The 71730-nt window shown below is 40.9% G+C and overlaps 4 protein-coding genes across 5 annotated transcripts; 3 read left to right on the top strand and 1 right to left on the bottom strand.

Moving 5' to 3' along the window:
- Positions 1 to 41212: 41212 nt before the first annotated feature.
- fbxl15 (F-box and leucine-rich repeat protein 15) lies at positions 41213 to 43833 on the bottom strand. The gene is made up of 5 exons (XM_069663980.1): positions 43706 to 43833; positions 43245 to 43404; positions 42628 to 43130; positions 42292 to 42518; positions 41213 to 42171 (listed from the first exon to the last, which is right to left on the bottom strand). The coding sequence occupies exons 1-4, from the start codon at positions 43732 to 43734 to the stop codon at positions 42329 to 42331; spliced, it is 882 nt and encodes a 293-aa protein (XP_069520081.1). The 5' UTR covers positions 43735 to 43833; the 3' UTR covers positions 41213 to 42171; positions 42292 to 42328.
- Positions 43834 to 44943: 1110 nt separating this feature from the next.
- gpx9 (glutathione peroxidase 9) lies at positions 44944 to 46558 on the top strand. Its single transcript, XM_069664771.1, has 5 exons — positions 44944 to 45075; positions 45193 to 45286; positions 45978 to 46108; positions 46240 to 46370; positions 46501 to 46558. The coding sequence occupies exons 1-5, from the start codon at positions 44944 to 44946 to the stop codon at positions 46556 to 46558; spliced, it is 546 nt and encodes a 181-aa protein (XP_069520872.1).
- Positions 46559 to 46962: 404 nt separating this feature from the next.
- On the top strand, positions 46963 to 49903 carry ndufb8 (NADH:ubiquinone oxidoreductase subunit B8). The gene is made up of 5 exons (XM_069664654.1): positions 46963 to 47095; positions 47350 to 47476; positions 47631 to 47730; positions 48507 to 48662; positions 49766 to 49903. Exons 1-5 carry the CDS (start codon positions 46963 to 46965, stop codon positions 49856 to 49858), a joined length of 609 nt encoding a protein of 202 aa, XP_069520755.1. The 3' UTR covers positions 49859 to 49903.
- A 1076-nt stretch (positions 49904 to 50979) lies between these two features.
- On the top strand, positions 50980 to 67711 carry sec31b (SEC31 homolog B, COPII coat complex component). 2 transcript variants are annotated; one of them, XM_069663978.1, is made up of 26 exons: positions 50980 to 51069; positions 52604 to 52829; positions 52965 to 53160; positions 53277 to 53372; positions 53741 to 53881; positions 55560 to 55702; positions 55781 to 55880; positions 55963 to 56124; positions 56314 to 56466; positions 56555 to 56785; positions 56876 to 56950; positions 57032 to 57124; positions 58615 to 58726; positions 58821 to 58999; positions 59082 to 59208; positions 59309 to 59454; positions 59573 to 59746; positions 59839 to 59991; positions 60091 to 60283; positions 60368 to 60751; positions 60917 to 60952; positions 63016 to 63074; positions 63339 to 63464; positions 64716 to 64835; positions 64919 to 64990; positions 66362 to 67711. In XM_069663978.1, the coding sequence occupies exons 2-26, from the start codon at positions 52627 to 52629 to the stop codon at positions 66539 to 66541; spliced, it is 3654 nt and encodes a 1217-aa protein (XP_069520079.1). In that variant the 5' UTR covers positions 50980 to 51069; positions 52604 to 52626; the 3' UTR covers positions 66542 to 67711. The 2 variants fall into 2 exon arrangements, with proteins under 2 accessions (XP_069520079.1, XP_069520080.1); XM_069663979.1 differs by lacking the exon at positions 60917 to 60952.
- The last annotated feature ends 4019 nt before the right edge of the window (positions 67712 to 71730 follow it).

The raw sequence follows: 71730 nt of genomic DNA, 5'->3' as shown, positions 1-71730 counted from the left end.
TTACTTCACTATCAGTGGAAATGTGTCCATTTAATGTTAGTAAAAACAGCTAGCTTAGCTCATTTTAAGAAGGCTACAGAGTTAACCGTTGCTATGGATGCAGCTCTCACTGTTATACCCCTTTCCCACCAAAATTTAGCGTGTTGACGCAGGTTTTTCAGACCCGGGAAGACCCGCTTATAGATGCCAATTGTCTCTGTTACCATTGCCAGTGAAGTATACTCCTTTCGGTCTCTTTTCTGCTGCGTCACCATCTGACGTCACTTTACATTATCCCTTACTTATTTTGTAACTCTCTTTCTGGTCCTGCGTATCATCTGTCTTGCACTATTTTCACATTTTCGCACCCCAAAAAAAATAACGTAATTAAAACATTGACGGAAAATGTGGTAATTAAAAGTCTTTTGGAGCATCTGCTGCGTGCTCAATAAACAGGCTCACCTGACTAAACGTTCAAAACAAGAATGTCAACAGTTCCTACTCGATCAATAACAAGTGATAGAGAATGGATCCTGAAAAAAAAAGTCATTTCCCAGCTAACAACGCCACAAGTGATTTGAAGGAACAAAGCGACCGCTGCTCGATATGTTTTTGCGCTCACCTGTTAATTCATCCAAAAATAGAAAAAAAGCTAACACAGGAAAAAGAGATGGAGCTTTGGTTTAATTATCACGGGATGGCTCGGACTGTGCATCATCATTACTTTGACTAAATAGCGCCGGTCAGTGACTCAAGTGGTGGTAAATGGCACAATTAGCAGGCCGAGCAGGGAGAGCTATATTCAATTTGAAAGCCTTCTTTCTTAATCCATCTCCTGTGATCATGAGAAACGCTGAGCTGTGGGCTTTTACGCTCATTGACATTAATCAGGTTCATTCAGAGTAAAATGTCAACATTGTAATCAAGAACTAGCACACTCTAGCAAAATGTCTACGGACGCTTAATGTCCGCCTCTTTCCTCCTCTGTTTGTGAGTCTCCTCCTCAGCTGGGCATATTTGATTAACAGCTAAGAAAAAAAAGATTAGTTTGAAAGCTACGTAGCAACCAGCAACAATGAATAGCTTAAGTACAGACACCAGGGAGGTGTTGACATGCTTCCTTAACATGAATCTGTTGTTCCTTGTTCTACTCCCAGTGCCCCAGTGCTTAATCCCTCGGTGCACTTGCTCCGTAACCCCAGCAGGTGCAGTGGGAATCTATAAACACAGCTGGTGCGACTCTCAGATCTACCCTCACCTCGCAACCTCACCCCACCGAAGGAAAGAAAAAAACCCACAGACTACCCAGAATACCGTGCATAACCCAGATCCACGATGCTGCCTGGTTCTTTTATCAGGCCTGCAGGCAAGACAAGGGTTCATGTCAACTAATTACAAGCACTCAGTGTTTCCGTCAGGAGTTTTTTAGAAATTTGTCAGGGTGGAAAAGCCACTGCAACAGCTCACAGAGCATTACGGGACACGAAAAGTCTCAGCATTAATGAAATTCTTCTGTCAGGTGACCTACAACACATTCACTGTTCTGATACATCCTGACTTCAAGCAGCAGATACATTTACAAATAACCAAGAGGGGGTAATTCAACAATGTTGAACAGATTTTATTCGACTTCTTTTGTGGCAGGAGTGTTGGTTTTTAATCCATACTATGAAAGCCAAGTCCAAGACGAAAGCTGTATGTAAAAGTGACCTGAAGCATAGACAAGACCACATCAAAGCCATGTACGGAAGCCTTTAGCGGACATGCATCCATACATTTTATTTTCCCCGCCTCCCCGTGATAATGATTTCATGAGATCTGGACTTGTATATCTCGTTATCTCGGGTCGGGATAGCAAAGCTGGTTTTGTCATGGTAACAGGATAACATTCTGGCGATCTAGAAAACAAAACAACATGCTGTTCACTGTGATATTACAGACCACGACATGCCATGCTGCCATTGCCCACACTAATGAGATAAGGTAAGCCTATTTCTATGTTTGTTTTGTGCTTCTGCAACTCTGGAGATACAAGGTATGAAGTGAAATTAATAATGGTTATCACGGTAAAACCAGCATTGTTATCTCGAGATAACGAGACAAATAAGTTGAGATTTCGAGATTATTCCATAATAAAGTGTCTTTATACCTATGATTTATACTGTGGCTAAAAAGAAACGTTCACTCGTTCAACATCCAAACAGGTAAAGGCGTCTTAGAATAGAATATAGAATATCTTTATTTGTCAATGTAACAAGTACAACGAAATTGAAAGTGTCAACCAATCTGTACATCATAAATAAGACAATAAACCCACTAAAATGCACTTAAAAACACCAAGCATACACCCGTCACTCACAGTCAAGCATACATTCTGTCTTGTGTCATTGCACTGATCCCTTGTAAAACATATTGCACATCAAATGTGTTGAGTGTGGTGATTGCTGTTGGGGAAAAAACTGTTCTTAAATCTGGTTGTCCTTTATACAAAAGTTGCAATAGGTTATTTTTCCATTACCCATTTAAGTGATAAAAGTGTCATATGAAGTTATCTGAATCCAACCCCTACATTCACTCTTTTTGAATAACTTCATAACTTTTAATATTAACATATATGCACAATTGAAACACATTCTGTACCATCTTCCAAATTTTCTCCTTTACATGCATGCTTCATTTCCTAATACAGCACCCACTATTGAAAGTTTGACTAGAGAGGTAACCAAAGTACCAAAAATTGTGTTTGATAAGACAAAACTTATTAAAACTTATATCACAAATTTAATCTTGGTTTAGGTAAGGGAATCATCACTCTACTTCCAGCAGGAAAACAGACACAAAGGCAGTTTAGTATTTTGAACAATCCGCCAATTTTGTGCCGAGTACGGTCTAAAAGTTTGTTATACATAATCGGGAAGTGCTGTTTCCAGGAGTATCTAGCTGTCAATATCAAAGTAAGTAATTAATTGGATTTGGAACAACTATAAAGTAAGCTTTGATAGCTTTGATTTAACACTTATAGTGGGTAGTAAATGAACAAAGGTGGCTGAATTAGAGAAAAAAACGTGGTTGAATATTAGAGAAAAGTTGAGACAGACTGGACTTTAAAGCTATATTACAAACAGTTTCATCATACAGATAAATGCTGTGTATTGCACCTGCTTCCCTCTGTTGTATTTGTGTACGTACCTGTCACCCGCTGTCTCTCGTCTTCTCCACAATCCTGATGACTCTTGGTATCGGTTGTCTCATTCACTCTGATTTAATGTTCTCCTTGGCTTTGCATTTTAACTCGTTAAGGTGTCGTAGTCTATACCTGCCCGGGAACGACGGTCCTGATTGCTTAGGAAATTCAGCGCTGCCTGCCTGTAATGAGAGCGGACAGAGGTTAGAACAGCTCAATAGGAGAGATAACCAGTCTTTGATCCAAACAGCCATGCAGAACATATAGGCGATACCATCAGAAAATGTACTGTCAGGATTTTTGGATTTTAAATTACACCTGATTAACCTGAAAGGAGGAAAAGGAAGAGTTTGGTGGACATTGACAGCCTGAAAAGAGAAACATGTGGTCACAAAAAGCTGTCAACTTTCCTGAAGCTGCTGAAGGTTTGGACAAAGACAGAATATATGCTACGCTAAAGAATAAAATGCTAGCTCTCTGTGATGAGGGATTTACTTTACTTTACTGCACCTGTCATTCACTTCCATCTCAGGCGCTGCAGAAGTGTGAGAACAGGCCTCGCTGATGTAGATCAGTGAACAGTCTCATGGCTGCAGATGTCTGCTGTGTTAATATGGGAAGACAGATGAAACATTTGATGCAGTTGAAGTGAAATTTAAATCATCCTCCCTTTTTGTGACAGAAAATATTGATTATGCTGCTATTGTTTATGATTTTTCCCATTTTAAAAAAAGACTACAGCATTTTGGGACATTTTAGCAGAAATTCTTAATTAAACTCTCTCATGGTAATAGTTGACTATTATATAAGGCTAAATGTTTTAATGAACGTTTGAAAGAAGATATTTTTCTCTGGTTCCAAGATTCCAACTAAATAAAAGCTATCACGTAATGATTTAAGCCATCCATTTGTAACATTTGATGGGCCCAAAATAAGCTATTAAGTTTGTAGTCTACCTTAAAAGTGGAAACTAGCAGGCTAGGCAATCAGCTAACTAGCCTCCATTCAAACTGGTGAAGCTAATTAGGTTAGCTAACCTATCCTTCTACTTTCCCTAAGGATTACTTAACATTACCTGCCATTAGAAAATGTAAAAAATGTTAATTTAATGTTATGTAATTTTCTGTTCTATTTTTTTTTAATGTTGTTAATGTCATTTATTGATTTTGACACCACTTACTCTGCTTGGCTAACACAGACTTGATGCAGTGTGGCCAAATTCTGTTAGCAGTGCACTCTAACAAGTAACGTTAAACTACCTTATCATGTTTGTTTGTCTATCCTTCTTATTATCTCTGAGATCTATGACTTCGCACGGCAAACTCTTTGGTGTAAACATTTGTAAGTTCAATATTGAGCACACAACGATATTGGTGATTTTTGCTAGCTAGATCGTCACGTTAGCTTCATATCTTTGTGGTGTAAGTTGCTAACCAGTGGTAAGCTAACTTATCTAATTCTTATTTTGCACTACTTTCTGGAGATAGTAGCTATGACCAAACACCCTTCTGTGATTAGCAGGTACACTTACTTATGTTTTGTTGTTTTTAATTGAACTAGGCTACAGATAAATTTAACTGTACGGTTTAAGTTTAACTGTTAGCACACTTGGTGCTCCTGCATTAGAAAAGTTGAGGTCTAGCTAGCTTTAACTGAAGTGACATCACATACTACACTCACCTAACACTTCATTGGTACAAAAAGTTCATTACATTTAGATGTCTTACTCAGCAATAAAACTACTTTAATCTCCAAGTATAAACTGTGTTTATAGGGATAACAATTAACAGAGGAGGGTGATTTTTCTACTATAGAAGATAAAATTGCCCCAGAGTATTTCCCAGTAGACTGGCATGAAAATCATTGTTGATGATGAGATAAGGCATGACCTCCTCTAATTAATATTTTTCTTTAATCAGGATTATGTTTTGACAAACCTTCTTGTCTGACTTTTATTAAAACCTGTAAATTGATACTAAACATTGTCTCAAATCCCTCGGCTCTTGAATATTCACGAGGGTCAGCTAAATAAAGACTCTGCAGTCTGACTGTGCGTTCCAAAACACCTGAGGGGAAAATGATTTTCTCATTGCCAGGCTAATGGTGTTCATTTCTGTTAATCTATGGCCCAGTGTTTTCCAATTTGGAGGGTGTATCCTCACTCTCCACTGTCTATTATGCTCCAGGGCCGGGCAGAGGCCACTTTCTTCACATCTTCGTGGCACTTGAATTAAATGGAAGCTACTTGATTGCTGGGAAGCACAAGGCTAAGCGCTAAAGCAATTAAGAGACTCCCAATTCTTAGCCAAAAGGACGGGGCAGCTAACGCTCTGGAGAGAATTAATTTGTATATAATGATATCCTCCAGTCTTTTTATTCACATTTTTGTTTCATGGCTCTTTTGGGCTCTTTTGTGTGGAGCAAACACTCGTCTCTCTGTGCATGTCAGAGAGATGAAAGCAAATCTGTGGTTAATAGGTTTTCAGTGGACAGAAGAGCTCTATTAGAGAGTTGTTTAGAATGAATAGGAGGACTGGCTGAAGGGACCAGAAGAAAGGATGTATACACTGATGGTAGAGTGGACAGACTGCATACAGGCTGGAGAGGGCTGCATGCAGCTTTGTGGTTTCTTGTTAGTTTACGTATGTGGGTACCGTGCGGTCTGAATGCCAGTCCCTACTTAACGGATTAGCTAACCGAAATTATACAAATACAGATTTTCTAAACTTAACCTCTGCTGGCATAGCAATGCACATAGCTGTGGTTTGATTCGCCCACGGTTTGAGATATTTTTGCTTCTGAAATTTCTGCCTCCATCCTGATACAATGAAGATTAAAGGGATTTCAGGTTTTTTTTGTCCTCACAGCTTTCGAAAAGGACATTTAAAAAACATACATTTAGTGAGAATGCCCTGATTAGGGGAGACTGGGGTTGGTTGTCACAGTGCTTATTTAGTCATGTTGATATTTTTTCTATGGCTTTCAAAAACACTTATATTGCATTTATGTGTGTTTAACTTTTAACTGTTTGTAAGTTTTACATGACTCATTGATTCTATCTCACATTTTGCCTGGTCACAAGGAAGTAAGTCACTTAACGAAAAAGAGGTCAGGTAAAAACTCAACGTAAAAGAGGTCAGGTGGGGTTGGTTGTCTCTCTGCTCTGGGTCCAACCCTAATGATATAAATACAATGACTTTCTCCACAGACCTCACTAGGAATGGTTATGTAAGGGACTATTTCTTTGGCAGAGCGTAATTCAGGTGTTAAATGTTATCTACAAGCAATAACAGATTTTGGAAATGTCATGCCACATTGGTCACGTATTTGACATTAAAAAAAAAGAAGTTAACTTTGAGGCAGCCGGGGGGCTGAGCAAAACATTGGGGCAGGGCGAGATCTCTGCCATCGCTCCGCCAACAGGAGATGTACTGGGGTTAAAGGAGCAAAACATTGACGACTGGTGGTCCCCAGCTGATGGCCCAGCTTGGTCCATAGAGGTGTACGGTGAGGCCTCTCGGGAGTGCACCGTTGGAGGGGCATCAGGAAGCGATGCCCAGCAGGTTGACCTCCAACCTGTGTTGCGATCTGAATGTATCTGCAAAGTCCATTTTCATTGAAAATTGTTCATTGTTGCCACCAAATTCTCCTGTAGCAACAAAACTTTTTTATGGTAATGTTCTGAAAACCTAAAACACCATGACAGATATTGACTTCTAATCAAAGCAAGATCTTTTTCTTAGCCTAACCCACTGTAAGTTTACAACACTGGGGGTGTAGAGTGCAAACCTTAATCTCATGAGCCACAGTCCTGTTCATGCATAAAACATCTGAGGGCCTGTCGTACTTATGACTTCTGTCACGTATGAGGATATCACACTTCCTGAACGGTAACAAATGTTTAAGTTAATGTAATCCACGCACAAATTACATTTCCTTTATTATGTGGAGCGAATTAGTCTCATATGAAGGAGATATGGTTGTTTAAATACCACAAATGAAATCCCATTCATCTCCATTGTCTTGGGGCGAAGACAATCTTAGAGACATACATCTCTAAACCTCTGCAAATAAAACTTAAATTATCTGCATGGATAGATACCACAGTGGGAAATGAGAAAATATGTTTCTTTGTAATTTGGGTTAACCGACCTTAATTCAGTTGGTTAGAGACAATTTAGCGTGCACACGCATGTAACTATACTTAAAAAAAACAACAACATGAAGAAGTTCAAAGAGTCATAATCATTTTCTAATCACAAGCGTGATGGCTTATAGACACTAAATGTTTGAGAGCAAATAATTTTCTCTCCAGCTGGCCTCTTTATAGATCATGAAAATATACTACTTAAATCAATGGGAGACATCCCACACACAATGGCAGCCCTGCTGTTCAATGATGGCTTTTGTATTGGGGATAATCTGCTAAGGTCATCAATCATGTCATGCATCCTCCACTCTGAGACAAACACTGGCTGATGTAATGGATTGAAACATACCTATTAAAAAACAACTACCATCTTCTGTTAAACAAAAAGAAGATTCAGTGAAAAATGCGTCAGAAATGTTTATGTTTAGTAAAATCCGAGGGGGATACTTTACACTAAACACAAAGGGAGTCAATAAGGCAAATTGTTCCAAATTCGCTGTCAGGCATGTGGCGAGACAGCCACTTTCACAGTAAAAGACTCCCTGGTTGAGCTGGAAATGTACAATTGACCCTGTCTGCCTCTTCAAAATGGTGCAACATTATAACCTGGGGGAATGTGTTGTCATCCAAATGAGATAAGTTTATTTTCTGCGATGTAGCATTTGTTCCATCAGGCAGGGAGGCTATAAAGCTGGGAGGATCAGCGGGGAGTCGAGCTCGGCACATGTGGAGCCCGACGAAAAGGCTTGGCCACCGCCCAAATCTCTCCTTCTGCCTTCTGTGCGGGCCCGGCCTTTGGAAAGCAGGAGGCCGCAATATTGTGGAACAAATTTGCTCTAATCTGAGCGTGCTGGTCCGGGGGCTCCGGTGGGAAGGCTGCTCTCCTGTGCCCTCCCCGCCTGTCCCACAGATCAGCCCAGTTTACCCTTCACAGTGCCAACAACACCGCAAGACGGATGAGATGTCGGCGGGGGGGTTAGAGCTGTCGGGATTCTCGGCCCTTCCGTGGACCGCTCATGTGTGCTCTCAGCAGGCCGGCGCTTTGCCCCGGAGAAAGGAGCTGAGTGGAGAAGAGCTGGCACGGGATTGGTCAGCTCCCACCTGCATCCTTTACAGCCAACACGGATACAACTTTCACCACTCTAAAGCCTCTGGAAATCTGGCTTGAAATTGAAAAACAAAACAGGCCTATATCTTACAAGAAAGTTGAGAGTCTCAGTGAGCATCCAAAATATCTTGGGGAAAATAAATGTTCATAACGAATAGAAAATGTATCTTCTTCTTCTCTGATGTCATGCACAGTGTGGGAGGCTCAAATGCTGTTATAATGTCAAACTGCTGCGTTCCTGGTTGTATAAATTTAGGGTACCTGACAAATTATTTCACAATCTTCATTTAACAGCAGCTAGAAAGACAATGAAAAATTAAAATCCAGGGTGAAATCCTTCCAAATTTCATGATAAAACAACACATTTGATAACCCATTAGCTACAGTCAACAACAGCTAATGTTAGCCACAGCCACCTGCTAGCTAATTTAGCTAGGAAGGGGCTGAGAGCTAACATTGGCGATTTAGTATTGTTACACGATACAATAGGAAAGGAGTAAATTTCTAGCTAACATGTTAGCTTGAAATTGACTTTCTATCAAATGCGATGCTAGCATTAGCTGTTGTTGAACAGCAGCTAATGGGTTATCAAATGTGTTGTGTTGTTTAACCTGAAATATGGCCCAATGTAACTCAAACTTTATACTATCAGTTGTCTGTCTAGCTAACATAATGTTAGCTCGAAATTTACTTTCTATCAAATGTGATGTTAGCAAGGAAGTGGTTGACTGCTAGCATAAGCTGTTGTCGAATGGCATCTAATGGGTTATCAAATGTGTTGTTTTAACTTGAAATATGGCCCGTTGTCAAGTTTTTTCAGTTCCTAATTAATTAAGTTGAAGTGATAACAATTGTTAGATATTAAACATTCATACGACTTACATTAAAGCTTCCCAAACTGAGCGTGATATCAGAGGACAATGGCCGCCATGTGAACTTGGTGAATAGATGCTGTGTGGATATTCCTATGATTGGTTTGCAAAATGAATCCCATAATTCTTGTTATAAATATCCAAGCTCAAACACGCCCAGTTCAAACCCAACATCAGGAAATTTTACATAAACATGATAGACAATATTTCAAATTTAAATGGATGAAAGTCATTTTTGTTGTTCAAATTAACACTTAAACATGACGTTTAGTTTTCTTACTCTCTATATGCTCAGATAAAACCGTTTTAACCAAGATGACAGAGAACAGATCATGATAACCGTCTATTTTCAGAATAAAAGCCTCATATATATGATACATTCCCACAGTAAAGCTCCCACACAGCTAAGCGAGGACCCTCCTGTTGTCAAGGACTACATTTAGATTAAATGTGGTGCCATAAGCGCCGATGGAGACAGGTCACGTGCTCTGCTGGGGACTGTATCCATCAGCTTCCAGTCATTTTACAGCAGCATGCAAGGCTCCTCGGCTCACGATTGATCGAGACAGGAAAGGAGTGGGAGTGATGAAATGTATAGCAGATAATTATTTATGGCAGCGATGCTACGAAAGCTCCTCCAGCACTTTTCACAGGCAGCTTCTCGTGGAATAAACATTGCTCATAACACAAGTTTTGTCCTCTGTGACTTGTAGTTGAACGCTTACTCTTAATTCTGGGAGAAGTTATGGAACCATGGCACAACAATTAGAAAAGGTTTTTCAAAACAAAAGCCTTCACATAAAATCTTTTAAATGTCTAATTTGGAGAGAAGTCTTTATTTAATTCCCGTTATTTTGCTAGAATACTCGGAATTTTTACTTTAATTATATGTGTTATATGTGTGTCTCTGAATGCATTTATGTAAATGTGTTTGTATATACTGTAGATAGTATCTACATATCAGTATATCATATAATGGTATATTACCTTTGCTTAAAATGAAACTTGGTTGGGACAGATTGGTTTAATTTTTTGTTCGTATTAAACTGTATGCAAACAAAAAGTGTTTGGCTTTTTTATATAAAATAATAATATAAAATCTTGAAACTAGGGATGCACAATATTATCAGCACGTTATCGGTATCGGCCGATATTGGCTTAAAAATGAACTCGGATATCGGCCAACACGCCGATTATATCGGTGATATAATTAACCGATAAAATAATGGGCTGCTGCATACTTGATTAAATGCCCGACCTCGGCGCAATGTCCCTGGCGCGAAGAAGACCTGCGCGGCGCAGCATGATGACGTCACGTGTGTCTACCCGCAGCATGAGAGAGTCAGAAGCCAAACTGTCCGTGGTGTGGAAGTTTTTCAAAGTGTCCGAAATAGAGAGCAAAACTGCTATTTGCAATGACTGCTCAGCTTCGGTGATGCGAGGAGGAGCCAAAGCTCCAAACACTACAAACTTGATTAACCATCTCAAGACCCGTCACCCCGACCGTTGTAACAAATGTGATAAGAGTATCACCATTATACTGTGCGCCAATTCCAATACAGAAGAGAGTTGATGATCTCTGCAATTAGGTGTGCGGGAAAAAAATATCGGTATCGGTATCGGTAATCAGCTAAATGAGTTGTAAAATATCGGCATATCGGATATCGGCAAAAAATCGAATATCGTGTATCCCTACTTGAAACTATACTAGAAGGTATAATGGAAGTACTTAAAACCCATTTAAATTACAACAAAGTTCACAACAGCAGAACACACATGACAGCAAAAAATATAATCCTGGTTTTATATAACAATACTGAAAGCAGCTTTATGTATTTTACACTGAAAGGGTGTCAAATATCTGAGTCCTGCTCACTACGACACTTGTCTCGACCTTTGGGAGCAGTAAACATGCGTTGTGGCCTACACTTTAAGTAATCCAGTAGAGAACGAGCATCTAATGTATGTTTTTAAATCATATAAACTCTTTCTTTTCACATCAAGCTGTTTTAATAAAGAAGACACAAGCATCAGCAGTGTGTTATGTGAACGGCTCAGGTTCTCCAGCATCTTGTCCAAAGTTTGTATGCATTGTTGCACTCTCTTTGTATCCCTGCAGTAAAAATGCAGCCTACTAGAAGGCCAATATTATATTGACTGTGTATTGGGGATATACAACGTATAGTATGAAAAACAATTAACCTGATAGATCATATTAATTATGCATTACATATAAATCACGGTTATTAAAAATGAGGGAGACTGTGAAGCAAACAATTTCCCAGTGTCCATCCCCAGCCAACCTACAGCAGAACTATTCTAGGAAACTTTCCAGCTGCAAAGCCGAGCTGAGCACCGTTAAGCACCCGAGTACACCCCGAGCCATTTTCCATCTGCAGTAAACCCTGTTTGAAACGGGGCAGAACAACAGAAAAGTTGACTTGTTAACACGGGGAGAAGGAGGAGGACTTGTATGGTCTCAAATGAGCAGTCTGGGGCATTTTCATGCACTCAGGGGGAGGGAGGAGGGGGTTGGACGAGGGGGAAGGGGGGTTGATTTCCATAGCAACAGTCAAGTCCCCAGCTGTCATGTTTGGGCTGAGATAGGTGCCGTGAGCATAGGGACCACTTAACCCCGGCCACACTTCAACTTAGGAAGTTAAGATGCTGCTGAGTGTCTGTGCGGTGCCTCACTTAAAATGCAAACTCTATACCCAGGGGAGGATAGGGGAATGCTACTGAATTAACCCGGGGATACAGAAGGTATGCAAAGAAAAAACAGAAATAATTAACCATCAATGTTTTTGGATGTCATTCAATGGAGAAAAAACAGACAGTGAGTGGATCGAGCTAGGCTTTTAAACACAATTCCCAGTTTATGGTCATGTGGCACTTCAGAAATATTAGACAAATTAGTAGTCAAAGTTGATTAAATCCACTTTAAAATAACTTGTGAATAAAAATTAAAACCATTTAATTCCAGCTTTAACATTGTCTCACAACAATTTTCCCTTTTTGAGCTGGAATTTCAAAATAAAAGCCTGACAAACTGCCCTTACCTTTTCCTTAAATGACCCCTCCTCTGTGAAAATGATGCTAACTTTACCTCCCATTTCCTGCCATTGTCCGCATAACACGATTTATCCCTCCAATTACAAGCATCTGAGAACCCTGTTTGCTAAAATGAGCCAAACTGAATTCATAGGATGTCTGAAGCTACAAGCCTTAGCTTAGACAGAGGACATGGTATTATTACAGCTCTTTAGCTGCTGAAATACACTGCAGACCAGGCAGGAGAAGCAGAGAAAAGAAGGGTAAGATGTAGAGAAATGGTAACTCAGGTATTTTGTGAGATGAAAAAGGTGCTGACAGAACATTTATTAAGACTTTCTCAATCAATAATTTAATATCAATCATGTGCTTTATTAAATGTGTACAGAGAAATGGCAGGTTTCAGTCTATATGCTTAGCTAGCTGGATGCTGGTGATAGAACACAAACATGAAAGTGCTTTTACTTCCTCTTAGCCTACTCCAAGCAAGAAAGCAAATAAGCTTAAACTAAGCAGCATGCAAATTTAGCTTTATAGTCATTATGCTAAGCTAAGCTAACTGGTTGCTGGCAATAGAACACAAACATGAAAGTGCTTTCCTTCTTCTTAGCTAACTCCAAGCAAGACAGCGAATAAGCTTTAAACTAAACAGCAAGCTAACTTAACTTTGAAGACTTTATGCTAAGCTAAGCTAAGCTAACTGGTTGCTGGCAATAGAACACAAACATGAAAGTGCTTTCCTTCTTCTTAGCTAACTCCAAGCAAGACAGCGAATAAGCTTTAAACTAAACAGCAAGCTAACTTAGCTTTGCAGACTTTATGCTAAGTTAACTGGTTGCTGGCAATAGAACACAAACATGAAAGTGCTTTCCTTCTTCTTAGCTAACTCCGAGCAAGAAAGTGAATAAGCTTTAAACTAAACAGCAAGCTAACTTAGCTTTACAGACTTTATGCTAAGCTAAATTAGTAATTGCTGGGGATAAAACACAAACAAGGAATTGGTTTCCTTCCTTTAATTAACTCCCAGCAAGATAGCCAATAAGCTTTAAACTAAGAAGGAAGCGTACTTAGCTTTACAGTCTTTATGCTAAGCTAAGCTAGCTGGTTGCTGGCGGTAGAAGACAAACATAAAAGTGCAATCCTTCTCCTTAGCTAAGTCCAAGCAAGAAAGTGAATAAGCTTTAAACTAATCAGCAAGCTAGCTTAGCTTTACAGTTTTTATGCTAAGCTAAGTTAGCCAGCTGATGGAAATAGAACACAAACATGAATTGGTTTCCTTCTTCTAATCTGACTCCCCACAAGAACTACAATTTGTACATTTGTACATTTAAATTTTAGTTCAGCAATAGCTTTAACATAGCAAATACCTCACCATGGCATAGGTTATTGTACTGATATCTATGAATATTAAAGATGGTATTCAACAATATTAAACCTAACAGAGAATTACATAAAATTAGCCTCTTCCAAACCCACCAGGCAACATGGATTGTTGTTTAAATGGAGTCGACTCCTGTTTTAACAGCAGTCTCTACATGCAGGATTCCTTGGCCTCCGCTGAGCTTTTCAAACAGCCTTCCTCAACATAACAGATATTGCTCGCGACAGGCCAGACAAAATGTCCCTGTTGTTTTGCAAAAGGGAAAATGTGGCATTGTCCCTCCTCGGCGGTCCCCTTCTGGGTGTGAATGGCCATCTAATCAAGCTCTCCCTTTCACTGCAGCTGGTTTACAGCGAGCAGCGGGGCTGACCTCTGAGGGGCCCGCCTCCCCCTCCCCGTCCTCTGGGACCCTTCAACAAGCTTTAGAGGCCAAATGAGGTGTAAGTCTATTAAAAGGGAGTTTGTGTGTAGATCACAGTCCCTCTGGGGGTGGGAGCCTTTGCCTTGTCATTCAGGTGCGGCTAATTTCCTTCTGCTCCACACGCAGACGTGAGGCCTGCCCGTGGTCCTCCTTGCTGCTAGAATTTCAAATGATGGCTTCTTGCAGAGGCAGCAGGTGATTTATTAAAACAGAGCGGTGAAACAAAGAGACTGTCGTGGATTTTATTCACAATGAATTCAGTGTGGCTGTGCAATGTTCACAAACCATGATCCTATTCATTTAGAGGCTAATAAGTGCAGTGCAAATATCACTGAATGCAAATTTGAGCGGATTTTTGCACTGATGAATACCTGGTCCCGTTCACTGCTGCGTTTATTGAACTGATGGAGAAAGAGAAAGGCTGAAGAAGCCAACAGGGGAAAAAGGGAAATGGAGGAACAAGGCTATAGGCAATGCTTGAGTGAATGTGAGTTAGGAATGTAGCATAAATTGATTGGAAGTGACCGTTGTCAGAATAACATGATGTTTTAACAACAAGGGTCTTATTGGGAGATCTGTTATCACAGCAACCACTGAGGGACTTTAGACCTCACAGACACAAACACAGATCATTACAAGTGTAGTCATGTCAGTGACAGTGCAGTCCTTGTGTTGACTCTGAAACTTTTACCCCTTTCCCACCGAAATTAGCGCTTTGACGCAGGTTTTTCAGACCGGCTTGTAGATACCGATTGTCTCTTTTCCCATTGCCAGTGAATACACTCCTTTCGGTCTCTTTTCTGCTGCATCACCGTCTGACATCACAAACGTGCCTGAAACAGGGTTAGCAAACAGTGAAGATGTTACGGTGGTTAGGTCTTTATTGTATCTATTATTCATTCAGTCTGTTTATCAAACTGGGTGGCGACAAATTAGGAACGATGTTCGAGCGCTGCTCGGACGGAGACAGGTGGAATTTGTAGCTGAGATGACAAGGAGTCGCAGAAGTTACTGACAGAGCATAGCGTCGCGGCGGAAAGGGGGCTGAGATTAGCGTGTCGACACGGGTTTTGCGTTCCCATCAATGTCGATCGGAGCCGAGGTGATAATTACCTGGGTCTACTGCAGAGTCAGTTGACCCGGGTCTGAATGCCAATTGTAGCCTCTCCCATTAAGCAAAGTAGCCGAGTGTTAGCGAGCGTTAGCGGGTTTTTTGACCAGTGGGAAAGCGGCTAATAACTGTGTGTTTCAAGAGCTGACATTTAGCTTTAATTTAAGGCTGTTAGCATCTTTGTTAACCTGTCTAACCTGTCGGGCTAAAAGGGCTTGTTATGCTAACACTGTGCTAACCAAAGTGCATGATAAGATCCAGGAACATGGTGACATCACTGCAATGAAACTTTAAGCAAAATGATCAGACACATTTTAAACAAGCTAATTTATAAACAACACTATCTAAGACACTGTATTTGGAGGTAAAACCGAAAGTAATAAATAGCATTCGAGCTAAACCACATTAGAGAGGGTTGTCCAGTTATTGAATCCTTGGCTCCTTCTGATCACACAAGACTGAATCCCAGATTTGATGGCTCGCCTCTATTGCACTTAAGAGTAACCTTACTGAAAGGTTTGCCAAACCACCACATTAGACACAATTTGAATGATCCTCAAGGTGTTGGTTTTTAATGTTGTAGAAGTTTAGATCACATGTGACGCAAAAATCGAGTTCGAGTGACGGATGTAGCATCTCCATGTCCAGTGTCAGTATGTAATAAATTAAGGGTTCTTACAGTAATCTTTGAAGTCTGATACTAAGTTGTTAGTATATACGTTAAGGATAGATACTCTGCGGTTCTTTTTCATAAGGTCAGAGGTCAAATGGTCCTTAGAGAAGCCTAACATCAAACACCAGACACATCCTAGCAACCCAAAAGTGCCTAATAGCTTAAAACTGCTTTATAAAGCATAAGTGAATGATTTATTGACTGTTAATGAAGCTATTGATTAGAAAGTGGATCAGAACTTCTTTATCCTTACCAATGTTACAGAGATTACTGCATCATGTCTGTACCATGAGAGCAATTAGCTATACTGACACATTTCTGGACTTTCCAACACACACGTGACTCCCTGAACGCCCCTAATCTGACCCGATATTTGGCTGAAGAGGATCCTTTTTTCCCGCAGGATCAAGCATTGACAGTGTTTGTCAGAGGGGAGCGGGGTCAGGCGAGCAGCATTAACCTCTGGGAGGCCGTCTCTGTGCACTGCATTAGTCACATGGAGGAGGAGGAGGTCCGTCCTGTAATAGATTATTGACCAGCGGGCAGCGGCCTGCACCGCACCATGTGGTCCTCGCCAGCTACTGACCTCTTCATCACAGATGGAGGAGCCCACCAGAGGAAACACACACACACACACACACACGCAGAAATACACTAATGAGAAACACACAAGTAATATTCTCAAGACAGTTAGCAGGACAAGGAACCTGAGGGGTATGAAACCATATTCATTCATAGCAATAAAATGGGAGTCCTTGGCTCATCAAATTGAAAGTGCTGGGAAACAACAATTGCTTCCATGAACTTAGACTAGCTAATTAAAGGCAGGCAATTTCTCTGCCAGAGTCACACTCAGGATCTTTAATTGAAATCAAAATGAATATCGCTGGAACACAGAGAGCAGGGTGGAGCGTGGGTGGAGGGTTGGGGGACGGACATACACATCCTTCTGCCATTTTTCTGGTCTCACTGTCGGATTTCTGGGAAATAGATTTAGGAATATAACCTACATTTTTCTTCTTATAGGTCTTTTTTATATGGTTTTATAGCAGCTGAACAAGTCATAGGACAAACTATTTTAACCCAGAAAGACACGAGCATCTCCAGATCCATTGCCAATATCATCTGTGCTCTGTTTCCTTTGGCTCAGCCTCCCTTTTTTTTCTTTAATTGTTTGATAATTCATCTCCGAGCTCTAATTTACCCCCCATCGTCAGCCCTGTATGTTCGACCATTGTGTGAGACATTCAGCTGAATTCCAAATGAGCTGGTAGCGTATAAAGTCTTTCTTCCAGGGAAAGCACCTATTTATGGACATGTTTGTTTGTTTTCCATCAGCGTTAACCCTTTGGGCGAGGAACGTCCGTATGCCGTCTTTTTCAAGAACGGTCCCGGGAACGTCCTTGGGCAGGAAGTCACACTGTTTTTTGTTAGCGTGGTTTCTCGGTGACTCCTAGGGTGAAAAAACAAGATAATTAATCTTGTGTTCAGCATCGGAACATGTGACCTGTAGGACGGCCTCTTTTACTGCTTATTTTATAGCTCTGTTTGGAAATCACCTTGAATCATATCTCTGTAATTTCACATTTTCTTTTTAAGGTGGTATAAGAACAAGGAGAGTCTCAGACTCCAAGGTGTAACACGTTAAGATACCCTATTATCCAAATAGGTACATCACATACAGTAAACCATATAAACAAGAAGTCTGTGTATTACAGTTGCAGTTGAATTGGTAGAATTGCAAAATTGTCAGTTTTCCAGGAGGTTCAAGTCTTCATTTCCTGGCAGCTTTAAAACAAATCATTTGAACGAATAACAAGAAAAGATGTATATCTGCACCGTAAAAATAAAGTTAGAAACAGTAGCAGGTTAGCTTAGCTTAGCATAAAAAGTTAAAGCAAGAGGAAACAGCAAGCTTGGCTCTCTCCAAATGTAGCAACAGAAACTAACCCTAAGTTAGCTTTAGAGGTAGCGAGGTAGATTTTGTTGTCAAAAGGAAAGGCGAACTGTTTTCCCCTGTTTCCAGTCATTGTGCCAAGCTAAACTAAGCTAACCGTCTGCTGACTGTAGCCTTATTTGTGTTGGCAAGGCCATGCCAAATTCTACACAGATAGCTTGTCTCTCTTCAAAGGTAGCAACAGAAAATAACCCTTCATTAGTTAGCGTTAGAGGCACTGGAAGGTAAATTTTGTTGTCAACAGGAAAGGCTAACTGTTTTTCTTTGGAAACCAGTCACTGGCTCCCAGTCGCTGCTCGCATCAAATTCAAAACCCTGTTGCTCGCTTACAAAAGAGCAACAAAAACAGCTCCTGCCAACCTCAATGCCCTTCTCCAGGTCTATACTCCGTCCCGCCCACTACACTCTGCCAACGAAAGGCGCCGGGTACTCCCATCACAACAGGGTCCTAAGTCGCTAATTAGACTCTTCTCCTCAGTAGTCCCCAGGTGGTGGAACGAGCTACCAAGCTCCAGTCCGTCCACATTGCAACGCCCTGTGCACTGCCTGTTGGCACCAGTGTGCCATCGCACTTGAAGCTGTTTATTTGCACTTACTGACTTCGTTCCCTCCTGTCTTGATCGTTGCTTGTGTTGGATTAACTCTCAGATGTACGTCGCTTTGGACAAAAGCGTATGCTAAATGAAATTGTAACGTTGTGCTAAGCTAAGCTAACCAACTGCTGGCTGTAGTCTAGTTTGTGTTGGCAAGGTAGTGCCAAATTGTACTCAGCTAGCTATGCTCTCTCCAAAGTTAGCCACAGAAAATGACCCTTAATTAGGTTTCCAGTCACTGTGCGAAGCTAAGCAAACCACCTGCTGGCTGTAGCCTTACATTTCTGTTGGCAAGGTCATGCCAATGCTACATCTCGACAGGATGTAATGATTTTGTTGTTTTTTTTTATTTAGTGGAAACTTTACACAACAAACTGCAGGCAATGAGATGATTAATAAACTTTCTCTAAGATGGAACCTTTTGTTGGTGTCTAATTTCTCTTGGTTGTTGTTAAAGACCAAATATGAAAATCCTTTAAACATATTAAGTGTTTCTCCACAAACACCAAACACCACAATCATTTCAGAGTGCAACACACTTCTACACACAGACACATGCACACAAACAACCACCCCCACACTCCAACAGGACTGAGAATATGAGGCCATCAGAGGCTTGCACATTACATTGACTGGTGGAGATCTTCACTGTTTAAGTGGAGCTGCCTGCTGAGGTTTTCCTCCCCGGCAGCAGGCCTATAAGAGTGGTAAGTGGCGGTGATGAGACACTGTCCCCTGTGCCTCCTTCAGCTGCCATTCCTTTTAAATTGAAACAGAGTCCTGCAAATAAATGCCACATTCTGAGCGGGGAGAACGCCTGAAAGTTGAATTTCATATAAGCACCCGTTGGGGAATTGGCCCTAGCACAGTCTGCTTTATTCGCTCTGCTTTTTGTTATTTATATGATGAAGGAACACGGCTACGTCAGGGTCATTCAGTGTTCATTTATCTTTTTATGTTGTGTTCTGAGGAGAGCTACTATAGCCGGGCTGCCTATTGACCATATTCACAAAGCTGCCATTTTCCTCTGGTGACAAGCTCTGTGTGGGAAGCTCAGACGCTGTTATAATGTCATACTGCTGTGTTCCAGGTTGTAAGAATTTGACAAATTGTTATCATTACTGTGCTTCCTGCTAAAAAAAAAAAAAGACAATGAACAGTGAAAATCTGGCAGGACTCTAGCCATATTCAAGTTGAAACAACATATTAGATAACCCACAGATCAGAAAGCAGCTATTATTAGCCTTCAGCCACTTTCTAGCTTATATTACAGTTAGCTAGGAAATGGTTGAAAGCTAATATTAATTTTGGTAGTGTTATATACTACAATGGCAAAGGTGTCAAGTCTAAGCTAACGTAATACGAGCAAGGAATTTACTTCCTGGCACACTTGATGTTAGCTACGAAGTGGACTACTAGCCTTAGCTGCTGTCTAACAGTAGCTAATAAGTTGTTGCATAGGTTGTGTCCCTACAGATTTCCACTTCCATCAATTGTCTTTTCAGTAGCTCATTTATCAGGGAGCAAAAAAATGCATGAATACCTACCTAGCTAACGTAATGCTAACTAAGAATTTACTAGTAAAGTTAATGTTAGCTAGGAGGTGGTTGAATGCTAGCAGTAGCTGTTGTCTAACGATGGCTAATAGTTTAACAAATATGTTGTTTAACTGTGACCTGATTTCCCTTCAGGTTTTTACCATCAATTGCCTTTACAGTTACTCAAGAAGCGGTGAAATGTGTAAATTCCTAGCTAAAGTAATGCTAGCTAAGACTTCCTTGCAACCTTAATGTTAGCTAAGAAGTGGTTGTCTACTAGCATTAGCTGTTCTCTTGCTAATGGGTTATCAAATATGTTGTTTATCCTTGAAATGTGGCCCAATTCCCCATCAAATTTAATTTTCAGTTTCTTATTAGGAAGCGGTGAAATTGTCAGATATAAAATATTTTATGGATTATAAACTGGAATACAGTAGTACAACATTATACCAACATTTTTAAACTTCCCATACTGAGCGTGATGACAGAGGAAAATTCTGCTCCAGGACTCCCCTCTTTTGTCTCTGAATCTTTCAATCTTATTCTGATGCTTTCACCTCTTGGTATCAATACGCATTAGTTTTGCCCCCTGTTCATTAGCTTTAAATGCTATCTCTCTTTAAGATTAATTGAAGCTGAGATAAAAGAAGATGGCCCCCCAACAGCGGCCCTCTGTTTGTTATTCATGTTGGCCTGAAAACGGCAACAGTAAATCCTCTAAGTTGTTGTTAAGCCCGCTGTATTACCATATGTGTGCCATTTCCATGGAGTGACAGACCCCCCCTGGATCAAATGGGGACTATTGATCCTGCAGCACTCCATTTCAAGTTAATTGTGCTTGAAATGAGGTGCACACACTCAAGCATACCTGCATTGGGAAGGCTTTATTTATTTATATTTGTCAGGGAAGCCGTGTCAGATAAACAGAAAATATTCAATTCACGTCTTATTCAATTTTGCTCAAAACAGGCGGTTGTGCTGAAGTATGCTCGGAAAGTGGTTGAACCAGATTGAATCAGACTTTGATGCTCAGTAAGGCTACATTTGACTACAAGCTACAGGGGACACTGAAACATGGGGATTGACTGAAATTATAAAAGTAGAGCCTCATTAGTGGAAAAACACTCATCAGATTCGGACAATATTCTCCCTACACCCCTCCCTCTTTCCTCCCAGTTCTTTCCCCATGTAGCTGGAGACGTAAGCAAACCTGCGCTGTAATATTTCAGGGCGGGTCAGGTGAAATCTGGCCTCTCCCTGACCCCCATTCCCTCCGACACTAACAAAGCAGGCTCTAAGGTAACCAGGCATGAAGAGAGCCTGGCAGAACCGAAGGGGCTGGAAGCGGCGGAGTTCCTCAGCAGACGTCCCGCTCAGCCTTCAGCGTGATCATGTGCCAGATTATGACTTCGAATACACACCGCAGCCTACAAATCATTTATCTCCCTGCAGCACGGTGGGCTGAAAGTGGGGAATCTGGAGCGAAAAAGAGGCACGGGGGATTCAATGTCTCAAACACAATCAATTCAGATACAGATCAAATCTCATCTCAAAGACATTTCAATGATTCATTGTGTAACCTCACTAAAACAACAATTTCCGGCTTTGTAAAACCGGAAAAAAATCAGTTTTCAAAATACATTAATGCGAAAAATTAAGTGTAAGTTGATTTGAAATACAGTGATGGCTAAGTTTTAAGGTAGCTGTGTGCATGTTTCCATATTTTCTACATCACATTAGCCCGTCTGTCAGTGCCTGAAAGTGAATATTACTGCTCCCTCCACCGGCCCTGAGGCCACCACGCAGGGAAACAAGCCAGCAAAGCCCCATTTACAGGCGCTAACCCCTCCCTCAGTTTGTTTATAAGCCTATTCTTTTATAATAGTATATATAAATAAGTGAAACTGTGTAATGGATCGCATTAAACAGGCAGGCATATTGAGGCAGGATTTAATTTGCATGCCAGATTAGCTTGCGATTGGTCGGGGCAGAGCCGTAGGGCAGCCTATTCATTAATAGGATCTAGTCTCTTCAAATCCATTAAGTCAATTGAACCCATACATAATCTGATTTCAGAGGCACCATGTAAATGTTGTACTGGTACGCCTGCTTCAGGACGGGCCTTTGCACTCCCTTAAGTGCAGCAGTGTAGTGATGTTTGTGGAAATGAGGAATTACATAAGCCACTACTCCCCACAAGTAAATAAATAATCTAAAATCCATACTTATAAATCAATTAACACAGTGTACAGGGTTTTTAGGCCTACAATAAACTGTAGCTTTGAACACATGTAAGACTAACCTATAATGATTATTATTAATTATTAATTATTAAACAGTTATTTAGATATTCAAACACAACAACAGAGGTATAACAGTAAAACAACGTAGAATATATCCTTTTAAGTGCTCAGGTTTAAGCTCTCTCTATTGTGGACAGCGACTCTGCAAGCCCAGCAAGTTATTTAGTTAGTTAGCAGCTACAAGCCAGGTTGAAGCTAACTGAATAAGCTTACAGAAACCAGAGGTCTCCAAATTTCGTAAGCTAGTTGGTCACAAGTCAAGCTAAAGCTAACAGTATGATCCTAAAGAAATCTGAAGTCTCCAAACTGCGTTAGCTAGTAAGCAGCTACGAGCCAGGTTGAAGCTAACTGAACGTTCCTAAAGAAACCAGAGTTCTCCATAATTACATGAGCTAGTTAGCTACGGGCCAAGCTACACTAGCTAACTGAATCAGCCTAAAGAAACCACAAGTCTACAAGCCACATTAGTTAGTTAAGAGGCAGGCTAAAGCTTACAGAATTATCCTAAAGAAACCAGAGGTCTCCAAATTGTGTTAGCTAGTTAGATAAGAGGCAGGCCAAAGCTAACAGAATGAATTAAAAGAAATCAGAGGCCTCCAAACTAAGTTAGCTAGTTTGTTACAAGGCAGGCTAAAGATAATAGAATGATCCTAAAAAAAACAGAGGTCTCCAAACTGCGTTAGCTAGGTAGTTACAACCAAGCCACGGCTAACTGAACCAGCCTAAAGAAACAAGAAGTCTCCCAACCGTGTTAGCTAGCTGCTATGAGGCAGGCTAAAGCTAACAGAATGATCTTAAAGAAACAATGCGTCTAGTAACTTTGGTTCAAAGGACTGAAGCAGGTAACAGATTGTTGTTTTATGCCTCTCAGTTGAAAAAGATTATCCATTTAAGATGGCTGAATTCCATTTAGCTGTGTCAGTGTCAGTCTTGACCATCATTGTCAAACTGTCACGGTATGACTTGAACTGATCAGAACCATTGTATTTGTCAAAAGTGAAACCTTGTGCTCTTACTACAAAGACTACTGTGAGGTTTTTACATTTTGCAAGATGATAGAAGCTTTATCTTGATGCTTTTTGTAAGAATTTTTATATGAAGAAAAATTAGACAATTTCAGTGAAAATGGTGCTGACAATGTGTTGCTCTCTGTTCCCAGGTTTATCCTGGCAGATACAGTCTAAGTTCTTTAACTACTTAAAAATGTTTTAACAAAAAAGCTTTAATAAACCCACTTTTAGCTATACTTATCAAACAGCAGACAAACACAGTTAGCGACTAGCTCGTGAACATAGTGAGGGCCTTTGCTGCCCCAGATCCAGACTTTTCCTTCAGGGGTTGGTGGAAACCAAAACAGAGTTCAAAAAGAGAGTTAATATTTGACTCACATTTATGGGAGGGTCAAAAACAGGCCTCAAAATGAATAATAATGTTGCTCTGTGGACGATGTTTGCTAACTCGTTCACCATAATTAAATGTCAAATTTGTGTTAGAGCTTGCTGCACTGCCCCCAAGTGGTGAAATAAATATTGCAGTTTTAAAGATACACCTGCTGATTTTGTTCTTGCTTCCCATATTACATTGGTACTTAACTATTTTTTGGAGCAGTATATAAATTTGGGGATTAAATTAGTAACAATTGGTTACTGTGAAGATTATATGAGAAGCTTGTTATTGCTGTGAATGCAAAAAAGTTTTGAATGGTCCATGCTCCAGTAACAAGGCTTTAATATATAAATTAGGTTAAGTTCAAATTGAATGTTTATAGGCTCTGCAATCAAATTAAATGTGAGACTCTACTTTCACAGATAATCAGAGGAAGTGACTCAAAGCTGTGTTCATAAACTCACGGGTGAATCAGGGGGGTCAAGATGACCTAAATCCTTGTTTGTGCGGCTGCTGGTCGGAGCTGAGGAGGGGAACACTGCTGGAGGCGCTCGGAAGACAAGACCCGACACAGTCCAGGTCATGCCTGAGCGACCCGACGAGCCCCAGATTTACACACCGTACACACTCCGGCATCTGGGCCAACTGGGAACACATCACACATACACACACAACTAGCTCACAGATACACACTGTATGGATGTGAAGAGAGGACAGGGACTGACCGTGGGGAAATCTATACAGTTTATAATTGGGGGAGGCTGCAGAAGAAGGAAGAAGAGAACCATAACAAACCTACACAAGGGTGCATGAGGCTAAATAGACCTGAATGTGTAAAAGGAGCCGCAGAAAGTGGGACGATTTCTGGAAAAAGGTACGATAAATTGATTTTGGAGCAGTGCTATTTGTGCAATCAGCCAAAGATCAAATCAGCTGATGTATAAATATAATGTCCAACCATTTATGTTGTGTTTTGTTCATTTTGGCAAGGATTTTTATGAAAAAGTAGTCCCTAATTTCTGCTCATCGGTAGACTAAATACAGGCTGGTTAAATGTAAATACTGCAAAATCTTAAATGAGAATTCACAGGAGGAGGCAGTTAACTACGCCTCACCTGAAGACTCATTTACAGTCCTTAAACTGCAGCGCAGCGAGTCCTGTGTCGGAGGATTTGTCACCTCTGCTGTGAGGTCTTCCTGCTTTACAAAACACACAATGGGGCAAAAATTAAATCCCTGGAGGAGGATTTAGACACTTATATAACTCCCCAATTATAAAGTTTTTTTTCCCCCTCAAGAAGCCTCAGTGCCCTCCCTTCTGTTTATATGACTCACAAATATCTAATACTGAACTGTGTATAATGCCAGTATGCCCACATGACTGCAGAAAAGGCTCTTTTGCTTTCTGCCCGACTGAGTCAGGCATAATGGGAGGCTTGAAAAGCTGCAAGCTTAAAACCAGCGCCGTCTTGACAAAGCCTTGGTGGCTTGCTGGGAAAGTGTGCATCCTAGGGAAGTTGCCAAAAAAGTAATTTTCAAGAGCACTCAGCATGGTGTTAAAGCTCTCTAATGGAACCACACCCACCGGACGTTAAATACCGAACTCCTGCATGGGCAATTGGCTGACAATGACTAAGGAAATTAATATAACCTTTCAAATGTACGATAAAAATAATGCAAATATTTGAACATGGTATTTAAATATTTGCATATAAAACATGCATCCAAGTTATATGAAACATTCAGCAGCATAATAGGAGCAACCGATAAATGGTCAGTGGTGTAGGCCGTATGTGATTGTTGGATATAATTCCCAAACTATGAGCATTAATCTGCTGCTATAAGAGAATCATTCTTCTGGGAAGGCTTTCCACGAGATTAAGGAAACTGGCTGCAGAGATTTTCTCACGTTCAGCCACAATCGCATTAGTTAGTTCACAATCTGATGTTTTGGTCTTAAGGTTCGCTCCAGTTCCATTATTCCCAAGGTGCCAGATGAGGTCATTGAAGTTCATTTACACAGGTGCTGCAAGTAAGGTTTACTTTCATTAATACATTATTTGGGTTCTTTGATTAATAATTTTGTCTAAATAATTCTGAAAGTAAAGTAAATGATCTTCTTATGGCCCGATCAGACAGAGTGCGTTTTAGCAGCTGGGGCGGCTTTTTTGTGGTTGTTTTCAATGAGAGCGATGCTTTTTTTGTTACAGAGCGCCGCGCGTTTTTCCGCTCTGTGTGTCTCGCGTTTTTGAGGAAACGCTCTGAAAAAAATTCAACTCAAAGCAGAAAAGCGTCCGACGTCATGGGTGTTTTTTCTCATTGTCCAATCAGACGAGAGGAGAGGCGGGCCTTGTGTCAGTTTACAATATTACGGTTAGGTTAATTACAGCGAATGATTCAGTGGTTGCCTTAACAACAGTAAAAAAACGCGTTCTGTGTGTACTTTGCTTGCTATGATATAGGGCAAAGACAAGCGGAAAGTCATCATATATGATAAGCTTCAGAATTATTTAGAATAAACAGCCCCTCATTAAAGTACTCTATGATATAACAGGTGTTAGGCAGTTAAATTCCTCACTTCTCTGTTGGCCACTTGCTGCAAATAATACTGTCAAAATGAGGACATAGCTATACCACTATAACAACAAGAAAACATATTGCAAATATAAACTAATGCTAAAAACTGCAGGCGTGCCATGGAAATTTCAAAATAAAGGTCCATCATAAGTGATGGTAAGGATTGAAGTTACTTTTAGTTGATGATATTATATAGTTGATGATTGAATATAGATTCAGATCTATGGATCTTTACAACCATACGGGTATGTAGTAGTGAAGTAGTGTCAGTCTGACAGCTGCTAGACATTTTTTATAGTCTGATCTGAAGAAAATGCTGAAAACATTTAATGAAATACTCATTGTAACAACACACACAGCTTACAAATTGTACGTCCCTTATCATTCTTAGTGGAACAGTGCAGTGGGCTTGACGTTAAACCTCACACCTGTATCCTCAATATGTCATATAATCATGCAAATTAAATCCACAGCATGATTGTTGGAAGAGGTTTGATGATAAAACATTAACAGAAGCAATTATTCAATTGCTAATAATACACTTAAACATCCTCCAGGCTTACGTCTGTTCTCTCTAGTTAGAAATACCTGTCACACAGGTGAGAGTATCCTGTAAACAGAAAGCCTGGTATTTGCTCTTATACACATATTTTTGGATGAAACCACGACACAAAGTCATAGAGAGGTCCCCGTCCCCTCTGATCCCCCTACCTGCCAGCCTCGACCCTCCCCCTCCCCCTCTTCTCATATTTCACCTTACCTTGATGTACCTGTTTACCTGTCTGTGGGTGGTCCTTCTGCTTTTACTCCCTTCCCCCTACAGCAGCAGACCCAAGCATGGAGTATATACATGTTTATCCGATATCAGGAAAGCTGCCAGATTCTTCTGCGTCCTTCGGTATAGAAGAAGCAGAAAAGAATGGAGGTTGGGATCATTCAGCGAGTAAAGCAAGTCCCCCCCAGCGCGGCCTCAGGACCACCTAACCTGTGGCTTCTGTTCCTGACCCTATAATGTGCGTGTGGGAGAGGGGGGGGGGGGATATTACCTTTTCTCTGACAGTGCTTCCCCATATTCCCTGACCCCACAGAGACATTACAGTGGGCAAATATAAAGCGGGGTTTCATGAAGCCTGAGCTTATCTGGGCTCTGAAAGTATGTGAGACATGCCTGGGAACAAAAGGCCGTCTCTCAGCCTGGGAGCGGGCCAGGGGGATCTCTTTCAGCGGCCACAGATTGCCCTGTGTTTTCTTAATTGACAGACCCCGGCCACATTTGATAGAAATGACATGCAGCTGGCAGGGCGCCCCGGCCGTCCAGGTAGACCACCTTTCAGCAGGAAAATTGTCCTCAATCTAGTTCATAAAGAGAGTTCGATGGAGGTCTCCCAGTCTGCGTCATACACATACATTGTGCTGCGGTGGGTTCGGGTCGCTGTGGATTACACCTGCGTGGGAAAGGGTCGGCTTTTAAAGTCCTTTTCACAGGCACGGTGGCGAATATTTCAAAATAAAAGGGCTGGAAAATTTGCAAAAAGTTTGTTGTTATTAGCAAATGATGCAGCATGTGTGCTTAATATAGATGTTTGCATTCAAATCGGACCGTGTATGTACCGTCCTCTTTACACTGTAACTGCTCGCTGTCTTATAACATAACCAGAATTATTCTCCTCCAAGTCCTGTCAGTCGTTTCTGTCAACATTTAACATAATACAGTGACATTATTTATACATATAACGCTCTAATTAATCAAACTGTACATTGAGTATTTTGCCTGTTTTATTTTGTAGGGTCTCTTCTAACTGTAACGTCCCACAGCCCTTTTTTAACAAGCACTTTGCAACTTAAAAAAATGCTCTATAAATAAACTTTATTGTTCACTCTATACATACATGTTTCTAAATGCACATTTGCATCATTGTGAGGATGCTAAACTGAAGGTACTGATGCTTACAGTGTGCAGTGATGATAAAGTAGAGTCTGATCTTACTGCTGGATTGAAGTGTGTATATGTGAGGCAACATAAAGCTATATGTCCCCTTCTCCCACTCTGAGGAAAGCATGTCCTCAGCTGGCCACACACAGTAGTGCACCCTTTGCTTTTTTTTTTTAAATAGCCCTGTCAATCAATCCTGAGAGGTGTAACCTTACTTACATGTAATCTCTAATAAAATGCTATGTTATTCTATCTGGAAAATCTGGGTGAATTAGGTATTATTGTGCTGCAGAGTGAAGCAGCTTATTGTTTTTAATTTGATCTTAAATTTCAAAATACAAAATTTAATGATTCAAATGATTCAAAAAGCGAGCTTTTATTTTGAAATTTTAGACCAGAATCAGAAATACTTCACACATTCCCCCCCAGGTACAAATAAAATATTTCTGATTCTGATCTAAAATTTCAAAATAAAAGCTCGCTTTTTTAATTCAAATCATTGCTGCATGAATCTTTTCTGGCTACTTTTATGTGTTGGGGTGTTTTTCAATCTCAACATGTTGATCTGATTTTTTTCAGACATGTTTTAGATTATATTAATGTTGTTGCTGTGGATTCTGCAGGACAGGAGTAACTTTAAGATACTATTTAAGTTGACATCTTTGTTCCTGATTGATTTTATTTGTGGTTTTCTGAATAAATTTCTGTCTAATTTTGACTTATGGAAAATTTTATGTTATCTGTCAAATGTTATTTGTCTGTAACTCGCTGTCATCACGGCCTAACTTGGACATCCCACACATATGTGCTTTAAAGGGGCCGTATCTTTTGATTGGATGTTCTCATATTTTCATGGGTGTCACATGTTTGGGTGTTTGTTGTTCACAGTGAAAAAGTGAAAACTGCATTATTCCGTGTTTGTTCCAAAATTACATGTTTAAAAAGGTTGCATCTGAAATGGGCCGTTCAGAACAGCTGCAGGTTTCTACGTGGAACCTTGCTCTCTGCTGAAATCGACCAACGAGCACTAGCTTGTAGTCAAGTCAAGGTTTCAACTTACCATTCCAATACCTCCTGGTGATTCTGGCTCGCACGTATGAGGCCGAATAACCGATCCTAGAGCAGCCATGTTTTTTACAACTTTGGACTGACAGGCAGTGCAGCCGCTCCCTCGTGGGGGGGCTACGTGGTCACTCCAAATACCATCAGCCAATCGTGGCTAAGATCTTTGACCTTTGAACGGCAAAACAGCTTGTTCGTTTCAGGCGGACGGAGAGGCTCCGAGAAATAATTAAATCAAAATATGTATACTATTTTGAAAACGAAACAAACTTCACCAACGTGATTCAAAAACACTTTAGAATAATAGAAAATTGATTGCATAGCTAGAATATGCCCCCTTTAATAATCATGGCAGGACTTGATTCAGGTACCAGGCAGCTGAACATGAGCACACTGTGGTCATCATTTCTCATTGGAAGGTTATGTGGTTTCATGAAACCTTTGTTCTTGAATGTTTCTTGAAAAGAAATCTTAATATCAGATTTAAAAGATAGAATCAATAAAAACAAACACTAATACAACCCCATAACAACCCTAACAAGCTAAGTTACAGATGCAGTCACCTTCAGTGCTAAAAAATGCTAATGAATCTCAGCGATGTGTCAGTAACGACAAACAGCAACATAAACTGCCAGCATGCCTTTGTCACGGCACATATTGTCAGGATTTCTTGTGTGCATTTAGGCGCCGGGCGTCCCTCAGGCCCCGACCTCCCCCTCAGAGAATAAAGAGGGGACATATGGCAGCCATGTCTGAAGCTCCCGTGATCCACACAGACTGATTCCCCATCCGGTGCGGGAAAAAAAGGATTTCAGGGTGCCAAGCGGTGCTGGTCCCCTGTGGATATTAGTGGTGCATGGAAGATAAGAGAGCAACCATCCCAGACAGCAGATAAGAGCAGGGAACACCATCAGCTACACCTGAAGCTTCACTTATCCACTGCAGGCCTGATGTGCTGTAACCTCACAGTGATTATAGACTAACAGACTTTTTTGGCTTCGTGTGAGATAAGATTTCTTAATACAGAGTTCAGACAGTTTGCTCCAAAGCCAAAGCATCCAAAGTTTGTCCCGTAATCAAGAGGCTCCTATCCTGCAATGTATCATCCTGTAACTCAAACAAGAGCAGCTTTATATTTAGGCTTCAATTCAATAGTCCATATGTATGTAGTATGCTGTGACACTTGAAAACGTAAAGACAAATTTGACACCGACATTAGGGAGACTGTATTTGGTTGTAAGGGACCTATTGCCCTGTCAATATAGGGCATTATAGACACACAAATACCAAAAGATGTCTGTTCTTTCAGCTTTACCAGTGCAAGTTTGTAGACAGCTGCAGTACAAAAAATGCAACATAAGCAAAACCTACATTTTTACTTTTATTCTGAAGCAAAAGTCCGCAGGCAGAATAATAATAATAAAAAGGAACAAACGAAATGTTCAAAGTTAAAGTCCATCTTTAAACGTTTTCTACTTCTCATAAAAAGCCTCCCACTCATTCCTACTTTCACTAAAAACTTCAGAGTTTAAACAAGTCTTCACCCTTTGGACTTTATATTTTTATATCAGCACAGCCTGTTCATTGTTTTTACAGTATTCCCTTTAATGACAGTTGACTTTTATGATATTTTAATTTTTCAGGCGGCTGTGGCTCAGTGGTATAGTGGTCGTCTCTTAATCTCTATTTACAGATTCTACATAGTAGAATCTGTAGGCAGGGATGTGGATTTCCAGGACGGCAAGTGTTCTGTTTGAACTACGCTTGTAGTCCGAGTAATACTGACCAATCACGTATCAGCAGGCTGCGGCGTATGCAGGAAAAACAGTCCGTGAGGAGAGCAAAAGCAGGCGGAACGTAATCCGCCGTAATGACATCCCGGCTCCCATCAGCGTCCTCTGACGACGACTTAGCTTCTTATTAATCTCTATAAACAGACATCTGCATGCTAACAGCTAACAATCAGTTCTAGATCTAAAATTTAACTTGCCGTTCAGCGTTCAGCGTTCAGCGTTCAGATTTCCCCGACTTCGACCTCCGTTCAACAAACAAACATTTTAATTGTTTTCTTCTCCTCTTGAAGACAGACCTGATAAAGCTTCATACTTCTTACAAATCTGCATCATGATATTGAAATTTCTGCAAAGGTAAGACCAGTTAATAACGAGGTAATCACAAGGAAACGGTTTCTCTTTCTGCAACAATGCAGCACGTGAAAAACGAAGTCTTGACAGGAAGTCGATTATCTCTTACCGCCCGACACGTCCACCGGTGTCCCCAGAGGCTAAATCTTCTCAGACTATAGCCAATGGGAGTGTCTTTGGGCGAGACACTGAACTCTGAATTGCTCCGGTATGCAGCCTTCAGTATATGAATGTGCATAGATCTGATTGGAGGCCTTTGTGATTGGTGTGTGAATGTGAGTGTGAAAGGGTGAATGTGACACGTAGTGTAAAAGCAGCTTTGAGTCGTTGTAAGACTAGAAAAGCTCAGTACAGTCCCTTTACCATTTAACCCCCCTGACGTTTACATTGTTGTGAGTTGCTGCTCAGATTTAGTGTCTGACATCAATTGTCTCATAAACTTTCACTTTAGGTTACACGTAACTGCTTCCGACGCTTAGTGACGTTTGTTTTTTTCGGTTTCTCTTCAATTCACGTTTTCCTTCTGCTTCTTCAGCTGCATTCAGTGTTTGTGTTTCAAACACCTTGACAGCTTTAAATGATTCAGTGATTAAACTCTTCCAATTGTTTCACTTGCACATTCATCAAAATGTTTCCCCCTCTTACTAGTATAATATTAGAATGCGTCTTGGAAATACACTCCTTATTGTGCGTGATAAAACGAGAGAGATGAACGTCTAAAGTAATCTGAAAACGACTGAGTCAGCCCTGAATCAATGCATTACACAGAGAGAACTTCAGTATTGAGGTTATGTAGACAAAAAACATCAGTTTGGGACAAAAACACACACATTGAAGTGTGTTACAACATGCCACAGGAAACTCTTCTGGAGCTTGTGTGAGGTCAAAGGAGGGAATTTTTTCGGCAAAAGACGGGTCACAACTTCCCTCCCCTGCTCTACAGATGCTGCTTGGTTAATGAAGTAACAACAAATTGGGCTGCGGGCTAATTTAGAGTGGCGTTTCCTGGCCCCTGTTGGCCCATAGAGATGTGTTTCATTTTCTCTTATCAGTGATTCAGTCATGTGGATTTACGCATGGACGCCTCTGTCTCCCCCAATCGCTGCGCTAATGGAAACTTCGTTAATGTCATTAATCTGCGAGCTGAGACATGGACCAAACACATATTTTGCTGTTTGTTCTCCATTTGTCAAATGATAGCTTCCATTAAATCAGGGTTTAGACAGGGAGGCAACATTAGACTGAAGCGGCAAAAATATGTCCGACTCTTTGGGGATACTTTGGTTCAGATGTTCTGAATAGTTCTGTCGCAACGACTGATTTTATAGTTGTCTTTCTTCGCCTCAGATCGGCTTTTAATCCTCTACACAAAGTAGCTGATGAGACGGCCTCCAGCATCTCTCAGTGTCCACTAAGCATAACAAGATGTGATCAGTGATTATGGCACAATGCTGAACTCTGATCTCTGCTGGCTGGAGGACACAAGTTCAGCACAGTTACTTACAATTCAGCAGCCCAGATCAGTCGGAGGGCAAAATGGCCCTGCCAGGACGGATCCTCGTCATGCTCATTGTATACATATTCTCTATTAGGTAAATCAGTGTGTTTATATCGCAGAGAAATTGAGCGTGGCTGCAAAAAACTTGGCCTCCGGGTGTTCAGAATCAGGCTGAGCTCTAGCCAAGGTCACTTCTTTCATAGCCGGAATAAAGGCTGAGAAAAGTGGAGGCGTTCATCTGCTTTGAAAGGAGAAACAGACTTTTAAACACCGTGAAGTGAATTGTTTAATTTCTGGAGGGTTTTATTGATTAACGAATGCCAGAAAGTAAACTTAAAGATGCTTCACTGCCAATATACGCCATTCAACACAAGTCTAATCTGAAGATAATAAGAAGAGTAGGGGAGACTGGGGGCAATTGTAACGCACTCAATCCCCCCAACAAGAAACAAGCTAGAGATGACACTTACTCTGCAGACGCTCAGTACAATTCTCTTTCTGCCTGCTGAAAAGGAGCGGGATCACTTCGCCACGGCAGAAGTTTCCAACGAAAAAAATATTTTGAGGTATAAAAGTTACTTTTTTATCATTTGAGTAAAATATACTTTTGACTCAATTCAAATAATAAAAAGTATAGTTGCCTAGCTGTCTGCAATAATAGATAGTTGATTTGAATTCATACAACACCTGAAATATAAAACAATCTGAACCAAATACGAAAAAGAATCTTCAGTAGCGATATTACGTACTACAGCAAACATGTGATTACTTACAGGTGTGCTTGTATTTGAGATACAGTGGGCTTATACAATGTATTTTTTCATTGTTACAATTGCCCCCTTAAATTGAATAAAATAGCCTTGTCCTTATTAGTTAAAACATAGCATTAGCTTTATCAAGTAGTGTACATATATATGTTTTTTATATTAAAAGATGACGAGTGTATGTCAAATAATCTGTGAGTTATTAAGGACAAGGTGAAAAGTGTTACAACTGCCCCCAGTCTCCCCTACTTCTGCAGATTTAAGAGGTTACATGGAAAGTAATTGGAGAAGCTCAGCTAATTTGGAATAAATAAGAATTATGATATTAAAGATTATAATCCCCCCCGCACAAGATTACACTTCAGTAATTGTTCTGTCCAATCAAGAGTCCAAAATCTGATCAATTAGCAAAGACTTGTAACAAAGAAAAGAAGCAAATCCTCAGATTTAATATGTCTGCATATGATTCAAATGATACATCAATTAACAAAACTGCTTTCAGTTCATTTCATATAATAAATATGCCAACCGATAATTCAGCTACAAAAACAGCAGGTCTAGTATGTAAGTATTGTAATTCTTATGTTCTGAGTAAACCCTGACAGATATATTCCGATATAATCAGGCCGATATTGGCCTATACAGATATATAGGTATTTTTGGGTGGGTTTTTTTTCTAAAATTCCCTGATATGTAAACTTTAATTACAAAACATATAATGTAAAAATCCAGGCTTGGGGTGATTTAGAAATGATGTCATCGCGTAGTTTGACCAGCAGAGTGCGCTCCCACCCAGATTGGCGCAGAGGTTGACACTGAATATTTAAGCAAGATCAGTGGACAATCTGCATGGAAAAGTTGTAGTGACATTCCAGCTCTAAATCGGCCGCCATTTCAGTAATATGACATCATCAAATATCGGTGTCAGTATCAGTCTCAAAAATGCCATATCGGTCAGGCTCTAATATCTGGTGAAAAATCCGGGAATTATCTTTATTAGATGTTTAAAAACTGACTGACTTAACAGTATAACTGTTCCTTGCAAAATAATAAACTGAACAGTTTCTCCTCCGAGCAGTGAAAAGTTGAGTCACAGAGGCCGCGATGCTTCTCTTCATTCAGAACACATAACAAAAAACGTCCCCCTAGCGAGGCCGGAGCTAGCTGACCATGTGTTTCCTGTCCAGTCTGCAGTTAAGAGCTCAGCAATTAAGAAGATGCTAATGGGTCTGACAGTTAAGAGTCCAAGGAAAGCTTCAAATGTCGCTTCAATTAGACGGCACCCGGAAGACGTCTTGTGTGGCATCGTCATTCATTTAACTCAGAGGACAAAAACACAACTGGCCTAAATCACTGCATAGCAGTGTTTCTTATTTAACCCTCAATGACACACATGAACCTTGAAGAGGAAGTTAGCTCATCTAAAATCTCTCTAAATTGAGCCTCTCGCAGTTTAGATTCTAAACATACATGTTTATTCATGCTGATTTTTAAAATCCAACATTATTTCCTGCTTGGTTGATCGACATTTTGATGGCCACGCTCACAAAGCCACTTTAATGTCGTCATTAGTTCTGCTTCTCTGGTGGCCAAAAGATGGATCCCTAAGTCGCAGCATCCAATAAGGTTGTATGTGAATGGTTGGAGGAGATAAACTACATCTAATAAATGAGAGAAAGACTCATTCACTGATGGAAGACGGGAGGAAAAAGTCTGTTAATTAAAAATATGAAAATGAACAAAACCTCTGACACAGTTTTGGGCCCATCTGAGCAGCTACAGTAATTCTCTCTCCACCTTATATGAACTTCATTTAATTAACAGGAAGCTGAGAAAGTGGCCGAAACTGTTTTTTTACACACATGCTGAAGAACAAAATAATATATTGTGTTCATTTTAATAGCTAGAATATTGATTTTTGATGCGTCTTACTTTATAATTCGTACATGAAAAATGCCTCCACTTACATTTATTCATCTTGATTTTCCAAACCCCAATTTGGTCTTATTGAAGTGTTACCTTATGTCTCCAGTCTCTTGTTTCACTGCGATGCTTTTAGACAGAAGACAAATGGCAGCTGCCCTGTAGACGAGGTCCATGGCCATTTAAAAGTGGTGAAACATTTTCTAAGTATTATGTTTCATAAGCTTAATGGGGGGGGAAAAAGTAAAAAATATAGATATTTTACAAGCAGAATAAACATAATTTATCATAAGTGGAATGCAGTGTCTTTGGGTGTATGTCTAATCAAATTGAAAGTGCAATGACGGTTAAAATGACATTTATTTTGGATGATTTATAAAGTTGGTTGCACAGCCAAGTCAGATTATTCGTTTCAGAAACTCTCGTCACACATTTTTTACTGCAAAGGGTCGGGGGAGAAATGAGACAATGACAACTACTGATAACTTGGTAACTCATTTTTACTTCTTTTATGTATTTGTATTACTTACTTATGCTCACTGAACTCCAAATGGTACGTTCGTACATGCACAGTGTGTGTACGTGGTAGCTTGTATCACCATTTTTCTGAACACAACTAACATTAGCTCTTAATTAAACTAACCACTAGGGCACATGGGAAGTGGATCTAACGCAGAATCAACAATGTCAAACAATTTGCCAGTTCTGTGGCGCTAATTAAACAAGTGCGTTTTCCTCTTTCCTTATCCTGATAGCCAGCGCCCGCCTGTCCTTTCTCCACTTACCCATATTTATATGTCACCCGGTGCCCAAAGTGTCCCTTCAAAACAAAAGCAGCAATAAGACTCAAATATTCTTATAAAGTTATCAAACCTTATTATATAACTTCTTTAACAAATTAACAACAAATAAATGAATTACTAAATGTTAGATAAACAAATATGACTATACAATATGTGTATATTATATATGTGTAATTGTGGTTCAGTTTGGTTGAAGGGTGCTGTTAAAATTGATCCACACTTATCTCTCCATTCCAAGTTCTTTAAGTGGTATCAGTAATGACAGAATCAGAAATAAGATCTAATTCATGTTCATTTCTATATTCTTGAAGAGGAAATTGGGAGAAAATGTTGTGTTCAAGTCCATGTAGCACAAAACAAAAATGGGTCAGAAGGGCAGTGTCCAACGAAAATACAGAGAAGCTGGGGGCGACATTGCTATATCTGAAACTAAATGAGAATTCAACCCATTTTTAAACCTCATCAACTTTTATACAGCCTCTTACTCTATTACTAAGAGCCATGTTTAAAAAGGGCCTGACAGATATATCAGTAGGCCGATATTAATAAGCCGATATCAGCCTATCACAGATACATTGGCGTATTTGTTTTCCGAAATGAGATGATATGAAGATTAAATTTAAAGAACTTAAAAGGCAGAAAACAATGCTGGTGGTGGTTTAGAAATTCTGTCAGCATGTCCAGCAAAGCGTGCTCCAACATCCTGTATTGGTCACTATATCGGTAGTCTCAGAATTGTTGTTCCCCTCTTAAGTCTGTATCTGTATCTGTCTCAAAAACCCCACATCAGTCGGGCTCTCATTTTTAATGTTACTAGCTACACCTGTGCTTTCTACAGTGAAAAGTCAGAGTGTTGTTTTAAGAGGGATAGCAGCGCCCTTGTTGTCTGAACCAGACACTCCAACGCACATAAACAAAACTCACTTGCTCCGTCTGGACGACTTCGAGGAGTTACTGATCTGTCAGGGAGGACTTTGAAAGCAGCCAGAGATTAAACTTGGATTTATTCTTTCTTTTAATAAGTACAGTATATTACACGCTGCCAGGGGCTAAAACTGCATAGTGAATGAAACGGACCACCGTCACTGTTGTGCCTGGGTATAAAATGATCAGTCGCTATTGATCAATAATTTAGACAAGTGCTAGATTATTGACAGGAAGACAAAATATGTTGGGCCGGCTATGTTTGAGAAATCCCCCCGTACACTCAATCACTGGAACAGAAATTGCTCCATGGTATATAATAACGCAGCGATGTTTCTTTCCCCCCCTGCAGATCAATGCTAATTGAGGTCCTACATGATGAATGTGGTCTGAAGCGTTTTTAACCCTCTGACTGCTGAGCAGCAACAAGCTGGGCCACTGCTGGGCCATTTAAAGATACAAGGATAAAAAATATTCATGGATCATGTGATATTTTGAGGGGGGAAATGCTCTTTAATTGTAGCTCATGGTGTAAGATAACTGTTGCTCAGATCTATTTTATAACATTTTTGTTTTGTGGAGGAAAACGCAAACCAGATCATCTTCAATTCTTACTTAAAATGCAAGAATGCATTGTAAATTGTTGCAACAACAATAAAGTGTTATATATGTTTGTTTGTTTTTTTTTGAGGAGGAGGAAAAATTAACTGGACCATCTTTATTCTTGCTTAAAATGAAAGAAAACTCCTGCTAGGTTTGTGTACTTATTGGCATCTACTGTAAATTGAAACTCCTTGTGGATGCATTATGATGCACAGGCAAAAAGTGAGTTATTATTAAAACTGCAAACTGGACCATCTTACATTCTCACTCAAAAAGGAAGAAAACTCTTGTTAAGTTTGGGAAAAAACACTGGCATGTACTATAAATTGAAAACCCCTTATACAGAGTATAACCTACTTTGCATCACTTGTTATTTTGTTGAGGAGTTTGCTAACCAGACCGCCTTTAAGTCTTTTATTTTTAAGTCTTTTTATTTAGGCTTTTATTTAAGAAGAACTCTTGCTAGGTTTGGGTAAGTATTGGTGTCTACTGTAAAGTGAAATCCCTGTCTATGCGTATTATTTACAAAAATGCTAACAAAACCATCTTTCATTCTTGATTCAAATGTAAGAAAACTACTCGCATCTACTGTACATTGAAAATCCCTCGATGCATTATGAGACATGGACAAAAGAGTATTATCTACTTTTTTCTAATTGCAACATCTTTGAGTCTTACTTTTATGTAATAAAAACTCTTGCTAGGTTTGGGTATGTATTGGCATCTACTGTAAATTAAACTTCCTTGCTAATGCATTATGATGAACCAACAATAGAGTGTTATATATTTTGCATAATTCTGTTGTTTTTAGGAGGAAAACTGCAAACTGCAATCCTCAATTCATGCTCAAGATGAAAGAAAACTCTTAAATATTGGCATGTACTGTAAATGGAAAATCCCTTTCAAGGCATCATGATGCAAGGTAAAAGAAAGAGAATCATCTATCTTGCATCATGTGTTATTCTGAGGAGTAAAAAAGCTAACCAGAACATTATTCATTCCTGCATTTTTAAAGAAAAACTCTTGGCGTCTACTGTAAAGTGAAAATCCCTGTCCATGCAATAAAAGTGTTATTTACATCATTTGTTGTTTAAAGTATGAAAAAGCTAACAAAACTATCTTTTATTCCTGCTGAAAATGTGTGAATATTCTTGCTAAGTTTAGCTAAATGTGGCGTCTCCTGTCAACTGGAAATCCACGTCCATGCATCACGACGCAAGCACAAACAGAGTGTTATCTACTTTGCATCATTTGTTATTTTGAGGAGGAAAAATGCTCACGGGATCTTTAATTCTTGCACAAAATGTAAGAAAACTCTTCCTTCATTTTGGTAAACATTGACATCTACTGCGCGAGTTTCTTTATCAATTGATATTTCAGGATATTCTTTATAACTAATGACACTGTGACGTCTCCTCGGAGGCACAGCGCCACAATACGATGATCAGCACAGCTAACAGAAGGATGCCGGTCGATCCCTGAAGCCCTCGGAACACAACTCTCTGTTGGTGCAGATTCAGCTTGTGGACAGCACGCAGCAGATGGAGTAAACCATGCCATCAAGTGGAAAATAGACCTGTTGTGTTGTCACAGAGACAAGTTACAATATAGTCTGCCAGTCGGACCACCAGAGGAAACAGGAAGAGGGGTTTTGAACACGTAGCTTGTAGCCACAAAGGGGAGGCATTAGTTTTTATTGTGTATTCACTCCATCAAGTGTTAACAAGATCACAAAGCTGTTCGAAAATGAGACTTAACTTAGAGGTAGTCTTAGCCTTTGTTTATACACCTGACACTGTATCCTGATCTATATATAATATTGCAGACCATCACTATGGCTCATGTATGTACTGTAGTTTAGAAGACATGCAGCCGCTCAGCCAGCAGAATTAACACAGATAAATATCCTGACTCATTGCTGCCACCTTGTGTCAGATTGAGGCACAAAACAACACAGCACTGAGGAGGTGAATGGCATCCTTTAGGAGTGCAATGCTTTGACAATACCCTCTTGTGCTTAGGACTTAAAGGAATAATAAGACTCCTGCTATTATAAACAGGTTACAAGTATTTAATTTATCATTTTAGATCACTGAGTAAGAATCTGAGAGAATAAGTAAGCCGCTGACATCATCTTGATGTTTATATATTACATCTGGCATGTGGAAAAAACATGTATTGAGTATTTTTTTACTGTCTTTAAGCTCTACATTTAAAATGTGTTTGGACAAATTGAAATCCAACTGCTTTACATGAAGCCCAAACATCCAAACAAGAGGAACACCAATACAGTTTCTTCATTTCATTTGTTTTTGGTTAAATCATTTGATTAGCTACATTCATTCTGCAATGATTTGAGGATAGAAGAAATCTCCGCACTTATGTAACCTTCAATAACAAATGGAGCGACGCCCCGCGAACAGTTCAGGCAGGCAACTCGAGCTGCAATGATTTCACATTGACATGCGTCACTCTCCTCAATCACCTGACAAGCGCTTCCTCTCAATTTGGCGCTCTATTTAAGCTGCACAATCTCCGGTCTTTCCCTGTGCTCAGTCGTTGCCCTGCACCGGTACTGCACTTGTACTTTGTACAGCAAAATTCCAGCATCCACCTGCAGGATCCCACTTTTTTTTTCTGCATGTAAAATAAATCTGCGAGGAGTGATGAGGTCGGAGCCTAGATGGCAAACACAAGCTATGTTCTGCTGCTGCAATAAACATTTCAAAGTATAACAAACGTGAGCTGAAATATTTGAACTAATTCTACAAGTGAGGCTCACATTTCATGTTGAAGTTAAGAGAGAGCACTGGTATCAGATCAATACTATCGAGTTGAGGTGCAGGAACTGGTTTTGGGTGAGAAAAAGTTCAATGTGTATTAAAGTGGTGCGCTGGTTTAGCTCAGCTGGTAGAGCAGGCGCCCCATGTACAGATGCTGCAGTCCTTGATGCACTGATCGCAGGCTCGACTCCCGGTCATTCCCCACTCTCTACTCCCCACACTTCCTGTCTCTCTTCAGCTGTACTACATAATAAAGGCAAAAGCCAAAAATAATAATAATCTTTTAAAAAAAAAATTAAATTACAGCAGATGTATATTATTGTGTTGTTGTAGCAGCTTTGTTGATTGTTTCTGTTTTATTATGTATTGTATGTATCAGTCTTTTATGTGCTGCAGAACAGGAACCTGCTGTCGACCAGTTTTAACTGAATACACACATTTTTAGCATCTCTATTGTTACTTTCAATCTCTTCCTGTTTATTATAATTCAAGTAAAATGAAATGAAATGCCTTTTTAATGCAGAGGAGAAGCGACAACATTCATTGTATTTTACATTTTAATATTATTTATATAATTAACACACTTTGTTACAGGGCAAGTGCATTTCCACACAGGTACATTTTACAAAGTGATTTCAAGGGACCGTCAGAATGAATTCCTGTACTTACTTCAAAACATGTATGTGTTCATTAATTATTTGGATTAAAGGGTTGCTTCAACCACGTCAGAAGATTTTTATAAACCATGTCCCACTGATGCAGTTCGTGTTGGCGTTTTCCATGGGGGAGAAACTGTGAGGTCTGTGGATTATCCTGAGGAGACGTTTTCTCTGGAGGACACACGGTCAGCACCACAAGCTAATTGTATTTACCGTGTTGTGTTGACAGCAGAAGTAGAGGAGATAATAATCCCGACACAAATCTAGCGGTAAGTAAAAAAATGTTTCGGGAGATTGGGGTGAATAGATGCTTCTGAGCAGGCACATGCAAAATTAAATGTTTAAATAAACTTAAACATTATTGAATGTTTCTAAATGAAACATAAGAGAAAAGTTCCTTAAAAAGTCGTATACACAAAGTAAGATATGTACTTTGTTTGAAAACAAACACACTGTACATTAGTTAGAATTGCTTATCTAAGAAGCCACATTATTACAACATTAAATGATTTACAAATAGTCCAGTCCAGTGACTGTTTTGGACATTTGGCAGCAGTTCTGAAAAGTTCATGGCTTTCTTCAGTCACTTGTATTTGTAGACTTGTTTTCAGTTCATAAATGTGCGTCACTGATCACATTCAAGTGAGGTTTTTTTTGTTTGTTTTTGACACGCAAACTTGAGTGCAAAACAGGATTTCTTGGATTGTGTTGAGATAATTAAGACATTTTTTCTGAGAGCAACTCACGTGTCTTTGTGATGCAGCTGAGAGTGTCTGCTAGGATGAAGACACCTGAGACAAAGGAAGGAATATGTTGATTACAATTGATTGGCATTATCTGCTGCAAAAAGACAAGAAATGCATTCAGTGTAGTTTGATTATAAACATGTAAAAAGCTCATACAGCTCATACCTGTGTGCTCTTGTTGGACAGATAGGTTGCCCTTTTGCTATATCTGGAGATTGATAAAAGGAGCGAACCCCAGCACATCCTGAAGAAGCACCAGCGCCCTCTGTAAAGGCGGCTCAACATCTATCACCACGTTGCGCTTCCGTAGAGGATCCAGGCTCGACTCTGTGACATTGTGACAGTGATTCACCTTCAGGGACTGCAGCTTCGGGCAGTACTCCGCGAGGGTCCTGTGAGCACAGCATGCAGAGGATCTTATGGATGGGTGCACAAGTGGAAGCGTGGGCAGGGATGGCACAAAGTTAGCTGGATTAGACTTGAAAATAAGATATGATGTACCTGATGGACTGGTTCCTGACCCGCAGGCATCCGGTCAGGTCCAGCTGCTCCAGGCCCCTGCAGTTTTTGGCTACCTCCTCCACCGACTCGTCAGTGACGTTAGCGTTGACTGCCAGCGATAGAGACCTCAACTTCAGACACTTCTTGGCCAGGTAGCAGATGGCGTCGTCCTTGAGCTGGCGGCAGGCGGTGAGGTCGATCGACTCGAGCCCCCCGCAGTGGTCGGCCAGGCTGCGCAGGGACAGGCTGTCCACCCACTCGCAGTGCGCCAGGCCGAGGTGCTGCAGGTGCATGCAGCTCAAGGACACGGCCACCAGGGAGTGCCGGGTGAGCCAAGCACACCCGCTCATGTCCGCTCGCTGCAGATGCTGGTTCTGGCCGATCACTGGCAGCAGCTCTTTGTCTGTGACCCAGTCTGAGCAGTTCTGCAGGGACAGGCTGTGCAGAACTTTGTTGTCCTTTAACATGGAGCAAAACGCTTCTTTGGGAATAGATGGTCCAATCTGTAAAAGTCACAATAGAGCGGTAGCAGACTTTCTCATGAGCTTGTGCTGCAGCAAACAAAACCTCTCATAATATATTTACAGTATATACTGTTAAAAGTTCCAAGCACTTACTGGTGACAGATCAAAAGTCCTGCAGTTTGCTAGATACACCTGGATGAGGCTGTGAAACTGCTTGCTCACCCTCTGCAGGCTGACGAGGTGTTGCAGTGGCAAATAGCATAAAATATGTGGAACAAGCACATCCTCCCAGGGCAAGTCCAGCAGATCACATCTGAAAATAATGCAAACCTTATTTTACAGCTGTACTTGACACTGCATGTAGACCATAAATGTCCAGAAACTCCATAAACAGACATAATAATAAAAGTAATATAACATTAGCAGTATGGACTGTTATATCCGCATTGCCAAGCTAAGATATAATTAATGTATTAAATGGTAGCAGCAGAAACCGGCTACACCTTACATGTTGTTGTTACTCGAGAGCTACCGCTGTTAGCCGAGGAGCTAGCTTACCGGGGCCACCTATCCAGTGTCTTTTAGATACAAAACTAAATTTTAAAGGCACTTACGTTCGTATCTTAGCTTCGTCGTCCATCATGGGTCAGAAATGTTATACGGAGCTTTTAAAGACGCGTTGTTCTTCACAAAAATGCCATAATAACGTCTTTAGCATCTTGCAAGCACTTGAGGTGTAACCCAAACCTAATGCTGCCTTCAGGTACCGTCTGGAAAATCCAATTGATATCGGAATGGTACATGAACTATTCAACAACATTGCTAGATATGACGATAGGGGAAAGCAAAAGTAAAGAACATTTCAAATAAAAGTAGTGGACACACATATATTTCGTAGCCATTAATTAATTAATTCATTTTATTGCTTGGTAAAGGCCAAAGTAATCAAATTCAGCGCTACTGGACGTGTACATTTCAGAAACAGTTACCTACAACCCTTTAGGAAATATTTTTTGTCGTATTCCTCACAAAAGTATGCTACCTAAATGTCACCGAAGATACTCGCCAATATCAAATCTAACTAAGACGTCGTGTTTGATGACTTTAAGTTTAATTTAATCATGGACCAGCGTGTTTACGTAGCACGTTGAACATCGCAGTTGCAATTTTCCGGGTTTACGTCACTGTTCACGTTAAAGGCAATTAACATACCCTATAGGTGCTATAAATAAGGTAGAAAAGGAGTTTTAAACGTCAAGACAACTCCTACAACCTTCTAAAGTCAATGTGGCATTACTAGTCGGTTTTATGTTGGTTTGATTACAACTCAATAAAACAATTGTAGCAGTGTGTGAATGAATGTAACCAGTTGACCCATAGAGATCTTTTAAGCAAGGATTTATACTTTTGAAAAGCCAGTACTGTTATGTTAAGGGACAAAGTACGGTTCAGATTGTTATGTGAAATAACTCTGGACTAGGATTTAAGACTTGGGAACAAAATGATAAGTGTTTCTCAGACTTTTTCAGGTGTCACAAACAAAAATGTGGGAAGTAAATGTAGGCTTCTAGAGAGGGAAGCATGTAGCCAAAATATGTGTGTATCATTTTAAATATTTCCCACTGATGACAAGCTGTCACTATATTAGCAGCCTCTGTTCCTGGGATACACGTGTTGAACAAATGAGCATCCTGCCAGCTCACCTCTGCCCAGGAGAACAATGAAGTCAGTCATGCTGAACAACTGCTGACCCATGAGTTATGTTTCAGTGAATGAGATGAGCCAACAGGAAAGCTGAGTGAATACTCACTCTTGACTGACTACAATCCTATATACAAGCCAGAGTACGAGCATGGCGAATAAATCAATCTATGATTTCTGCGCTGAGACCCTGGATGGACAGCCGGTTCCGCTCTGTAACTACAGGGGTAAGGTGCTGCTCATCATCAATGTTGCCACCTTCTGAGGGTCAACTATAGAGGAGGTAATAATCTGCAAGAGGACTGATTGATTACAGTCAGATCACTTTGTCTTATGACACACAACCTGTGCATGCAGTTTTATTAAAGACGTGTCTGATTATGGTGTTCTGTCTCCGAAGTACCACAGACTGAATGCACTGATGGAAATGTTCGGCGACCTCAACTTCACTGTTTTAGGATTCCCCTGCAACCAATTCGGCCTTCAGTCACCTGGTAGGTACTGAAGCGTTTAGAGTGTGAAGGAAATTACACGTCATTAACACGGAAGTATTCTGTACTAAGAAAAATACTGCACTTTACTTTGTTCACTTACTCTAGAACTGTGCCTTTTATATGAGGTGTTTGGGTATTTCCATTTTATACTACTTTATACGTCTTTACATTGTAATTTTTTCTCCGCCTAATTTAACTAGCAGTAAAATTTGACTAGTTTCGTTTTGGATTTAGTCTGCTTTTAATCATTTAATGTCAGATTCAAACCCTGATTTGCTCTCTTCAAGTCCTCCATCATCTTATGATCATGTAGGCACCTGGGGTCATCCATGGTCTTTATACATTGATGCAGTACAGTTTTACTACTACTAGTAGTAGTTATTAAAATCACAATGGCATGCATTTTGCTCCCATAACTTCTGTACTTGTTTCTTTGATAGACTCATGAGTCTAGCACTATTACTTACAATGGAGTACTTTGTATTAACCTTCTGGCATTTATACTTAATTAAAGTATCTGAATACTTTATCACCACTACCTTACACACTCAATTTGTTCATCTCCCGAACATGCTCACACTATCTGTAAACATTTGCTATTTTCAATGTAAAATTGTGAGCATATACATTGGGGTTTTTATGAGCTATACTTCTGTTTAAAACACCTTATTAACAACTTTTTTTTTTCCAGAGGTGAATCATGAAACTCTCGATGTTCTTAAGTATGTGAGACCTGGTGGGGGGTTCATGCCAAAGTTTCCTGTCTTTGGCAAAGTTGAGGTGAATGGATTAAACGAGGAGCCTCTTTTCACCTATTTAAAGGTACAGTGTTTTTATTTTACAGGACTTGAATATATGAGCGTAATGGATGAAATGTATAACCATGTAATATATTTATGGTGTCAGTGTTGCAGCTGTTTCCCTGTTTCTCAATTATTTTTCATATTCCACAGGAGTCCCTTTCATTTGTGAATCCTGTTATTGGAGATATAAAGAAATTCTACTGGTCCCCAATCAAAGTTAATGACATTCGGTGGAATTTTGAGAAGTTCCTAATCACTGCAGATGGCATACCCTTCAGACGGTACATTTTAGTACACAGAACTCAAGTTGGAAAACACATTTAGCCCTTAATTAGATCAAGCAATCGTCTAATAAAAGTGTTTTCACCCTTTTTTGAAGTAGGGTGTTCTAAATTTTTCCCTTTATTGCAGGTATGAACTTCATTGCCCCATTGAGACAGTGGAGAAGGACATAGCAGAACTTCTCTGATGGATTATCTTCGTGTTGTCACCAGTGGCAGAGTGACGATCCCCCAGTAAATGCATTCATGCACCTGAGCTGGATCTGATGGGAAGAGGAACAAACCTCAGGGCTTTAGTGCATTCACTCTGAGAACAAGTTCCCTTCAGCCACTGGAGAAATTTTCATTTCCCTATCACACTTTCCCATAATGTAATGGTATCTGCTTATTGGAAAAGATATCAATGAAATAAATAAATTAACAAAACATTCTATTCGTTGTGGTTGTTTTTTGTCACCTCTATTTTATTATAATATAAATAAGTAAATGGATAACTAAAGAGTCATACGGGGGTTTTCTTTACGTTTTTTACTTTATATTTTATATGACTATGAATTGGTCCTTATGCCGACCCATACTTCCAACTCTGCGCATGCGTACTTATCAGACTGTCAGTCAGCAGCAGCCAGTAAACATGGCTTGTGTTGGTTTCCGACGGTTGGCTCAAGCCCTTTCTAAAGGGAAATGTTCTGGTATTCCAGGCCTTCTGTCGGGTGCTAGAGCAGGTCAGTGGTCGTAAAGCTCTTAGCAAACTGTCTTATGAATTTCTCTTGGAACACATCTAAGAGTTTAAAGTTAGAAACCTTAAACGGACATAACCTTGACATGCTAACTTTAGCTTACGCTAAGTGAGCGGCTACCGCTGTTCTGAATGAGAGTAAAGGCTGCGTGGATAACATTGTTGTTTCTTCATTCTTGTACGCTTGCCGTCTGTATCACTTTACTTTGTTTTATTAAAATGAAATTGTTCGTGTTTCAGCCTCTGGTTCGACAAAGGATACTGTACTGGGGCCATACCCGAAGACCCCCGAGGAGAGAGCTGCTGCAGCAAAGAAGTACAACATGAGGGTTGAGGACTATGAACCATTTCCCGACAACGGAGAGGGGTGAGCTGTATTTTGAGCAACTTGATTGAAGCTGTTAATGTTTTTCCTGAATAATTTGTTAATTTAGATCCATGCATTTGTCTACATGATGAATCACCAGTAACAAAAACATTGCACAGATGGTTAACTATCTTTCATTGTTGTGTTTTTGTAGCTATGGTGATTATCCAAAGCTACCAGACAGATCTCAGCATGAGCGAGACCCCTGGTACCAGTGGGACCACCCTGACCTGAGGAGGAACTGGGGAGAGCCGGTAAGAGAGATGACTCCTAAAGTGATTTATTGTTGTGAGATCAGTTGTACATGTGCAGCAGGAGCTTCAACATGACATTAGACTCTTATTAAAGCTCACCAAATCATCAAATACAAAAAGGTATATTGTACATTTTTTGTTTATATAGGCCCCTTAATGTTTTGATTGATTATTTTATTCTATTTAAGTTTTCTCAACAGTAAAACTGCTGTTAACTTTGTTTATTTTATTTCTATATTTTCTGTAATAAATCAAAAACAACAAGACAAATCCTTGTATGTGTAAACCTACTTGGCATTAGACCCAGACTCTGATTCTGATTGGTATTACACTTTACACATTAAAACAAATGCTGTACTTGTGATCCACAATGCAAGAGCCCTGTAAGAATGCAAATTAAACAGCATTATCTGTGTGACAGTCATTGACATTATACCTTGGTACTAGTTGTTGTTAAAAATATGGATACAGTATACTAACAAAACCTAATCTAAAATGTTAAATATGTATATATTTATACTGTATTGCTACAGCAGTAAATAGATGCAACACCTACATAACATTGTATAAACTCAGTAGATTCTAAATGCATTATTTTGTCTTGACTATCTTGAAGCAACTGTTGTAGCTTTAGATGTTGACTTTATTTCTCTTAATAGTAATACAATAAAAAATAGGAACAAAAAAGCAAATTTCATATAACATTTAAGTTAACTAATTATTTTATGAGTCAATCGATCATTCTTAATCAGTGATTGTTCTTTGTCTATTTTTAGATGCACTGGCAATTTGACATGTTCATCAGGAACCGTGTGGACACGTCACCCAGCCCCGTGTCCTGGTCCAGGATGTGCAAACATCTGTTTGGTTTCATCGGCTTCATGCTGTTTATGTTCTACCTTGGGGAGAAATTCCCAGCTTACCAGCCTGTTGTAAGTCCAGACCAATGCTAGTATTCATTATGTTTATGTTACATTATGTTTTCAGGGGATTAGAAATGACTTGATCAAAATATCAAACATTTTACAAGGGAGATGATTCCAGGCATTAGATCACCACTCTGGCTTTAACCTTTTGGTTTTTAGTAAACAGAAAAAATGCTGTTTAATCAGCAGATTGGACATAGTATTGCAAAGTTCTGCTCACACTTGAGACTTCAAAGCTAGCCAAAGCTGGGTATTGAATTTGGACACCTTATTTTCAAACTGAACACCTAACTGTAAAAGTCTTCTTATAATTTAGTGTTTATACACTTAAAGTTTTAAAGTGTTACCTATTTTCAAATTCAAAATAGAAAGCCAAATAGACATAAGCGCCTTTTAACCTGACAGTTCAAGGCGGGATCATTACGCCTCTCTTACGTTCCGTCTTCTATGTAAAACGCACGGAGGCTGAATGATGGGGCGAAGTCATTCTGCCTCTGAGCTGGCATCGGAGGTAGTAACAGAGGCGAAACAGCGTCTGTGTAAACAGCGAAGCCGGCAGGGCGGAATGGCGCTGTGTGTGTATTTAAAGCATGTGCTGTTTGTTTACACCTCGTGCATGTTTTGCTTCCACTACACCGGAACGCTGTGTAAAAACACACACTAGGGCGGCTTTACGCTAGCGTTGCTTGGTCCAATGTAAAATGGCAATGGCTGCATGACAGCGGAGCCTCATTACGGCGCTGAGGCGCAACCGCAGTGTAAAAAGGGCTATAATGAACAGTATACTTTTTCCAACTCTTACATGTTAATAGGAGTATAATATAAGGACCCTGTTTTGTATATTTACTCTTATCAGGAGCCCCTATCGCCATATTGCCACTTTTGTTGTCTCTCCACTTTAATCAAGTTCTTTAAATCATGTAATTGCACTATAAGCAATAATGTTTTTATATAAAGTAGTTATAAAAAAAAGTTACGAATCGCATGTTTAGTTTAGTTAGTATTTTGAATGTCACTTTTTGTCATTGCTGTGTTTGATTAAATGCTTTTTATTATGTGTTTTATTGAATAATGTGCACGTCCTCAGCAAGATTTTGTCTCTGTTCCAGGCACCGAAACAGTATCCCTATAACAACCTGTACCTGGAGAAAGGAGGAGATCCAGAGAAACAGCCAGAGGAAGTCAAAAATTATGAAATCTAATGACTTAAATCTTATTCTACTTCTGTATATATATTTCTGTCAAGAATAAAGATGTTAAAAGTTACATTGCCCTCTGTGTTGCTCTTGTTTTGTGTGTAGAATGAATGGCAAACATTAAAAAACCCCATAAAATATTACATTTTAGTAAGGAACATTTAAATTCTTGGATCTTTCATTACGCATGCACGATTTACAAACTGCTATTTAATTTTGTCAGGGGTGGACAGAAACAAAGTAAACTTACTTGAATACTGTACTGAATTTTTTTGAGTATTATCTTTTGGGGAAACTTCACTTTTACTCTACTGCATTTGAAAAACAAATATCGTACTTTTGACTCCACATTTCTATGAATGTTCTCGTTACTCACTACTTTAGCTCTGAAGTCAGCTGATGAATTTTCTCTTCTTTTCTAAAATCCGAAAGATAAACTGTGTTTGTGTAGTTCTGCATGTGGTTTGTCTAAGTGGTGTTGCCTTACCTGTACCTTGCGCATCTCTATGGTTGAAGGTAGAGCAAACACAGAGCAAACATCACTCAGATTAGTGAATTCATTTAGTGGTGGTAATGATGGCTATGGCAGAGAACGGTGACGATCCATCCATGTATTCTTGACTGCACTCATGCGTTTTGAAAATACAACAATGATTTTAGATTTTTTAGTACTTTAAATACTTAAAGCTCCCATGAGGAACTTTTGGTTTGCCGTACCTCTTATCGCTTTGCTGATTTTGTCCCGTACGTGCTTAAGTGGTAGTTTTTATTCAATCTTGTTGCTGATAATCTGGTTTGCTTTTGTAGGTCATATAGCGTAATCAGAATACATTTCAGTCTGTTTCATAACCAGGGAAAAACTCCTCAGAGGAGCTTTAAGTATTTCTAAAAACAAGTACTCAACTACTTTAACTCAAGTAATAATTTGACTGAGAAACTTTCACGTATTGGAGTAATATTTGACTAGGGGTATCTATACTTTGCTCAAGTAATGGAAGTTGTGTACTTTATTGGGTCGCAGCACAGTGATATCGGGGTTAAATCAGGCCACCTCTAAATGAGAAATGTCCGTGTCGGCTGCCGTAGCTTAGTGACAACACGGCAAAGCACTTTGGTCGGATTCTGCCTTCAGCTAAGCTGCTAGCTTGGCTGATAAGAAGCTAGCTCTCCAGTTTGTAGTGGATGCGGACAGTTAGGCTGTCATATTGACAGTTGACGTGAGTTAAAACAGTATTGTTCTTTTTTTGCCTGTTTTAAAAGTGTCTGATTCAGAGTGATGCTGTTATTATTGAAACATGATGACAAGGGTGGTGGCTGTTAGCTTGTAACATCATCGGCTACGGTTTAGTGCTGGAGCAGCCAGGCACTGTCGGCAAGATGAGATGCTAACCTACAAGCTCTTATGATTACTCAGTTATAACACAGCATGATACGATCGCCTATAACCATGTGAATAATTTACTAGTTATGGCTTTGATGTGATTTTCTGTGTTAGAGGTAGTTTATAAGTTGTGTTGAGCTGACAGTGAGTGTGTAAAACATGTTTGGAGCCGCAGTTGCGAAATGCTAACGTTAGCTAAACTGGATATGCGGTTATCTATTTATTTCCAAGTGGCTTGGCGTGAATTCAGTGTCTGTAAATATACCGGAAACGAAATTTGCATATTGTTGTGTGAAGAAAAATGTTACACAGGTGGAAGAAAGCTTTACTGGCGTTTGGTAACTTAGGTAGCATTTCAGGAAGTAGTCGGAGGCAACCTGTCAGTAAGGGAGGCACCCTGTTGGAGCCAAGTGAGAAAGTATTTGGCTATGAGTGTAAATCACAGTAAATTTAAAGCCCCTGTGAGGAGTTTTTCACAGGTTATGAAACAGACTGAAATTAAATCTGATGACTCTATATGACCTACAAAAGCAAACCAGACCATCAGTGACAAAATAGATTATTTCTATGTAGTTATTTTTAATGCCTGAAACTGCTGGCGGGGGGTAGGTGTCAGACAAAGTGATTAACTGCACGCTGCCTTTGTTTACATTTTACACAGCAAAAATGAAGTGAGTGATACATATGACTGTTAAAGAAAGCAGGATGAGATATTTTGTTAAAAACCAGCACTTAAACTGATAATCTCGAAGTTCTCAGTTTTGTTCTATCTGGCGGCACCTTATGGTGATAAAAGGCTATTGTGGGAGCATACGCCCCAGATAACCAGACGTCGACAGTTCTGTCCCTTTGTTACGGTTGTAACTCTTGATTTTCCTGGCTGACGGTCGCTTTCTTTTTTAGACTGTTTGCCTTCATCTGAGCGTCGAGTTTGTTTCTTTTTCTTTGGATTTTCACTTATTTTTGAAGTTGTATCTGTAGTCATCCATCTTTTCTTTGTTTGTTCAGCCATAGTAGATTACTGTTTACTTGCAACGCTTGCAGAGACCAGAAAAGCAGTCGCTTAGCTCCGCCTACCCTCTCTGGCAGACCAACCACAAAACGCGTCACTAACTGGGCACCGCTCGTGATTTTTTTTTTGCGAATGTCGCCACAATCACAATCGCCATTGTGTTACCTCATTCTGCGATAGATTGTCACTTAAAGAAAAAAATGTATTTAGAAAATAAGAGGCACGGCTTTGTCCACAGGGGGCGCCAAAATCGACACAAATCGAAATTCCCCACAGGAGCTTTTATATAGAACAGGTGTTATGCAAAGAAGTTGTTCATCCATACCATCCATTTAGTAAAGTTGTTTCGTCTGTCCAGGACTTTGAAACTTGTGGAGGAAAATGAGGCTGAAGGAGATCCAGAGGACCGCCCACCAGGCGTGGAGTCCTGCCGGGCACCATCCCATCTACCTGGCCTTAGGAACATCAGCACAGCAGCTGGATGCCTCCTTTAACACCACAGCTGCCCTGGAGATATTTGAGTTGGATTTTTCTGACCCCTCTATGGACATGCAACTCAGAGGGTCATTACCCACAGCGAACAGGTAATTATTTACAGGCAGTAGATAAATAAGATACATTGTGTTGGCAGGAATATAAGCAACAATGCTTCTGTCTATGATGGGCCATGTTTTTGCTATTAGAAGCTAATAACTTGCTATATTTTTCATATTCCACAGGTTGCACAGTATCGTATGGGTGAATTATGGAATGGGAGCAGATGGCACTGGAGGCAGGCTGGTTGGTGGAAGTGAAAATGGCACTTTAACTGTATATAACCCAGAGGTCATAATGAGCTCTGGAGCAGACGCAATAGTGGGACAGTCGGACAAACACACAGGCCCCATTCGAGCACTGGATTTCAACCCTTTTCAGGTAAAGGACTGCAGTCACAATCTTATCTGTCCTTTGATTGAGTTTACACTGAAGGACTTTCAATTCATTGTACTGAAGTCCACATAACTTATCCATCTCTGTTTGTCCCCTCCCAGAGTAACCTTCTTGCATCAGGAGCAAATGATTCAGAGATATATATCTGGGATCTGAATAACTTCAGCAGTCCGATGACACCGGGAGCAAAGTCACAGGTGGGTGTGTCGTCGAGAGATGATAGGTTTAAGAAATTCTGCATGTCTGTTGTGAGGGATGAGATCACCTTTTTATTCTGATCCTCAATCAGTGGCTGTTTGAGTCAAAACACAAACCATAATCTCCAATTTGTTTCTTTTCCTTTGTAGCTCAGTGTTGGAGTTAAAAATTAAAGCCACTCGATGGTTTCGTTTCATGCTTTGCTTTGCCTTTCTGAATATATAGATCCTACATTAATGCCTGCAGCATCTAAATAGGTACTCGCAGTGTTTGCATGGCACAGGCTTTGTATATCATTTGAATAACGGGCATCTGTTTTCATATTAAGGTGTGTTTAGACAATAACAGCCTCTGTCTCCTCTCTCAGCCCGCTGAAGACATCAGCGTCGTGTCCTGGAACAGGCAGGTTCAGCACATCCTGGCCTCGGCCAACCCCAGCGGCAAAGCAGTCGTGTGGGACCTGAGGAAGAACGAGCCCATCATCAAGATCAGTGACCACAGCAACAGGGTTTGTAGCTTTAATACAAAACACAGCAGGGTTAGGTCTAAAGGCACCTTTTGCATATTCTGCTCAACTCTCATCATCACATCTTCAGCAACATTTTCAGATGATTGAATGTTAATATGGCAGTTATTCACATGCTTTGTCTGTTCTTACACATCAGCCACTATAAAACAATCAGTGCAGAGCTAGCCTGTCAAATGACAGCAAAATAATGGCTCCTTATCAAAGACACTGATAGTCTTTTTATGTTTCTCATCACTAAGCAACATCCTCTAACTGTCCCCGTTTTCAGTAAGATCACAGACACATACGAATCACTGATTATTGTATGCAGAATCATAGGTAATCAAATCATTTGTGTTGATTCATAAAAAATAATCACAGTTTTCTTTTAGTAAGATTCTTGTGGATCTTATTAGAAGAGAAAATATGAGTTGTGCTTGTATCAGAATTTCTGAGTCAGCCTTCTTTAAGGTGGCTGAAAGCAACATGAACACCCCAATGTAAAAAAAACCGTCTACCTCTCTGTATTACGCCGCTACACCAAACATGCACGTGCATTTTGCAACTGGTGTGCAGCCGTTGTGTGGTGAGTCTCTCTGCAGCACCGAGGCCACAAGTGAAAGAGGAGAGAGATGCTGTTTATTCCAAAAAGTACTTTATTGCTGGCAGAATCTTCAGCTATGACTAAAGTTATCATTATAGTTATGATTCTTGGTGTGTACCACCTTTTTACCTCTAGGTGTTGGAGCGTAGTGCTAACGTTAGCTGAGCTACCGTTACCTGTCAAGAAGGAACAGGGCAAACTCTGCATCGCTTCGCCCTTCAGCCCCTTACGCTCCCACTCGTCTAATCCCTCATTTTATTTAGGTTTCTCTTTGAAGCTTTTTTTCTCCTCCAAGCTCCTCCTTCTTTTTGCTTCTTTAGCAGTACATGTCGTTGTCGGCAAAGGAGGTACAGGACATTTACCGCAAGTCGGCTTAGCTCCTGACTGACACAACCTCTGCGTGCACGCTGCTGACACAAGTCAGAGCAGCCAGATGATGCTAGTTTGTACAGAGCCGCTGTGATTGGCCAGTTACGTGGAAAGCTAACCCTGATTGGTTGTTTGATTCAGACCGGAAACATTTTTTAACAAACTAAACACAAAGGTGTGGGCGCTCACAGTCACAGATCAGCAATCAACATCATTTCAGTTTAATGTTGTTAGTGACATGCAATGATCAAGCCTATGATGAACAGAAATGTACTGCTGTCAAGTCCAGTGTACCTTACTTTAACACCTCTAAAAGCTTTCATGTAAAGACTCAAGTTTTTGTGTATCTGATCTAGTTTGTCGAAATGTCACATTTCCACACAGTGAATAAAGTGTGTGTCTTGCACATAGTGGTTGTATAATCCTGGCACATGAGGGAGCGTCTCTCCTTCCTGGCTCTTGGCAGCCCAATTGCCAAGCACACTGGACGGTTGTAGCTCGGAGTTTATCCAGCATCTGAACAGAAAGGAGTGGAGCCAGCCTCAGTTTCTATTACACTTCCTCTTTTTCTGTTTCTATTACTGCAGCTGAAACATTGACTCAGTTTGTAGAATCCTTACATGCAGTTACCTTGCTCATCTGAGTGTACAATGATGCGAAAATGTCCTATTATCTCTCTAAGTCTTGTCTGTGATGTGATTTCAGATGCACTGCTCAGGAATGCTCTGGCACCCTGACGTGCCCACTCAGTTGGTGCTGGCCTCTGAAGATGACCGAATGCCCGTCATCCAGATGTGGGACCTCCGCTTTGCCACATCACCCCTTAAAGTCCTGGAGAACCACACGAGGTGAGCCTCAAACAGTTTCTGTTTCTTAATCATCTTCCAGAATATTCTGTATTCACATTTTGTTGTATTTTCCAACAGGGGGATTCTGTCCATATCCTGGAGTCAGGCTGACTCAGAGCTCCTGCTCAGTAGTGCTAAAGACAACCGGATCCTCTGCTGGAATCCAAACACCGGAGAGGTATTCCTCCTTCATCTCTGCTTCTCATGTCTCTGCATTACCTCGCATCATCATCGTGACTTAATCGTTTCTTTAATTTTAGGTAATTTATGAGCTTCCAACGACGAACCAGTGGTGCTTTGACGTCCAGTGGTGCCCTAGAAATCCTGCCTTGCTCTCGGCCGCCTCATTCGATGGGAGAATCACCGTCTACTCTGTGATGGGAGGGAGCCTGAAGACTGAGCAGCACAGCACAGTTGATAAGGTAAAGGCTGTTCTGATAGGTCTGTAATTCCAAAGAACGTGTGCTGTGATGCACCTTTTGTCCACAAGATGGTGCTGGTGTAAAAGCACAAAAATCTATCCTATCATGGTTTCATTTAAGATATTTAGATGCAACATATTTAAATGCCTTGTTGTGACTAATTTTAACATGTAACATTTTATTTAACAGATATCCTCCTCATTTGATTCAATGGATCCCTTCGGTACAGGGCAGGTGCTTCCTCCCCTGCAAGTCCCTCAGCCCACAACACAGGACACCATCGTTCCCCCTCTGAAGAAGCCTCCTAAGTGGGTGCGCAGACCTGTGGGGGCTTCCTTTGCTGTAAGTGAGACACTAAAACATTTTGTAAGCATGTTCTTGGCAAAGGCATCGCTCAATCTTTTGTTCTGTTCTGCTTTCTATTCCTCAGTTTGGTGGAAAACTGATAACCTTTGAGAATCCCAAGCCGCCTCCCGTGCAGAGCCCCCAGCCCGTCCCCAGACAAGTGTTTGTGAGCCAGGTAACCACGGAGACAGAGTTCCTCCAGCGCTCCAGGGAGCTGCAGACGGCGCTGCAGTCGGGCTCCTTCAACAACTACTGCCAGGCCAAGATTCAGAACGCCAAGTCAGACGCTGAGCAGGACATATGGAAGTTCCTTCTGGTGGGGAAATTAAGAAATCACATCAAGTCTGTCAGAGAGAGTGTGCTGGTGGTGTTATAATGTGAGCTAACCTACTTTCTGTGTTTACAGGTAAACTTTGAGGATGAAGCTCGCATTAAGTTCCTCAGACTTCTGGGTTTCAGCAAAGATGAACTAGAGAAAAAGGTATTCTGCCTTTGATTTATGAATAAGCATATACCTGTGACTCGTATTCTGTGTCTTACATGTCAAACTGTGTTAAATCAGATCTCAAAGTGCCTGGGGAAGAGTTTCCAGCACAACGGACACGGAGTAGATGCCAAAGATCTGGCAGAAAAGATGCAGCGGCTCTCCACTGAGGTCAGCACACAACATTTACACATCAATTTTGTTATTTTCCGTTGAAGTTGTGCACAGGGCTGTGACGCCAACCACAGGGTTGCCCCGGTGACCGTCGTCACAGCGATTTGTCTTTAAGCCTCCGCACCGGCCACAAGCGTGGCCAGAGGCACTATGTTTTCGGGTTGTCCGTCGAACCCTAGAGGGAATGTCTTCACATTTTACATAAATGTTCATTTGGAGTCAAGGATGAACTGATTAGATTTTAGCAGTCAGAGGTCAAAGGTCAAGGTCATGGTGACCTCACAAAATGTATTTTTGGTCATAACTCAAGAATTTCTGCGCTAATTATGATAAAAATTGGCACAAACGTCCACTTCGACTCATGGTTGAACTGATAAGAGTTTGGTGGTCAGAGGTCAACGGTCAAATCACTGTGACCTTACAAAACGCGTTTTTGGTTGTAACTCAAGAATTTCTGCGCTAATTATGATAAAAGTTGGCCCAAACGTCCTCTTGGACTCAAGAATGACCTGATTACATTATGGTTGTCAAAGGACAAAGGTCAAGGTCACTGTGACCTCACGTCCATCCCATTCTTGTGAACGCAATATCTCAGGAACGCCTTGTAGGAATTTCTTCACATTTGGCACAAACGTCCACCTCGACTCAAGGATGAACTGATTAGAATTTGGTGGTCAGAGGTCAAAGGTCACTGTGATCTCACAAAACTAGTTTGTGGCCATAACTAACTAAATAAGAATTGTTACGCGAATTACTGTGTGACAAATGACAAAATAGGATAAGTTGATAAAGTGATGACATTTTATACCCAAAAGGTCAAAGGTCAACTTTACTGTGACAACATAATGTTCTGCAAAAACACTTTTCTGCCCATTATTGAACGCCATAACTCAGGAACAGAAGGGGAGATTGTGACCATGTTGCACATTTGGTCAGATACTGAATTAGTGACACTAATCTTTGGTGCCCACCTTGAAAATGTTTTTAAATATCAGAGACCCAGTGATTTTGCCAGGTAAGCGTCCCGCATCTCTGACGCATTCAAATCTGAAGGGACGCAGTAAACTCACGATCCATGCGTCCCAGGGAAGCACCTCATCTTTCCATACAGAACGCTGAACAACAAAGTCATTTTAAAAACCACAGTGATCAGCAGAAGAAACCTGTCTGTCAGAGCACTTCTGTTTCAGCCCTCTGAGCATCTAATCAGCACAGACGAGCCTGTGTGCAGTCTCGGGACATGCTTGTTTAGCCTCTACAACAACAACTAGCGGGTCACCACAGATTACATTTCAACAAATAAGGATACGAACTTGTGTAGTGGTTACAAAACATACTGCAGCAGCAGGCTGGGGCGGGGGTTAACACCAAACCACAAGGGGGTTTCACCTCGGTTAGAAAAATTCAGTACCGTCACAGCCCTAGTTGTGCATTGTTTTCATGTCCTCCTTTGTTTTCATTGTAAATATACCTTGATGTATTTCCAGAGGTCTGATGAAGCAGTAGCTGACGCCAGAACTTCAGGTTCTGTTTCACCGGCAGACTTCTTTAGCCAGACTCCAAAGGACAACTCCAACTTCCAGATCCCCATATCCTGTGGTAAAATCCCTCACCTGCAAACACACCTAACTCTGTCTTGGATTCTTGTTTTCATCAGTTTTCATAGCTTAATAAGCATGTCCTTTCTCTAAAGACACCGATGGTTTGATAAGCCAGGCGCTGCTGGTTGGAAACTTCGAGGGAGCTGTTGATCTGTGTCTGAACGACGGCCGTTACGCTGAAGCCATCCTGTTGTCCATCAGCGGAGGAGAGGAGCTGCTGAAGAAGACTCAGCAAAAATACCTAAGCAAGCAAAAGAACAGCATTTCAATGGTGAGAGTATGTTTGATTAGTTGTGGACCTATGTGGGGAAAATAGTTCAGCTGTATGTTAATTAATTTGTCAACACTTGTAGCTGATATCCTCAGTGGTGACCCAGAACTGGAGGGACATCGTGCAAAGCTGCGAGTTGGACAACTGGAAGGAGGCTCTCGCTGCTCTGCTGACGTACGCTCACCCTGAAGATTTTGCCCGTTTGTGCGGTGAGTCGCTCACAAATATATCCTTTCCTCCAAAGGAGAACTTTGCCATATCACCGGGAGTGTCTTTACCTGCGTTTCATTCTGTATTCCCTCTCTGCAGATACACTGGGAGGCCGGCTGGAGCATGAGGGCACAGAGAAGCGCTGCCTGCAGGCCTGTCTGTGTTACATCTGCTCCGGGAACATTGAGAAGCTGGTGGAGTGCTGGGCCTTGCACAAAGACAGCTCCTCTCCTCTTGATCTGGAGGTATAACTTGTCAAGTTTTTCTTACACTGTTGCACTGGGCAGATTTGAGGTTTGAGGACGAAAGCACACGAGTAACCATAGTAACGTGTCTTTCTTTGTGTCTCTGTGTATCTCTCAGGACCTGGTTGAAAAAGTGATGATGTTGCGTAAGTCAATCGAGCGCCTCCGCAACAGTGAGGTGGCCGTCCAGAGCCCCATCCTGGCCGAGAAGCTAACGTGCTACGCTGGCATTCTGGCTGCAGAGGGCAGTCTATCCACGGCCATGACCTACCTGCCTGAGAACTCAGACCAAGTAAGTTGCACACACTCCCATAACTCATAGTGTTGCTCTTTCTGGATTGCAAGAAACACTCATTGTGCGTTTGCACGCTTGTGTCTCCTCAGCCTGGCATCATGATGCTGAGAGACAGACTGTTCCACGCTCAGGGAGAGGCTGCAGCCGGACAGCAGCCTCCAAACTCCTTCAACAGAGTCAGTGTGTCCACAGCCAAGCCGGCTCCTGCTGCACAGACTCCTGCACCCAAAGCACAAGTTATGGTATTAAACAAACACATCTAATTCTGCATTTTTCAACATTATCTTTCCTATTTTTAAGCTTTTCTTTAAAAATTTGTGCTATTTTTCCCCACACGTTAGAGTCAGTACCAGCCTCCCACTCCATCTCAGGTGGCCGCCCAACCGCAGCCCCCTATGCCGTCAGTTTTTACTCCACAAGCTGCTCCAGCCAACACCGGGCCGGGTCTGCCACCGACTTCTCACGTCCTGCCGCCCAGTGCGACCCGTCCTGCTGTGAGGCCTCCTTACCCCCAACATCCTGCTCCGGCTCCAGGTTTGACACTTGACCGTTTCTGTTCTACTTTCTAGTGTTTCAGAACGATTTTGTCTGACGTTATGGCCCTTGTCTTTCCCAAAGGTTTCCTTCCTCATCAGCCATTCCAGCCTCAGCCGATGCCCATTGGCGGCCCCTCAGCCTTCCCTCCTCCAGGTCCTTCGATGCCGGGTGCTAGCTTATCAGGACCTCCGCTACCGCCTACGTCATCGAATCCTGGAGGCATGCCTCCCATGCCCAGCCCCGGGGTGCCACCGACGAGCTTCATGCCAACTACCTCGCTACCCTCGGGCCCCATGTCGCCCACCTCCCAGCCTGGAGCCCCAGTGCCCATGTACCCAGGAGGCCTCCACAACCAGGGCGCTGCATCAGGTCCCTATAACCCTCTTGGATCGGGGTATCCGCAGGGTGGACCTGGGGCTCCTGCTGTTAAACCATTCGCTCCTACTGTTGCTCCTCCTCCTACAGGTACATGCATGTTCTCTTGGTAGTCGAACATCACAATCACATTAAATCCATTCGCTTTTAACACATTTTTTAAAGTGTGTCTAGATAGCGACGTAAATATGCATAAGAGTTTGCTGTTGCTAATAATTGAATCAAACTCAGCTGTCCACCTCATTTGACTTGCAGGATTCTTTCCCTGGCTGAATTCCAGTGACCAGCAAGGTGACAGGGTTAGGGCTGGATATGAGATAAGAGTGCATTGAAATATACACACATGAGTGACCAGGAAAACACCTATAAAATTTAATACTATTTCACTACTATTAAATTTCAGTGCATTAAGTCTTTCCTTTGTATATGATTGCATCCCTTTGTGCAGGGCGTACATGCTTTTCTGGTCGCTCAGTGTTTTTTGGTGGTGTTTGCTTGTATGTTTGAGGGAAATGTAAGCAGATTTAACTGACCCTTCGCTCAGTCCCGCCCCCCTTGGTTACTGTTGCTACGCCTGTCAAGCTTTCGCACCGGCATGTAAATACAATGCCGTTTTCAACTATAACAGTGAGAGATGTTCCAAGGGAAATACTAGTTCCCAAACATCAGAGAGAAGTCGACAGAAAGGACGACAACACATACAACATAAAAATCGAGGCAAAAGCTCACCGGTTCCCGTGCAAGCGTCAGGCACCCCACATCTTAACTATTCATGTTAAGGATCATATATCATAACTTCCATTATCTGATATTAGGGATGCACGTTATCGGTATCTGCAGATTATGGCTTGAAAATAACATATCTGCATTGGCTTCAATTCTGCCTAAATGCTCCGATGATTCCCTAAAAAAGCTTGATGTCATGCTACAACATTAACTCGGCGCGCGCACTGCCTGCGCAAAGTTATCAACAATATACAAATTAAGACAAAAAAGTCACAGAAACTCGAGCCAATGAATAGACGTTAAACAACTTTCACAACTCTTAACTAGCTAACAGTTAGCTCACATTCTCGTCATTTTACCGAACTTAGCAACATCAAACACGCCGAAAATACACTCGCGGCCACAACCGACGCTAACAGAGAGTGAGGTAAACATCAGTGCAAAACTAACTTACATATTCATGGACGCACACACACGATAAGTGTCATGTCCGTTGGCGATCACTGATGTCTCCATAGTAGATCAGTAAACGAGTCCTGGCATGTCTCCCTCACTGCCGTGTTTCGGGGGGGATGCTGCATTCAGGTGCGCTCAGAAACGTGAGCGATCAGACACGTGACCTTTTGAACAAACACCTCTTCCTTTAAGTGTAAAGAAGGTTGCAAGATGTCTGCAGTATGGCAGTTTTTGGCCACTACAGTAAGAGTAGTCATGATATGAATTCCACTACAGGGGAGACTTGATGTTCTCTGCAATGAGGTGGAAAAAAACATGCGCCTAATATATCGGTACCGAAATCGGCAAAAAGGGTTGGAATATATCGGCATATCGGATATCATCAAAAAATCCAATATCGTGCATCCCTATCTAATATGTTTTAGCACATTGCTAGCAAAACTAAATTATCCCATTTTTTCATTTAGTTTAAAGCGCGTCAGGGAAGCCTAACATAATCCTGTACAAGTTTGCCACAAAAATGGCACAAAGCAAGGGGTGGTAAAATAAAGGCTATGCTGATATCATCGATGGTGTCTTCCACAGTTTATAATCTCTGTCTGACATCTCTCCTCTCGAGTTTTTGGCTTCTGAAAAGCCAAAAATATGACACCCCCCTGTTTGACTTTGAGGATATCTGCTGTCGGACTTACAGATTGCATATTCACACCGTTTGGGCCATTTCTCCTTGTTCTGAAAGCCTGACAGGCCGCCAACGCCTAGTTACGGTTGCTAACGTAGGATTGGACAGTGACGGTTCAAGGGAGGGGCTTAGCGAAGGATCACTTGTGTGTATTTTAACTTTAAACAGCAGCAGAATCAGGACAGTATCAGGGCTTGAATCTAGCCATGCATTAATAGTGCAAATTAAGATGTACTATTTGATGTACATGTTTGAGCTCAAAAAGGTGTCATTAGGAGATGCTTGTAAGTATTCAGCATCGTGGGATTGTTGCTGTTGAGTAAACATGAGGATCCTGCCTGAACATTTGCAGAAAGTACTGAAATCCACAGCTTAATGACATGTAGACTAACCTCGGCTCAATGACATGTTTGACTGCTTGAGTGTGACTAAAGGATAAAGAGCTGCTGCCGTCTTCCTAATTCCCTTCCCACCATTGTATTAAATGTAGGACCTCAGGAGGGCTGGAATGACCCACCAGCAGTGCGAGGTGGACCCAGGAAGAAGAAGGTACTCCTGCATTTGTCCCTGTTAAAATAGTGCATTTGTTTTCTGTCGATGCAGTATTTCTCTTTAATATGTGTATTAGAATAATTTGGACGATGGTTGACTAAAGCAGCTTCCCTGCCTGTGCAGTTGTTTTCTATTTGCACAAAATATAAATCCAACATACCTGCCAACAACACGCAAATAGCAAACAAGACGTAGTTGTTGAGTTAAGCTTTAACAATGTGTCAAGTGTATTATAAGCTTCTTACTGCTGTGTGTACACAGGTCCCTGATAACTACACTCCACCAGCCCCCATCACTGCTCCTGTCATGGGATTCCCCGTGGAGGCACCTCAGCCCCACGATCACACCCAAGTCCCCCCTGGAGCCCCCCAGGAGCCCAGCGTGCAGGTTGGTGTATGACAACTGAATGTTTTTCTTTTATTCTAAACGGAAACGCACACGACAAACATAATAATAATACATTTTATTTATATAGCACTTTTCATGATACTCAAAGGCACTTAACATTTTTAAAACAACTAAAGAAACAAAATAAGAACAGAAGAAACACAATAAGAGGAAACCAAACAATTAAAACAGTGAAAAAAATCAAGCAGTTCTAACAAGGTGGGTCTTGATCAGTGATTTGAATGACGTCAGGTCGGTGCAGTCTCGGATGTGTTGGGGTAGAGACTTCCAGAGGGAGGGGGCAGCTATGGAGAAGGCTCTGTCGCCCCAGGTTCGGTGCTTGATTCCGAGTGTTGGAGAGAGGAGGTTTGCCTCAGAGGAGTGGAGGCTGCGAGAGGGAGTGTGGCGGTGGAGCAGGTCTGTGAGGTATGAACGGGCCTTTGGGTGAGAAGAAGGACTTTGAACTGGACGCGTTGAGGAACAGGGAGCCAGTGGAGGTTCCGGAGGACGGGGGAGATGTGTTCACGGGAGTTCTGGATGTATTGGGAGCTTATTGAGGACTTTGGAGGATGAACCACATAGGATGCTGTTGCAGTAGTCGATTCTGGATGTGATGAAAGCATGGATCAGAGTTTAGCAGCAGAGAAATAGAGTGATGTACGGAGACGAGCGATGTTTTTCTGGTGGATAAAGGCAGTCCTTGTGATTTTATTGGCATGTTGCTCAAAGCTGAGGTTGCTGTCGAGAACGACTCTAAGGTTGCGGATGTGTGGTGATGGGGACAGAGTGTAATTGTCCATGGTTAGGCAGAAGTCGTGGGTGGTTTTAGTGAGGGATTTAGGGCCGATGATTATTATGTCTGATTTTTCACAGTTGAGTTGGAGGAAGTTTGCTTGCATCCATGTTTTTATTTGAGTGAGGCAGTTGGTCAGAGTGGAACAAGGGCTGTGGTGATGGATTTGGTGGAGATGTAAATCTGGACGTCGTCGGCATAGCAGTGGAAATGTTTGCGTATGATGTTACCGAGGATGAACAAGAGAGGACCAAGCACCGAACCCTGGGGGACACCTTGTGACAGAGGAGCGATGGAGGAGGTGCAGTTATTGATGTTGATGAACTGTTGTCTGTTGGTGAGATATGAGCTGAGCCAGGAGAGGGCAGTGCCGGTGATGTTGAGGCAAGATTCCAGGCCGGAGAGGAGAATGGAGTGGTTACATAACAGTGATAACACCTTGCATGTTTTCTCCTCAGCTCCTCCAGCAGCTGCCAGCAGAGAGGGTGGAGCAGAAAGAGATCCCAGCTGATCACATGGTGCTCAAATCCACGTTTGACAGCCTGGTGCAGCGCTGCCAGCTCGCAGCGAGAGACCCAGTAAGCCTCACTACATGTGTATTAAAGGTTGTTGTTTATTAAAGAGGAAAGTTATGAAATGACCACATTGGTTTCTTTTTCAGCAAACAAAAAGGAAACTGGATGATGCCGCCAAACGTTTGGGATACCTGTATGACAAGCTGAGGGAGCAGACGGTGAGAAATAATTACATGCACCCATGTGTGAGGTTGCAGGAAGGATGTTTAAGATAATACACTCCAACTATCCTAGACGATCACATCACAACCCTTCTAGAGACAAAAATTCTGGTGTTCCAACGAGAGTCTTTTCCGCTCATGCAGTGATGAATTAAACCAGTTCACCCACTTAACAAACAGCTAAATAAGCAGCACCTGTTGCTGTTGCTGAGTATCCACCTTCATAGTACATGGGTGGCAAACATTTCAGATCTCGAGCAGGTAAAAACATAACTGTCCACATGACATGTATAATTAGAGGTGATTAAAAATAATCGTTCTCATGTGATGTGGGTGAACCAACCCGTTAGAACTCGTCCTAGCGTCAGTATCGCTTCATGAAGTCAAAGTTATTCATATTTCAAGTTTCCCACCGTATTTTTTTACTGAAAGTGTAATTTATAGCGCCTCTGTTAAAAGAATTCCGAACATTTTTCAGAGCTTCAGGGAAAATGAGTCGAGGCACACCGCCCGGATATTAATATGATATTTCAAACCACCGTCCTGAAGCTACATTCATGGTAACGAGATGAGAATCTGTCAGCTCAGTGGGTGATTGATTTAATGATCATATTGTACTGTCGCTCTGCAGATATTAGTTAGAGCAGCACATAGGAATTTACAAGGGGAAAACAGTGCAGTAAAATCTGGGTTAAAGGAAAGAGAAAACTGTCACAATCTTGATACTCAATCATGCAAGGAATCTTTCAGCAAAAACAGAGCCATAAAGAGCCCTAAAGTCTGTTAAGTCACTATCGCCGAATGAGGTAACACAATGGTGATTGAGCCTGTGGCCCACTGATGAAAGCCTTTGCATTTGCAGTATAACAGACCGGGTGTCTGTGGCGACTTAAGCGGAGAAAAATTGGCGCCCAGTTAGTGACTGGCGTTTTCCATCAGCCAGCATTGGTTGGTCTGCCAGAGAGAGTAGGCGGAGCTAAGCGGCTGCTTTTCCGCTCTCTGCAAGTGTTGCGAGTAAACAGTAATCTACTATGGCTGAACAAACAAAGGAAAGATCGATGACTACAGATACAACTTCAAAAATAAGTGAAAATCCAAAGAAAAAGAAACAAATTGGATGCTCAGATGAAGCAAACAGTCTAAAAAGGAGCCAACCGTGGACGTCACACATGCAACACTGTCTGGATATCTGGGAAGTCTGCCCCCGCAATTACCGTTTATCGCCATAGGTGCGGCCAAAGACAAAACTTTATGCAACTTAAAGTTTCTCAGAAAAACCAAAAAGTTTGAAGATGTAGCTTTTTGTGCACGTTATAGACTAAACATCAGGCACCACATATTAATCCTGTTTCCTCCCTGACCTCTCAGCTCTCTCACAACATCCTGAACGGGCTCCACGAGATCAGCCGCTGCGTGGCGAGTCAGAACTACCAGCGGGGTCTGGAGGTCCACACTCAGGTGGTGAGCAGCAGCAACTTCAGCGAGATCTCCGGCTTCATGCCCATCCTCAAAGTGGTCATGACCATCGCCAACAAGCTGGGCGTCTAACCCCCCCCTCCCCTCCATCACCAAGCAGACTTCAGTGTTACCATATTGTTATATATGTATTTATTTCTTTTTGACCTGATGACGTGCTTTGATAATGAGAATACTTAATGCTGATTGTAGTCTTCATCACTCCATGCGAGGACTCGGCTGAGGGGGATTTTCTTTTGTAGAGATTCGTCGGTGTTGCTGTGGTAATTTTACAAAAAAGATGAATGTATCCTGAAAGTTGTGATTCTGTGTAAATTCAACAGTTGATGTAATATACAAAGCAAGTGGCGCAAAGTTTGAATTAAGGCGGTGTTTGTACAAGTAGGTGCTTTTTTTCATAGTCCAAATTAGGCTCCATTTTTGCATATTTTACCTCTTACTTTGGCAGTCGATAAAGTTTTGATTGAATACATACAGGGCTCCAGCTGCATACACAAAACGTCTAGGTCTAGCAGCTCCTACATCTTTTGTAGGGGTGGAAATCTGGAGAAGAATCTGGGTTGCACTTATTATCCATCCTGTCGGTGTAGTTTGTCGGAGGGAGAAACTCACAACAAGCATTTAAAACTGTAACATAAAGTAAATACTGATTGTTCTCCTCGCCTGCTGTAACAGATCATGTCCGGTTATTTGTGCCATGACGGATTTTGGGCCAAAGCACTGCAGAAGAATCGCGCACAGTGGTTGTTTTTCTCCATCTTATGTTAAATCAGCCCTATTAGCACTGATATTTCCTGATACGCTTGCTCGAATGACAGATTTTTTGTGTTTGTTTTACCCTCTGATTCTCTCCATGTCTCTCACTGCTGAGTTCACATGGCAGCTCATGAATAAACCATTCATTTACGTTGGACTGCAAATGATCCCCTCCATGTTTAAAATGCTTAAACTCATCTTTCTACCCAGCTTTTCTAACTCTCAATTCATTTTTTTTAAAGTTGTATTTGTTTTAGATTAGACCATCCAGCGATACCAACCTGAATGAACTGATGAACATGAAATGAAACATGTATAACTGTTTGGTTTGTAGCTGGAGAAAAAGCTGGAGAGTTTGGTGTATCATGGCAGCAGCAGAAGGCAGTGAAGTGCCTCCGTGTGCTCATTTTGGTTGCACAGATATTTATACAATCCATGTTGCTTACTTTACTCATTGCGGAAACTTTTTTCAAATAAAAATTCACTTCAGAGGTTTTGAGACTTGATTCATTCTTCTTCTATTGTATTTATAATACCCATGTTATAGCTGCCTTCTAATAAGACCCCATTCAGAGAGGGCTTAGATGTAGCCTTAATGGCTATTAAATCATTCATTGATTCTTTATACATTTGTTATTTGTCATGAATAGGAACAAATTAGTTTTGTGCTTATAAAAAAGATAAGCAGCATGTGACCCCTTTTTGATTTATGTTTATGTGTAAATGCAAAAGGGGACTTAGTAAACAGTAGGAAGCATTGGCCTTTGATTAAACGTGGCATATAAAGACCTAACTAAAATGATAAAGCACTTAACAGATAGTTAGATACTTTATTAATCATTACAGGAAATTGCACACAGCAGCTTCGATCACAGTATAAACACTGAACATAAAAACAAGATAACATAAAAATACTAAAATAAGTATCTAAACCAGACTTAAACTTACAAATAAGACACTAAAAGATAGCTAAGAAATGTAATTTAAAAATCTGTGCTAAAGTGGCTTGTAAAAAGCTCAATATAAGTGAATAAATGAAAATATATACAGTGCAAAAATACACATTTGTATGTATAATTTAAGCAACTGTTTCCTTAACATGAGCGTACATTGTTTTTACAACTGATCAAACAGTCTGATGACAGCTAACAGAAAAGATTTCCTGTATTATTTAGTTCAGCAGTCTTCTCGCCATGCTGCAAATGGTTAACACCAGACGAACGCCTTTTGGCAGTCTACAATTTGTCTAATTATTTTTTATAACTATTAATCATTAAAAAATTAACAAAATGTCAGTACAATATTTCTACATTTGACTTGATTAAACTCTTTATTTTGCTTTTAAATGCAGGACGTTGTGTTGTTTCTGCTTTTATATGTAATTTCCATGTTGAACAGTAGAGGTCTCTAACTCGCATCTTACATTGTCTTTTCAAGCTCCACAGCAACATCACAATGAGCTACCTGCTGTTGTCGTATACTTTATTTACATCTACGGCTACAGGTAAGCTTTACATCATCTGCTGCTCTCTTCCACCCAAAGCACTTGAATGCACCAGAAGCTGCATTTACGACTGTTTTAATTTCTGTAAATATTTTCGTTTCATTTAGCTCATTGCATATCCATCCATTACCAAATCCTCCCGAGGGTGCGAAACGGCAGTTTGTAAGCTGGCACAGGTGGTTCACGCGACCGTCTTCCATTGGTCCAGAAGGATCATAAGTCAGGACCTCTCCGCTGATTGGCCGGATGGAGTCAGACGCTGTGAGCAGCGAGGCGCGTGTGATTTTTGGGGGGTTTTGAACTGCAGTAACCTCGGTCAGTCGGTCTGGGGTGATGTTTATAGAATGTAACTTCGACACACAAACGCACACGCACACACACCACTGCAGCCCTGAGTCATGCTGTTCATGTGGCTTCATGAGGTGACTCATCTTTCAGTGAGGCTGTACTGTCCTGAGTTATACATCCTGTGTAAATACTTTAGTATGCTTCTTTTTCTCCAGCACCACATTTCAGCAGAGAGTAATGCTGCCGTTTTTCTTTACTCTGCGACCTTTATCTGACAGCATTAGTTTCAGTTACTTTCCAAATTCACATTATTATTAGAAACAACAAAATGCGTATTCTTCTTTAATATTTTTAAGTGGTATTGCATATTAAGTTATAAGGTAATTCTTTATTAATCCCCAGAGGGCGAATTCAAAGTAGCAAGAAGGTAAATACAAATAGAAATAAGATCGATAAAGAGATAAAATTAAATAAGAGGTATATACAAAAGGTGACATAAGTGACAATCTAAAGTGACATTGCATGGATAATAGCAGCAACATTTAGCAGTATAAAATAGTGCCTCCTTAACCAGCAAATCCAATCATAGGTAAGATATTCTGACATGTCCTGTTCTGCATTGAGACTTTTATTTTGGTATATTTTGATACTAGTTTTACTTGAGTACACTATTTAATGCATGGCAGATTTATGGCTACATTTACTTTAGTAAAATATTTGAGTACTTACCTTTGAGTAGGTACATCACCTTTATTTGAGTCTTTCACTGTACGCTACCTTCTCTCAAATTAGACATATAACATATAAAGTAGTTCAAATTAGCCCCGCCTCAAGCACCTGCATCTCTTAAATGTTGCTAACACACTAATGCATAATAAACCATTCATTTTGACAGTGATGGTTTAGCCGTTTTTCTTGACACATATTGTCTTTACATTGTAGTATTTCAACTTGTACTAAAGCAAATGATCTCAGTCATTCTTTTTAAAACCTGATGTTGAATTTATGACACACGAGAGAAAGAAAATCCTGACTTTTAGAGAAGATTTAAGCTTTTATAAAATTACCTTAAACAATTATATGTAAATGTAATAATTGGTTCAATTTGCTCATCTAAATGATCGTTCATAAATAGAACATCCATAAATAGTGCTCTCCTCAGCCTGAGGACGTCTGATGTAACATAAATAAACTGGTCTCTGGTCAGCACACTGGTCCCACATTCCTCTCTGCCCTGTGTAAACCATTTAACACATTTTCAGAGTGCTTGCCTCATCTGCTGCCCAGAGGAGCAAATACCGGCAGTATTAAATAGTCGGGATGCGTTACGTCAGCAGCAGACTGGAGGCGATGAGTTTGTCTTTACCACAGAAGGGAAAACCAAACGAGGGGCCGAAATCTCTGAACGTTTATGTTGGATAACTTCCACAAAAGCAGATCTTGTACATCTTCACACAGACACAGCTGTAGGAGAAGTACTCAGGTCACTTACTCAAGTACACACCATAATGTTGAAATACTCACTTACAAGAAGAGGCTCTGTATTAAGTACTTGAGATAGTTAGATTGTACAAAGTATGATAGTTATGTAAGCTGCAATTTAGAGCTATAGCCTGTCAAAATGTGGCTATTTTTACACATTTAAATACTGTTGCATGTTACTTCAGGGTCATGAGGGGGCCGATCCCAGCTGTCATAGGGCGAGAGGCGGCGTACCCTCTGGACAGATCACCAGTCAATCACAGGGCTGACACACAGAGACAGACGACCTTTCACGCTCACACCTCATGAAGAGTCACCAATGTCTTTAGACTGTGGGAGGAAGCCGGAGTACTGGGAGGGAACCACAGGGAGAACATGCAAAGTCCACACAGAAAGGCCCCTTTCGTCCAAACTGGGTTTCAAACCAGGAACCTTCTAGCTGTGAGGCGACCCAGCAGCCCATCTATGTTGATATTTATAAGATTGAGTCATATTTTATGAGCTGACCACATGTTTAATACATAAAACAAGTGCTATAGGGTTGAAAGTCCATCTACTCTACTACACATACACATTCAAAAACTGATTAGACCTTTTTATCACTACATAAGGGTTTTTGAAAGCTGTTACTTCATAGATTTAAATACAAACTTATATTTTTATACAAGGCCAGACATTTTCTTGTGGTCAACCTCTGCCAGGACAGTGATAATGGCTGAACTTACCGTCCCATGGGAGGAAGGCATGGATGCAGCCTATGACAGGAAAAAGGACAAGTACGCCGAGCTCGCCGCAGCCTGCACGGAAGCAGGGTGGAAGGTATACGCCTACCCCGTGGAAGTTGGTGGTTTGTTGGAAAATCCACCCAACAACTTCTGAAAACACTGACTGGTCTCAAGCAGAGGAGGGCCCTCAAAGAACTCGCTGAGGAGGCAGAACAAAGGAGCTGACTTTGGCTAGGGAAACGTCCCTACCGCTGCCCCACCACCTGGAGATGTTTGGGGTGAGCCAGCCCTGTGGCACTGGCGGCAGGCAGCAATGCCCTGCAGGTAAATAGTACCTGTGCTTCCATCTAAATATGAGGTGATCTTATAAATTATGGATGCAAACCATTTCTTTCTGGCTGATAAATCTAATAAGAATTTTCTGACTAATAATAATAACTCAATCCTATATGAATATATGACTCTAATGGGCACTCTCAAGCACAGTGAGCTGATAATACTTTTAC

This window comes from Semicossyphus pulcher, unplaced genomic scaffold, assembly GCF_022749685.1.
Source record: "Semicossyphus pulcher isolate SPU_LCO1_2020_fin unplaced genomic scaffold, fSemPul1.0.p SCAF_16, whole genome shotgun sequence".
Classification (NCBI taxonomy): Eukaryota; Metazoa; Chordata; class Actinopteri; order Labriformes; family Labridae; genus Semicossyphus; species Semicossyphus pulcher.
The sequence above is the reverse complement of the archived record's forward strand: the minus strand, read 5'-3'. Positions and strand labels throughout refer to the sequence as shown.

Coding starts and splice junctions, on each gene's coding strand:
- fbxl15 (XM_069663980.1), bottom strand. CDS start 43,734: ATGATGGACGACGAAGCTAAGATACGAAC. Junction 43,131..43,244: donor GGACTTTTGATCTGTCACCA/GTAAGTGCTTGG, acceptor TGACTTTTACAG/ATTGGACCATCTATTCCCAA. Junction 42,519..42,627: donor GTCAGGAACCAGTCCATCAG/GTACATCATATC, acceptor CTGTGCTCACAG/GACCCTCGCGGAGTACTGCC.
- ndufb8 (XM_069664654.1), top strand. CDS start 46,963: ATGCGTACTTATCAGACTGTCAGTCAGCAGCAGCCAGTAAACATGGCT. Junction 47,731..48,506: donor GGAGGAACTGGGGAGAGCCG/GTAAGAGAGATG, acceptor GTCTATTTTTAG/ATGCACTGGCAATTTGACAT. Junction 48,663..49,765: donor TCCCAGCTTACCAGCCTGTT/GTAAGTCCAGAC, acceptor TCTCTGTTCCAG/GCACCGAAACAGTATCCCTA.
- sec31b (XM_069663978.1), top strand. CDS start 52,627: ATGAGGCTGAAGGAGATCCAGAGGACCGCCCACCAGGCGTGGAGTCCT. Junction 55,703..55,780: donor GTCCTGGAGAACCACACGAG/GTGAGCCTCAAA, acceptor ATTTTCCAACAG/GGGGATTCTGTCCATATCCT. Junction 59,747..59,838: donor TGCCTGAGAACTCAGACCAA/GTAAGTTGCACA, acceptor GTGTCTCCTCAG/CCTGGCATCATGATGCTGAG.